Below are 72,089 nucleotides of genomic sequence, written 5' to 3'. Positions count from 1 at the left end.
ATTAGCAGTAGAAAGGCAATTAGAAATGGTACACTTGCAATTCTTAAAAGAAGCAAAACTTAAGAAATAGTAAGCACCTTAGAAATGCTTTTAAAAGTTCTAATCATCCATTAAGGGCAGGAATGTGGTTTTCACTGACATTCCAGACATAAACAACTATCCAATCTTTATTCCTCAGATATTGAATTATATCTCTACCAAAGCACTTTCCTATTAATTTGTAATTATTTGTTTAAATCTTGATTTTTCTAAGCTATATTATAGTTTCTTGGAATCCTTGCTCTGTCTAATGAATGTGGAGTAATTAGTAATAACTAGATCTGATAGCTTGGCTGGAAGCAGAGGGCATCTAGAGAGGAATTTGAGATAACAGGTGATGCTAGATTTTTAATCTATCTCTAAAATCACAGTATTTACAGGCAGTGGAATAGAGCAGAGTCAGAAAATAGGGAGCAGTTCTTTATGGCTAGAGTATGGGACGAGAAAGAACAGAGAAGGAAATATGTAAAGTTAAAGTATTCTAGGACCAGAACAGAATGAACTCTGTAAGAAGGACTGCTGGGACTTTATTGTTTAAAACGCAATAGAAAATTTACGGAAGCATTTTCAAGTATAGAAGTGAGATGATTTTATTCTGTTTAAAATGTTTCCATTCACTGTAGCACTATTAATTAAAAACTCAGAGACAGAAACTAGTGTTCAACCTAAAGACCTGAAAAGCAAAGTAGTTATTCGCTAGCTCTTACCTTGACCTCAGGCAAAAATGGTGATCCTGCCTCCAGGAATCTCAGAATGAGACTATGTCTGTTAACTGTCTACTCCTTTTTTTTCATATTCTTCTCTAGGGCTGGGTTAAAAGTGTATACCACTGGGATTAAAAGACTAAGTGGGAATATTATCGGGCAGTAGGAATAATCAGTGGGTTTAACAAAAGTAAGGTTATATGAAAAAGACTTATGGAAACCCAGCAAGCTCCTTTTAAAGTGCAACTTAGAAAAAAGAGTTAGTTTGAATATAATTACCATGCATGAGTGAAAAGTGTTACTTTCAGAGTTCACATGAATAAAAGTTACAGAAGGCATGTGATACCTCCATTCATCTTATTGATCAAGGAGATCCTAGAAGTCTCTGAGTAACACAGGTTATTTCCATTGCGCTTGGTTACTAACAATAACAACAAGGTAATATCCTATTGCTGAAATCAGCTTATACATTGAATGGAAGACATAAAGAAATCAATCTTAAACTGACCCTCAAAACTTCCACTGTGATGTCTAGCCTTTATAGTACCTAGAGCTGTTATGCAGGCTTTTGAGAGAGAAAAGACATCTCTCTTCTTACCCAGAGCTGAATGGTGAATGTTGAATGCTTTAGTACTAACTTGCCAGGCAAGACATGCCTATTGGTGCAATAAGTAATAAAACTATTGTGATATCGTGATTCATTGCTTTCTGACTGAATTTGAGGCATGTTACATAAGAGCATATTTCATGCTTGATATAACCCTGTCAAAAGCCTATAGCTGTGGAGGTCATAGACTTAGGAAAGAACCTTTTGGGTTTTTGTTTGTTTGTTTTGTTCTTTTTTTGTTAAATGTGTATGCTGTCAAATTGCCTTATGCCAATAGATCGTAGAAAGAGACGTTTCTTTCTGCAGTGGGAAGTAGCCAATTGAGAGGTACACAATAGTAAAAGTGCTGAGAACAATAAACTAAGTGATCAGCACTAAATTAGCTCACCAATATAGCAGCTATATGATGTATGATTTCCTTCTGTATATGTGTTGCTTTTATTGGTTAATGAGTAAAGCTGTTTGGCCTACAGAAGGGCAGAATAGAGTAAGGTGGGAATTTCAAGCAGATAAAGGAGAAAAGAAAACGGAGTCAGTGCGATGTCATGTAGCTGACAAAGGAGACAGTCCCCCAGGAACCTTACGAGCCTTGTGGTAAAACATAAAATAATAGGAATGGGTTAATTTAAGATGTAAGAGTTAGCTAGAAATATGCATAAGCTATTGGCCAAGCAGTGTTGCAATTAATACAGTTTCTATGTGTTTGTTTCAGGTCTGGGTGACCAAGAAATAAACAGGCAGCCTCTGCCTACAGCTATAGAATGGTATAAATGCTATCTTTGAACATGTCATACCTGTCGCACTCATGGACTCACAGCAGCTGTGGTTATCTGAACAAAGCCTGCAGATCATGGTAGCCAAAATCCTGGCATGATCCAAGATATCCTGGTAGATTATCTCCAGGACCCATCACTTAGTCAGAAGAATAATTACTGTGGAGGAAAAAGCATTGCTTTTTGATGATGTAGCCATTACAGTTTTTTCTTGCTCTACTAGATGACCCAACACCCCTGCAAATGTGGGCAGCACTAACTGAACATCAGTAATCTTACTACATGGGAGGTGGATGCAGAAAGATCACAATTTCAAAGACAATCTGTACTGCAGAGTAAGGCGCCATATCAATAAATAGACATAAACAAAAAAATAAATAGAATGAATAATAATCTAAGAAATATTACATATGACTCTGGGACTTATTTTATGTATAAAACTTAAGTCTCTCAGAATGTCATCTTATTTATAGTTTTCTGCTACAGGAAGAACTGAACAATTTGTGTGCCTTTCTAGTGGTCCAGAGGTGTATCGATTTCTTCATACAAGCTGAAGCTTCTGAAAAGACCTAGAAGTCAACAGTTTTCTCTGCAAGGTTGTGATGTTTCAAAGAATTGGAAGAAACTATCCATGTCATGGTTGAATTCCAGACTGTATAGACAGCATTGATTAGTACTGATTAGTAGTACACAATATTGGCTCCCTGTCAGACCCATTAATTTTGCCCATGTTTCTAAATTATTAAGATGCAAAAATGAATCCTGATCTATGAATAATACTAAACTTTAGATTTTACTCTGTTTTGTCATAAAATGAAACCTGATAAAGAAATCTTAGTGTGAGATTTGGATAAACTATAAAAGAATGCTAGGTGGAAGCTCCTATTGTAGAATTTTCAAAGAGACTATGAGGCTGCCAACACCTTTATTTTAGTTCAATAAATCTGTAAAATAGTAAGTTTGCATTTTCATGCTACTGGTAATCTGTCTTAACATTAATTAGAAACTAAAACACCAACCTATATTATATATATATATATGTGTGTATATATATACACACACACACACACCCACACACACACACACATATATATATATATATATATATATATATATTACAGTGAAGATTCTGCTAGTTATCTGTAAAGCAGGGATATCTTAAAGGTTAGATGAATATGTTCAGTGTTAAGCCACCACTGATGCATGCCATTGCAAACTTTCAGAGTTCAACTGAGGCCAGAATATAGCATATAGTCTACAACATGCCCAGACTCCAAGAAGATAATTTGATTCTTCAATCAGCTTTACATTTCCCGCATACCTTTGGTTTCATGAAGGCAAGAGGATGTTTTGAAGATTTTAAAGCTAAGACATTTTTGGTGGGAGTGATTCTCAGCTAGCCTATGATAAACTGAGAAGAGAGTTTTCTATGCTCCACAGGAGCAGTATAATAAGACAGGTTCAATGACCAGAAAGTCATGCATTTCTGTGGCACCCATGGGAATGGTTCAGCTAAACTCTGCACATTTCTACACCAGTGACAGATAAAAGATGTTTGGAATCATAGAAAAAATAAAGCTTTACTTGGAATAATATTAAAGAAAAAAGTCAATATAGAAAATGTACCTAAAAAGAAATTATACCAATGAATTGAAACAAACCAAAGCAGGATTTAACAAGCCAATTTAAGATCTACTAAACATTCATTTATACCCTTATGGGATTTGGGGGCTTTAATCATGAAAATATTCCTAAACTTTATTGGATATGAAATTTCCAAAATAATTAGGCTTACATTGACATAAATCTTTTTTTGGTAGATATTTCTATGACCTAAAAAAATTACTTATCTGGGAAAAAAAACAACTTAGTCTGAAGAGGATTGGAAAGAGGAGTCCATGGCTCAATGCACTAAACCTTTCCAGAGAGATGGGACCTGAGCCTTACTTTCTGACTATGCGAGCTGAGCATGTGGCAGAATGACATGCTTAATTTCCACAGGGAAAGCAAAAACTGACTTTTCCTTTTTTTTCAGTTGTAGGTGAGAATCATACAACAGCACGTCTAGTAGTGCCTCATGATGTCATAAAACGAGTTCAGTTTTTGAGCAGGAAATTTATTTTTTGTTGATATCAACAATTTATTTATTTATTTTAGATGTTTCTAGTCTAAGTCATTTTTTCCTTTTTTATTACTTAAAAAATACCAATCCAAATTCCCACTTCCTCTCCTCCTCCCAGTCCCCTCCCTCTTCCTCCACAGACCCTCCCTCACCCCTCCAACCCTAAGGGAGTCCCATGCATCTAGCCCCATGGAAAGTCCAAGGCCCTCCCTTCTACATCTAGGTTGAGCAAGGTTTACATCCAAAGAGAATAGGATTCCCTGAAGCCGGTATATGCAAGTAGAGACACATCCCAGTGTCGCTATCGGTGGCCCCTCAGTCTGCCCCAGCTGTCAACCCCCTTCAGGGGGGCTTGGTTATTCCCATGCCCATTCGCTCCCAGTCCAGTTGGAGTTGGTGAGCTCCCATTACCTCAAGCAAACTGTCTCAGTGGATGACCCCCTCATGGTCTTGAATTCCTTGTTGAGCAGGAAATTTAAACAGAGCATGACACCCATACTAGGACATCTGGGACCTTAACAGAGCACAAAGTTGTTGGTATTTTTAGGTCAGTTATCCACTCCCATATCTAGGGCTGTCTCACTTGAGCAACACCGCTGACTTCAGCGTCCATATGTAAGAGAATTGAAACATACCTGAGACAAAAGTTTAAGTGATAGCAACTGTAGTGTTATCTAGAAAGACTTCACTGTCATGAGAAAGAGGAAAGAGAATAGAGTCAAGCATTTTGGTATTTGTTGCACTAAATGATCTTAAAGTTGAATGTGAAGTGATCTAACCCCTGAAAACATGGTTGCTAAATCACCAGTGTTATGACCACATGAGAGGCCCATAGAATTCTAAACCCCAGAGGTTTCCTCAGAGCTTTTGAATCCACATATTAACAAGATACTTAGATAATTTTCATGTGCATTAAAGCTGGAGCTGTAAATGTTTATTTTTCTGGTATAGACAGGTAAACTGAGAATCAGAAAAGGATCTCATAATTATACAAGGGTATCCTTTTAAACCCAGCAACAAAACTTTCATGACATCTAGATTGGCAATGTTCTTTTTTATTACTCTTGTTTTTCTCTATATTTTTCTTTCATATGACATAACTATTATTATTCTAAGACATATTGACACAGATTACCATAGTAAGTGAAAAATTTTGTAACAGTACATTTCCTAATAATTCAGCAATTTATCACCATTCACCTGTGCACTGTGTATAAGCATCTGTCTCCTTATGAGAACCAGCTTCATTTTGTGTATCATTCTGCCAATTCTAAGCCATGCTACTTTCATAAATCACTTATCCTCTCTATTTCAAGCCTTCTTAACCTATGGGTCTAAGAAAATTCCACACACCTGAGGTAAGGAGTCTGCAATAATAGATGCTTAACAATCAGTGAAGTGTTTATACTGAAGTGAACAAACTTGCTCTCATGATTAATGCAAGAGAAGTAGGCTTCCCAGTGACATACAGACAAGAGCATATCCTGGGAAAGCAATCCTCCTTAATGCTACTCAAGGTTAAGAATATTGTCCTTACCTTTATAATCTCTAACTTTGTTCTGGATTAAGGAGGTCAGCACATTAGTACTTGAACCATAGTTTTCTTAATCCTCACAGTGTGAGCCTTGATATAAACAAAGCAAGAGGAGATTTATTTGGAGATCAGATCTACTTCCCAGGTACCCAAATCTTTCCTTAACTACAAAGACTAATATCCACCCAATTTTTCTTAAAGGGAATTGTAACAAAACAAAAATCAGAGCTATGAAGACACAAAACATCTTTAAACACTAGAATCTTAGAATAACAAACAAAAGAAGGCCTTTTAAGAATCATGTTTCTGTCAGGGTCCAACCCCAACATAAATTATCTCTCTGGGCCAGCGTGGAGGAACGGGAATAATTGAGACACAGTTTACACAGCAATATTGGAAGGGAGTCTCAGGGTTCATTCCAATCCTGAAGATCACCCATGTTTATTCTCAAAACAGCTTTTATAACCAAAGGTAAATTGAGGGGAAAGTTCATTAGCATTCTGTTTCCCCAGTAGCAGAACTAAAAGCCATGTCTGCAGCTATAGCTACTCTGTCACTAGCTTGGATTAACACCTCATTCCAGGTGATCTCCATAATTACAAAGAAGGGAGAAGAACAACATTAGCATATCTTGACCCAGGTGACAGTCTGCCTATAAGTGCTAGGTGACTACCTCGGGTTCGAACTGTGGCTTGAGAGCCTGGCTGCCATACAATGTACAAATATGTGGCCTGTATAGTATTGCTCCAAAATTGTTATTTTGAAAATGAGGAAACAGAAACCAAGAAAATTAATGTAGACTAGAAAAGATCACAAATATAAGTGGCAGGGGAAGATAATAGTAAAAGTATCAATACATAATTGCAATACATGTAGCAAATCGGTAGAGCATTAAACTATTACTCTCAAGGTTGCAAATTCATGTCCCACACTGGGTGCCAGATATAGCATGAATAATAAAACCCAGAGACAGATATTGGGGTTCAAGCTGAAAGATCAGAAAAACAAAGCAGCCAACCACAAGAGAGCTCTTACATATATGAAATCTTCAGACTGAAAGAGAGCAAGTTTCTGTCTCAAACACATTTAGTTTGTTCTTGTTCACTAAATACCTTATAAATAACTTCACAATTTTTGAGGCATATGTTATCATTTTTCCCAGTTTGTAGATAAAGAATTTAACAGAGAGAGATGAAATAATTAACTTAAGGCAGCACTGCTAGGAAATGTCATGGTTAGTACTGAAATACATGCCCGACAACCTAAAGTTTACGATCTTTGCTTCAGACTCCCAATCCTTGTCTACAAACTTTGCTAGAGACTCATGTTGTAGAAAGATAGAAATTAGAGTTAGTGAAGGCTTTTTCCACAAAACTTCACTAATTAGTCTTTTATTTTCATTTATCTGCAATTTTTAGCTGCTGAGTTTTCTGAAAACTGAATGCATCTTCTAAGACCCAAGTGTAGAAAATTGTTTCTTAGTTGCTTGCGGTAATACTTGGTGAAGTCTAATAGTGATCGGTTACTAACATAGTGCTTGAATTACAAGTATTCATCCCTGGTGTATGGCCCTTTAACATCCACAGGAGCCATTAGTCACTTCTGCCTGAGGGCTTGTCTGCACCTGCATGACCCTAGAATCTGCTAGCCCCTCTTCCTCCCTTTTTCCTTGCCATATAATACCCCAGCTCAGCCTGTTTGGAGGATGGGATGGGGTGGTGAGCACAATTGGGCAGGAGTTCCTTTGTTTCAATTGCTTGCCTGCAGCAAGGTAAGCCTTTTGCCTGCAAGGTCCCTGGCCACCTACGGGCTCTCTGATCCTGTACCAGAAGATCTATCAGAGGGGTGAGCAAGTTCCTGACCCACGGCTGCAGCCCCAGAGATGGAACACAGACATTCCTCAACTCCCTATACTTCCTGGTCTTCCTGCAGGTGCTACTCTCCCCGGCTACTGCCTCCCTCTTCCTATCCCATCTCAGCTTGCACCCAGGAAACCTCTCCCTTCTTCCTCCCTTCTTTGGGGCCCTAAGATCACCCAGCTCAGCCCTTTTGGGCACTGGGACTGGGTTGTAAGCACAGTCGGGCGGAGGTTTCTTTGTTTCAATAGCATGCCTTCAGCAAAGTAGGCCTTTTGTCTGCGAGGTCCCTGGCCAGCAAAGGGAACTGATCCTGTACCAGAAGATCCATTAGGGAGCATCGGGAGGAAAAGATGGACAGGTGCCAATGCAAGAATCCATCCAACAATCTGAAAAACAACATGAAAACACTGGAACCCAGCGAACTTACAACAGGAGGACTGGAACACCCTAATCAAGAAGAAGTAGAAAAAAAAAAAAAACTGACTTTAGGAAAGTGATAGAGTCCCTTAAACAGGAGGTGAAAAATTCCCTTAAAGAAATGGATGAAGAGAATAACAAAAAGTTTGAAGAAATGAGTAAATTTGTAAATGATATACTAGGAAACCAAGGGAAAACAATCAAACAGATAATGGAAATAATTCAAGACTTGAAAACTGAAATGGAAGCAATGAAGAAAACACAAACCGAGGGCTGGCTGGATACGGAAAATCTAGGTAAATGAACAGAGACTACAGAAAAAAAGCATATCCAACAGAATTCAAGAGATAGAAGAAAGAATCTCAGATTCTGCAGACACCATAGAGAAAATAAACGCACTGATCAAAGAAAACAGCAAATCCAACAACTTCTCATTACAAAACATTCAGAAAATCTGGGACACAATAAAAAGACCAAACCTAAGAATAATAGGGGTAGATGAAGGAGAAGAATTACAGCTCAAAGGCCCAGAAAATATATTCAATAAAATTATAGAAAAAAACTTTCCGAACCTAAAGAAAGATATTCCTATGAAGGGTCAAGAAGCATACAGAACACCGAATAGACTGGAAAAAAAAAAAAAAACAACCCCTCGCCATATAATAATCAAAACACAAAACATACAGAATAAAGAAAGAATATTAAGAGCTGCAAAGGAAAAAGGTCAAGTAACTTATAAAGGTAAACCTATCAGACTTACACCTGACTTCTCTATGGAAACCATGAAAGCCAGAAGGTCCTGGATAGATGTACTGAAGAAACTAAGAGACCATGGATGCAAGCCCAGACAACTATACCCAGCCAAGCTTTCATTCATTATCAATGGAGAAAACAAAATATTCCAGGATAAAAACAAATTTAAAAAATATGTAGCCACAAATCCAGCCTTAAAGAAAGTAAGAGAAGGAAAATCAGAAACCAAGGAGTCCAACAATGCCCACAATAACTCAAACATCTAGTGACCCTTCACCAGCACATCTCAAAGAACGGAAACACACAAACTCTACTACCAAAGAAAAATAATAACCAGAGTTAACAACCACTGGTCATTAATATGACTTAATATCAATGGAATCAAATCACCTATAAAAAGGCACAGGCTAAGAGATGGGATACAAAAACAGGATAAAACATTCTTCTGTTTACAAGAAACACACCTCAACCACAAAGACACATATCTACTCAGAGTAAAGGGTTGGGAAAAGGTTTTTCAAGCAAATGGACCTAAGAAACAAGTGGGTATGGCCATACTAATTTCTAATAAAGTTGACTTCAAACTAAAATCAATCAGAAGAGATGGAGAGAGATATTTTATACCCATAACAGGAACAATTCATCGGGATGAAGTCTCAATCCTGAATATCTATGCCCCTAATATAAAGCACTCACTTATGTAAAAGAAACATTACTAGAACTCAAGGCAACCATCAAACCACACACACTAATAGTAGGAGACTTCAACATTCCTCTCTCACCAATGGACAGGTCAATCAGACAGAAACTTAACAGAGAAATATGAGAATTAATGGAGGTAATAAATCAAATTGACTTAACAGACATCTATAGAACATTCCACCCAAATAGAAAAGAATATACCTTCTTCTCTGCAGCTCATGGAACCTTCTCAAAAATTGACCACATACTCGGTAACAAAGCAAACTTCCACAGATACAAAAAAAATATTAGTAACCACCTGTGTCTTATCAGATCACCATGGAATAAATTTAGAATTTAACAATAATTCTACCCCCAGAAAGCCTACAAACTGTTGGAAGCTGAACAGTCAACTAATGAACCACCCTGGGTCAAGGAAGAAATAAAGAAAGAAATTAAAGTCTTCCTTGAATTTAATGAAAATAAACACACAACATACCCAAACCTATGGGACACTATGAAAGCAGTGCTAAGAGGAGAGTTCATAGCTCTAAGTGCCCACATTAAGAAAACAGAGAAAGATCACATTAGAGACTTAACAGCACAGCTTAAAGTTCTAGAAAAAAAGAAGCAGACTCACCTAGGAGTAGTAGAAGACTGGAAATAATCAAACTGAGGGCAGAAATCAACAAAATAGAAACACAGAAAACAATCCAAAAATCAATGAAACAAAAATCTGGTTCTTTGAGAAAGTCAACAAGATTGACAAACCTTTATCCAAACTAATCAAAAGGCAAAGAGAGAACATGCAAATTAACAAGGTCAGAAATGAAAAGGGGGACATAGCAATAGACACTGAGGAAATCCAGAGAATCATTACGTCTTACTACAAAATATTATATGCCACAAAGTTGGAAAATGTAAAAGAAATGGACTTGTGTTTAGATAAGTACAATTTACCTACATTAAATCAAGATGAGGTGAACAGTTTAAATGGATCTATAAGTTGTGAGGAAATAGAAGCTGTCATAAAAAAACCTCCCAACCAAAAAAAGCCCAGGACCTGATGGTTTCAATGCAGAATTTTATCAGAACTTCCAAGAAGAGCTGATACCTATTCTCCTTAATGTGTTTCACAAAATAAAAACAAAGGAGTCATTGTCAAACTCTTTTTACGAATCTACATTCAGCCTGATTCCAAAAGCACACAAAGACCCAACCAAGAAAGAGAATTACAGACCAATCTCACTCATGAACATCGATGCAAAAATTCTCAATAAAATTCTGGCAAACAGAATCCAAGAACATATTGAAAAAAATTATCCACTATGATCAAGTAAGCTTAATCCCAGAGATGCAAGACTGGTTCAACATATGAAAATCTATCAATGTAATCCATCATATAAATAAACTGAAAGAAAAAAAAAACATATGATCATTTCATTAGATGCAGAAAAAGCTTTTGACAAAATTCAGCACCCCTTCATGGGAAAGGTTTTGGAGAGGTTATGGATACAAGGATCATACCTAAATATAGTAAAAGCAATATATTGCAAGCGAACAGCTAATATCAACTTAAATGGAGAGAAACTCAAAGCCATTTCACTAACTAAATTCAGGAACAAGACAAGGCTGTCCACTCTCTCCATATCTCTTCAACATAGTTCTTGAAGTTCTAGCAATAGCAATAAGACAACATCAGGAGATCCAGTGCTGTGGAGTTCCATCTGGACTGGAATCTCTGATCTGGTGCAGTGGAGTTCCATCTGGACGGCTGAGTGTGTGCGACCCTGGGGCCACCTGCCCTGGAAGAGAGCACAGCCCCTCTCCCCCAGCTCCTGGTTCAGGGGTGTTTGGGGTACTCACGTCCCTGCCTCTCCCAAGCCTTCCCTAGTGTATTCAAGTGTCCTGCTCCTGTACTAAGGCCATCCACCCAAAGGGGTGAGAGGCTGCTCTCCAGGCAGGTCTGAGGATTCCTACAAGAGAGTGTGGGTTCCTTCAGAATGTGCTGCAAGGTTCACGGTGTGATACTCCATCCCGCCCTGCACCCACCTTGGCCCTTTTGTCCCTGTGGCATTCCTGGGCTACCAAGAATCCCTGGAGTTCCATCTGGATGGCCTTCCCTAGTGTACTCAAGTGTCCTGCTCCTGTACTAAGGACATCCACCCAAAGGGGTGAGAGGCTGCCCTCCAGGCAGGTCTGAGGATTCTGGCAAGGGAGTGTGGGCTCCTTCATATTGTGCTGCAAGGAATAGCTGCTGGTCTGGCACTGAGGAGATCCAACCAGATTTACTCACAGCAAAGATTGGTGTAAGACACCAAGTCCCTCCTGGCTCCATTTGAAGAAAGAGATGGGCAGGTGCCAATGCAAGAACTCCTCCAACAACATGAAAGGTAACATGACATCACCAGAATCCAGACATCCCAAAAAACAAGAATTGAACACCCTACTTCAGAAGAAATAGAAGAAATCGACCTTAAACAGTACTTTATGAAAATAATAGAGGACCTAAAACAGGAGGTAAAAAAAACTGCCATAAAGAAATGGAGATGACAAACAAAAAGGTAGAGGAAATAAATAAATCTCTCAAAGATCCCCAAGAAAAACAAGAAAAAGCAATCAAACAGGTAAGGGAAACAGTACAAGACCTGAAAAATGAAATGGAGGTAATGAAGAAAACACAATCTGAGGGAAGACTGGAAATGGAAATTCTGAGTAAACTAACAGAAACTACAGAGACAAGTATTTCCAACTGAATACAAGAGATAGAAGAAAGAATCATGGACTCTGAAGATACTATAGAGGAAATAAACTCACAGATTAAAGAACAAAATGAATCCAACACATTCTTAACACAAAACATCCAGGAAATCTGGGACACCATGAAAAGACCAAACCTAAGAATAATTGGAGTAGAATAAGAAGCATTACTACTCAAAGGCCCAGAAAACATATTCAACAAAATTATAGAAGAAAATTTCTCCAACCTAAAAAAGGATATTCCTATGAAGGTACAAGAATACCAAACAGACTGGATCAAAAGAAAGCATCCCCGCGCCATATAATAATCAAAACACAAAACATACAGAATAAAGAACAGATAATAAGAGCTGCAAAAGAAAAAGGTCAAGTAACATATAAAGGGAAACCTATCAGAATTACACCTGACTTCTTACTGGAAACCATGAAAGCCAGAAGGTCTTGGATAGATGTGCTACAGACACTAAGGGAACATGGATGCAATCCCAGACTACTATACCCAGCAAAGCTTGCATTCACCATCGATGGAGAAAACAAGATATTCCAGAACAAAAACAGATTTAAACAATACGTAGCCACAAATCCAGCATTGCAGAAAGTAATAGAAGGAAAATAAAATACCAAGGAGTCCAACAATGCCCACAATAACTCAGACATCTAGCGACCCTTCACCAGCACAAAAAGAAGAAGGGAAACACAAAAACTCTACTACAAAAAAAAATGTCTGGAGTTAACAACCACTGGTCATTAATATCATTTAATATCAATGGACTCAACTCACCTATAAAAAGGCACAGGCTAAGAGATTGGATATGCAAACAGGATACAACATTCAGCTGTTTACAAGAAACACACCTCAACCACAAAACCAAACACCTACTCAGAGTAAAGGGTTGGGAAAAGGTTTTTTTTTTTTTTTTTTTGGTTTTTCGAGACAGGGTTTCTCTGCAGCTTTTTTAGAGCCTGTCCTGGAACTAGCTCTTGTAGACCAGGCTGGCCTCGAACTCACAGAGATCCGCCTGCCTCTGCCTCCCGAGTGCTGGGATTAAAGGCGTGCGCCACCACCGCCCGGCTGGGAAAAGGTTTTTTAAGCAAATGGACCTAAGAAACAAGCAGGTATATCCATACTAATTTCTAACAAAGCTGACTTCAAACTAAAATAAATCAGAAGAGATGGAAAGGGATATTTTATACTCATAAGAAGAAAAATACATCAGAATGAAGTCTCAATCCTGAATATCTATGTCCCTAATATAAAAGCACCCACTTATGTAAAAGAAACATTACTAGAACTCAAGGCAGCCATCAAACCACACACACATTAAAAGTAGGAAACTTCAACACTCCTCTCTCACCAATGGACAGGTCAATCAGACAGAAACCTAATAGGGAATTAAAAAACTTACTGGAGGTAATGAACCAAATGGACTTAACAGATATCTATAGAACATTCCACCCAAATAGGAAAGAATATACCTTCTTCTCTGCTGCTCATGGAACCTTTTCAAAAATTGACCACATACTCGGTAACAAAGCAAACTTCCACTGTTACAAAAAAAAAATATTAGTAACCACCTGTGTCTTATCAGATCACCATGGAATAAATTTAGAATTTAACAATAATTCTACCCCCAGAAAGCCTACAAACTGTTGGAAGCTGAACAGTCAACTAATGAACCACCCCTGGGTCAAGGAAGAAATAAAGAAAGAAATTAAAGTCTTCCTTGAATTTAATGAAAATAAACACACATCATACCCAAACCTATGGGACACTATGAAAGCAGTGCTAAGAGGAGAGTTCATAGCTCTAAGTGCCCACATTAAGAAAACAGAGAAAGATCACATTAGAGACTTAAAGCACAGCTTAAAGTTCTAGAAAAAAAGAAGCAGACTCACCTAGGAGTAGTAGAAGACTGGAAATAATCAAACTGAGGGCAGAAATCAACAAAATAGAAACACAGAAAACAATCCAAAGAATTAATGAAACAAAAAGCTGGTTCTTTGAGAAAATCAACAAGATTGACAAACCCCTAGTAAAACTAATCAAACGGCAGAGAGAGAACAAGCAAATTAATAAGATCAGAAATGAAAAGAGGGACATAACCACAGACAGAGGAAAATCAGAGAATCATTAGATCTTACTACAAAAGCCTGTATACCACAAAATTGGAAAACATAAAAGTAATGGACATTTTTTAAGATAAGTATCATATACCAAAGTTAAACCAGGACCAGGTGAACAATCTAAATAGTCCTGTTAGTCGGGAAGAATTAGAAACTGTTATCAAAAATCCCCTACCAAAAAGAACCCAAGACCAGATGGTTTCAATGCAGAGTTCTACCAGAACTTCCAAGAAGACCTAATACCTATACTCCTTAAGGTATTTTATAATATAGAAACAGAACAGTCATTGCCAAATTCCTTTTATGAAGCTACAATTACCCTGATACCTAACCCACACAAAGACTCAACCAAGAAAGAGAATTACAGTCCAATCTCACTCATAAACATTGACAAAAAAATTCTCAATAAAACACTGGCAAACCGAATCCAAGAACACATTAGAAAAATTATCCACTATGATCAAGTAGGCTTCATCCCAGAGATGCAGGGCTGGTTCAACATACTAAAATCTATCAATGTAGTCCATCATATAAATAAACTGAAGGAAAAAAACCATATGATCATCTCATTAGATGCGGAAATAGCATTTGACAAAATTCAACACCCCTTTATGATAAAGGTCTTGGAGAGATTAGGGATACAAGGGTCATTCCTAAATATAATAAAGGCTATTTACAGCAAGCCAACAGCTAACATCAAATTAAACTGAGAGAAACTCAAGGCCATCCCTCTAAATTCAAGAACACGATAAGGCCGTCCACTCCCTCCTTATCTCTTCAATATAGTGCTTGAAGTTTTAGCAATAGCAATAAGACAACATAAGGGGATCAAGGGGATTCAAATTGGAAAGGAAGAAGTTAAACTTTCATTATTTGCAGATGATATAATAGTGTACATAAGCAACACAAAAACTCCACCAAAGAACTCCTACAGCTGATAAACTCCTTTAGTGACGTGGTAGCATACAAGATCAACTCCAAAAAATCAGTTGCCCTCTTATACATAATGGATAATGAAGCAGAGATGGAAATCAGAGAAGTATCACCTTTCAAGATAGCCACAAACAGCATAAAATATCTTGGGGTAACTCTAACCAAGGAAGTGAAAGACCTATTTGACAAGAACTTTAAGTCATTAAAGAAAGAAATTGTAGAGGATACCAGAAAATGGAAGGATCTCCCTTGCTCTTGGATTGGGAGGATCAACATAGTAAAAATGGCAATTCTACAAAAGGCAATCTATAGGTTGAATGCAATCCCCATCAAAATCCCATCAAAATTCTTCACAGATCTTGAGAGGACAATAATCATCTTTATATGGAAAAACAAGAAACCCAGGATAGCCAAAATAATCTTATACAATAAAAGAACTTCTGGAGGCATTACCATCCCTGACTTCAAACTCTATTACAGAACTACAGTACTGAAAACAGCTTGGTATTGTCATAAAAACAGGGATGTCGACCAATGGAATCCAATTGAAGACATGGACCTTAACCCACAAACCTATGAACACCTGATTTTTGATAAAGGAGCCAAAAGTACACAATGGAAGAAAGAGGGCATCTTCAACAAAAGGTGCTGGCATAACTGGATGTCAACCTGTAGAAGAATGAAAGTAGATCCATATCTATCACCATGCACAAAACTCAAGTCCAAATGGATTAAAGACCTCAATATTAATCGGAACACACTGAGCCTGATAGAGGAGAAAGTGGGAAGTATTCTACAACATATGGGCACAGGAGACCATTTCCTATGTATAACCCCAGTAGCACAGACATTAAGGGCAACATTGAATAAATGGAACCCCCTGAAGCTGAGCAGCTTCCGTAAAGCAAAGAACACTGTCCCTAAGACAAAAGGCAGCATACTGACTGGGAAAAGATCTTCACCAACCCCGCAACAGACAAAGGTCTGATCTCCAAAATATATAAAGATCTCAAGAGACTAGACTTTAAAATGCTAATTAACGCAATTAAAAAATGGGGCACTGAACTGAACAGAGAATTCTCAACAGAAGAAGTTCGAATGCCTAAAAGACACTTAAGGGCATGCTCAACCTCCTTAGCAATCAGGGAAATGCAAGTCAAAACAACATTGAAATACCATCTTACACCTGTCAGATTGGCTAAAATCAAAAACTCCAATGATAGCCTTTGCTAGAGAGGTTGTGGAGTAAGGGGTACACTCATCCATTGCTGGTGGGAATGCAAACATGTGGAACCGCTTTGGAAAGCAGTGTGGCGTTTTCTCAGGAAATTTGTGATCAACCTACCCCAGGACCCAGCAATCCCACTTTTGGGAATATACCCAAGAGATGCCCAATCATACTACAAAAGCATTTGTTCTACTATGTTCATAGCAGCATTATTTGTAATAGCTAGAACCTGGAAACAACCTAGATGCCCTTCAGTGGAAGAATGGATGAGGAAACTGGAATATATACATATTAGAATACTACTCAGTGTTAAAAAAACAATGGCATCTTGAATTTTGCATGCAAATGGATGGAAATAGAAAACACTATTCTGAGTGATGTTACCCAGACCCAAAAATATGAATATGGTATGTACTCACTCATAATCGGTTTGTAGCCATAAATAAAGGATATCAAGCCTATAATTCATGATCCTTGAGACGATAATAATAATTTGAACCCAAAGAAAAACATATAGTTATCCTCCTGGATATTGGAAGTAGACAAGATGGCCAGGCAAAAATTGGGAACTTGGGGTTGGGATGGGATGTGGCCTATGAGAGATGGGGAGAGAAAGGCATGAAAGGGAGGATGGGGAGAGCTTGGGGAAATGCGATGCTTGGGATATAGGAAGGGTGGATATGGGAGCAGGGAAGCATATATCCTAATTAAGGGAGCCATCTTAGGGTTGTTAAGAGACTTGACTCTAGAGGGTTTCCCAGGTATCCAGGGAGATGCCCCCAGCTAGTTCCGTGGGCAGCTGAGGAGAGGGAGCCCGAAAAGGCCAGATCTTATAGCCATACTGATGAATATCTTGCATATTCCCATAGGACCTTCACCTGGCGATGGACAGAGATAGAGACAGAGCCCCACATTTGAGTACTGCACTGAGCTCCCAAGGTCCTGATGAGGAGCAGAAGGAGGGAGAACATGAGAAAGAAAGTCAGGACCGTGAGGGAAACTTCATCTGGCGATGGATGGAGATAGAGTCAGATCCACGCATTGGTGCACTGGACTGAGCTCCCAAGGCCCAAAGGAGGAGCAGAAGGCAGGAGAACATGAGCAAGGAAGTCTGGACTGCGAGGGGTGCTCCCATCCACTGAGATGGTGTGGCTGATCTAATCGGAGCTTACCAAGGCCAGCTGGACTGGGACTGAATAAGCAGGGGATAAAGCCAGATTCCCTGAACATGGCAGACAATGAGGGCTGCTGAGAAGCCAAGGACAATGACACTGGATTTGGATCCTACTATGCATACTGGCTTTGGGGGGTGGTAGCCTGTTTGGATGCTCACATTCCTGGACCTGGATGGAGGGTGGAGGAGTTTGGACTTCCCACAGGGCAGGTATCCATTACTGCTCTTTGGACAGGAGAGGGAGGAGGAGTGAAGGGGGGAGGGTGTAATTGGCAGGCGGGAAGGAGTCGGAAATTTTTAATAAAAAAGATAAAAAAATGAAAAAAAGACAACATCAAGAGATCAAGGGGATTCGATTCAGAAAGGAAGAAGTCAAACTTTCGTTATTTGCAGATGATATAATTGTGTACATTAGCGACCCCAAACCTCTACCAAAGAACTCTTATAGCTGATAAATACCTTCATTCAAGTGGTAGGCTATAAGATCAACTCAAAAAAAAAAAATCAGTAGCCCTCCTATACATAAAAAATTAGAGAAGCAGAGAGGGAATTCAGAGAAACTTCACCTCTTAAAATAGCCACAAATAGCATAAAGTATCTAACCACGGAAGTGAAAGATCAATTTGACAAGAACTTTAAGGCATTGAAGAAAATAATTGAAGAGGACATCAGAAAATAGAAAGACCTCCCATAGTCTTGGATGGATAGGATCAATATAGTAAAAATGGCAATTCTACCAAAGGCAATCTATAAGTTCAACGCAATCCCTGTTAAAATCCCAACACAGTTCTTCACAGACCTTGATAGAACAACAATCAACTTTATTTGAAAAAACAAAAAAACCTAGGATATCCAAAACATCCTTATAAAATAAAGGAACTTCTGGAGGCATTACCATCCCTGACTTCAAACTCTATTACACAGCTACAGTAATGAAAACAGCTTGGTACTGGCATAAAAACTGAGAAGTCGACCAATGGAATTGAATAGAAGACCCGGATATTAACCCACAAACCTATGAACACCTGATTTTTGATAAAGGAGATAAAAGTATACAATGGAAGAAAGAAAGCATCTTCAACAAATGGTGCCGGCATAACTGGTTGTCAACCTGTAGAAGAATGAAAATAGATCCATATCTATCACCATGCACAAAACTCAAGTCCAAATGGATTAAAGATCTCAATATCAATCTGAACACACTGAACCTGATAGAAGAAAAAGTGGGAAATAGTCTACAACATATGGGCACAGGAGACCACTTCCTACATATAACCCCTGTAGCACAGACAATAAGGGCTACATTGAATAAATGGGACTGAGAAGCTTCTGTAAAGCAAAAGACACTGTCATTAAGACAAAAAGACACCCTACTGACTGGGAAAAGATCTTCACCAACCCCGCAACAGACAAAGGTCCAATCTCCAAAATATATGAATAACTCAAGAAACTAGAATTTAAAATGCTAATTAATCCAATTAAAAATGGGGTCCTGAACTGAACAGAGAATTCTCAACTGAAGAAGTTCAAATGGCCAAAAGACACTTAAAGTCCTGCTCAACCTCCTTAGAGATCAGGGAAATGCAAATCAAAACAACTTTGAGATACCATTTTACACCTGTCAGAATGGCTAAAATCAAAAACACAAATGATAGCCTTTGCTGGAGAGGATGTGGAGTAAGGGGAACACTCATCCATTGCTGGTAGGAATGCAAACTTGTGCAACCATTTTGGAAATCAGTGTGGTGGTTTCTCAGAAAATTCGGGATCAACCTACCACAGGATCCAGCAATACCATTCCTGGGAATATACCCAAAAGATGCCCTATCATACTACAAAAGCATTTGTTCAACTATGTTCATAGCAGCATTATTTGTAAAACCTAGATCTTTAAAACAACCTACATGCCCCTCAATGGAAGAATGGATAAAGAAAGTGTGGAATATATACACATTAGAGTACTACTCAGCGGTAAAAAAAATGACATCGTGAATTTTGCATGCAAATTGATGGAAATAGAGAACACTATCTTGAGTGAGGTAACCCAGACCCAAAATGATGAATATGGTATGTACTAACTCATTAGTGGATTCTAGCCACGAATTAAAGATATTGAGCCTATAATTAATGATCCTAGAGAAGCTAAATAGGAAGGTGAACCCCCCTAAAAAATGTAGTTATCCTCCTGGATATTGGAAGTAGACAAGATTTCCAGGTAAAAATGGAGAGCTTGTGGGTGGCAGTGGGATGGCGGTAAGGGGAGATGGGGAGAGAGAAGTGAGAAGGGGTGGATGGGGAGAACTTGGGGGAATGGGACTATTGGGATAGAGGAGAAGTGGATATGGGATCAGGGAAGTATATATCTTAATTAAGGGAGCCATTTGAGGGTTGGTAAGAGACTGGACTGTAGAGTGGTTCCCAGGTGTCCAAAGAGATGTCCCCAGCTTGTTCCTTGAGCAGCTGAGGAGAGGGTGCCTTAACTGGCCCTATACTGTAGCCACTCTGATGAATATCGTGTATACCACCATAGAACCTTCATCTGGCGATGGATGGAGATAGAGACAGAGACCCACATTGGAGGACTGGACTGAGCTCCCAAGGTCCAAATGAGGAGCAGAAGGAGAGAGAACATGAACATGGAAGTCAGGGCCATGAGGGGTGTGCCCACCCACTGTGAAGGTGGGGTCGATATAATGGGAACTCACAAAGGCCAGCTGGACTGGGTCTGATGGAACATGTGATCAAACTGGACTCTCTGAACATGGCTTATATGGAGGGCTGACTGAGAAGCCAAGGACAATGGCACTGGGTTTTGATTCTACTCCATGTACTGGCTTTGTGGGAACCAATCTGTTTGGATGTTCACCTTCCTAGACCTGGATGGAGGAGAGAGGACCTTGGACTTCCCACAGGGCAGGGAATCCTGACTGCACTTAGGACTGGAGAGGGAGGGGAATGGGGGGTGGGGGGAGGGGGAGGGAAATGGGAGGAGGGGAGGAGGTGAAAATTTGTAATAATAATAATAATAATATAATAATAATAATAAATAAATAAAACAAGTATTCATCCCTAAGGCATGTAAGTGCCAAAAGTTCTGTATTTATGATAAGCTTATTTGAATATATTTCCCAGTTATAGTGCCCAGTGTACCACAAAAGAGCTACAAAATCACACTCTGCACCTTTCTTAGATAATGCAGAGAATCAATGTAAACCCTAGAATGGATGTCAAATGAATTGGCACTCTACAACCATGTGAACTCACGTAAATTCTTTTCTTTTCTTTTCTTTTTTTTTGGGGGGGGGCTCAATTGTTTGACCTTTTGAACTCTCTTGCCCAGTCCAGGGTTTACAACAAGCCTTTCATCTGGATCACAATCGATTCTGTCATAGCCTGTAACACCCTATGTTGTCAATGTTCATTAATTTTTACTCTCTATCTAACACTGTATTAATGTCCTCACCTCATAGACTATGTCATATTCATTTATGCACCCCTGGGATCTACCATGGTTCTCAGCATGTAACAGTACTAGACAAGGAGCCAAAATTTCCCTTATGCTTTCTAAAGTTTCATAAAATATTTTCCTCCAAATAAACAGAAGAGAAAAATTGACTTTTCCAGTAGCAGGGCCAAATGTGTTGTGATTATTTTTTTTCAATTCATTTTCTTTTTTATTTCTTTTTTATTACTTTATAAATAATACCAATCAAGTTTTCCACTTCCTCCCCTCCTCCCACTTCCCTCCCGTTCCCCTCCACACCCTTCCCCCACCCCCTCCAGTCCTACGTTTTAATTTTTAAAAAAAAATTTAATTGTTTTTATTTATTGAAAATTTTCACCTCCTCCCCTCCTCCCATTCCCTCCCTCTTCCCCCACTCCCCCTCCCTCTCCAGTCCTAAGAGAAGGCAGGATACCCTGTCCTGTGGGAAGTCCAAGGCCCTCCCCCCTCCATCCAGGCCTAGGAAGGTGTGCACCCAAACAAACTAGGATCCCAAAAAGCCAGTACATGCAGTAGAGACAAATCCCAGTTGAGAATTTTAAGGGCAAAGTGATCATAATGAAATTATGAGGATTCAGCTAGACTCTCGTGCACATTAAAATTAAATATTCTACATGTTCCTTTTCATTTAGTCAGCTACTTAGGCACACTGAAAATTATATTATTTTCTTTATCTCTGTGCTAAGGTACATGGAATTCAAAGATAAACAAGATAAGATTTGTACTTCTGATGGGTTCAGTCAGTAGGAGGCAGAATAATTCTGATATAAAAATAAACAATTATTATACACAGTTACTGCCCATTATGGAATGAGAACGGACTGTTCTGTGGTATGAGAGGTGGTGATTAGCCTCACCTTCATGGGTGGAGCTTCAAGGGGCAATCAAAAAAGAAGAAAGAAGAAACAGAACAAAGACTTAAAAGTAGAGATGAGAATTGAGAAATGTCCGCCATCAAATTCTTACGTGAAGGAAATAAATATCAATATTTCTTACAGAAAAGGCACTCATCATGGAAGAATGAGAAAACAGAGCATTCAGGTAATAAGAAACAACTTTGATATGATTAAAGAAACTCAAGAGGTTGGGGAAGGTAAGGTAGTCCACAGACAAAGGTTACTATCAAACCAAGCCTTCAATGTGTAAAAGAGTACAGAGATGAAGGAGATATGGGAAAATAAAACATAAAGGCAAGAGAGGCTAAATAAAGTCAGAAATTGTGGCAGAGAGTAGAGGAAAACGAACAGTTGCTTGTAAATTCTTGAAATGAAAATGTTAGAGCTTTCTGGAATATCTAGGGAATTAATATAGAACAAAAGTTGAGTTTCTCCTATAAACAAGCTAATACCAATTGAATTTCAGCCATAAACTAGCCACTCACTATACAGGGCAACTGAGTAGGTATTTTTATTGACCTAGAAATAAAACAGTACATTAAAAAGTTCAATGTACAGTGTATGTCCTATGCAGTAACTGACAAATTCCTAAGTCTTTTGTGCACATTTACTCAATCATGATTTTTTTTCTACTATAATACAAACCATATTCCTAGATGGGGTACATAGGAAAACTGTATATACTCTCTTGAAGTTAAGTGTTTTGGCTTTCTGTTGTTGAAAGAAAAATAACCATAGCTCAGTGGTTTTATTTCAGTTTATGTAAATTAAAAGCATGTTAGTACAATTTAGATAGATCAACTGCTTTTGGGTTCAATCAGTTTGCAATCAAGTTAGTCGCAATGGGTATAATCTCATTAGAAGTTCAACTTGGATAAGGTATGCTGTTGACAGAATTCTTTTTCCAAGATCAGTCCTAGAAGGAGTTTCTCTGACTTGGGGAAAGCTCAAGTACTTTTTTAAAGGGCTTTGTCTAAGTCTGATTAATTCCTAATGACCTGGATTACTCTTCCCTTTTATTAAGTCTAAACTAATTATCGGCCATAATTTTATTTATAAAAATCTCTTCATCCTGTCATAAACTACAAGTTAGATGTTAGTCACTGGTTCTGCCCACACTTCAGGGACATGATTATGTTGATATAAAAAGTGAAGAGAATATTATTGTTTATATTTGATAAGTTCTAAAGTAACCATATCATAGGTTTGAACAAGTCTAATCATATATAAAATGCATAAATATGTATTGATTCTACTCTCAAAATTATCTTGCTGAATTACTACTTATGCAAATACCCAAATCTCTAGACCTAATACTCTATTCTTTAGTTAATTATAAAGTAAGGGCAACCATTTATAGTTATCCAAACAGATCTACTTCAACCTCAATCACCTTTTCCATTATTACTTCATAACACTGCTGTTTCACAGGGCCAAGTTTCTTCTAAAATATTGAATAAACTTAGTTTTGTTGAAATTGAACAAACACATATTTACCTTAAAGGTCTCCATCCCTCTATTTTCAATTACATATTACTGATTCTACCTCTCTAACAATTACAAAAACACTATCAACAACAAAATTATATGGAAGTTATACTATGATCAAATGGACTGCAAATTTTTTGATGCTTGCAAAAGAGAGAAAAGAGACTTTAAAAATGTTGTTTCTTCCTCTTCCTCCTCCTCTTCTCCATTCTCCTCCATTTCTATAGCCTTTTCCTTTGATTTTTTATTTTGAGAAGAAAGCAAACTTGCCTTGTGCCTCTGAAGAAAACAGAGCAATAACTATTTTTTCTTTTTGCACATTCAAATTTTAGAAGGGGCCATGGGAAAGAAGAATATCTATCAGTGATTACTTACATTTTCTGAAAAATGTTTTTCAAGAATATATATGTTCATAGAGATTTAATCCTATTCCAGTCAGAATGTCTACGCTCCAGAAATCAAAGTAAAAACAAATACTGATGAGGATTTGAAGAAAGGAGAACCTTAATTGCTGTTGTTGAATTACAAACTAGTACAGCCATTATATAAATGGGGCATAAAAATACCCCAAATGATAATAAATCAACCATTTGACCTAGTTATACAGCTTCATGTTGTATGCCCTAAGGACTGTACATCTACTCCACAGATACATGTTCAACCATGTTCATTGTTGCTCCAGCCACAATAGCTAGGAAATGGAAACCTTTTAAATGTCTTTCAATTGATTAGTCGATAATAAAATGTGCTAAATATATACTATGGAATACTATTTAGCCATAAAGAATGAAGTCACAAAATTTGAAGCAGGTAAATGAGTAGAATGAGAAAATATTATGCAGACTTGAGATAATCCAGACCTAGAAAGACAACTGAAGCATGTTTTGTCTTATTTGTAGATCCTAGCTTCAAAACTTTAGATAAGTATATATAACCCAGAGTTACTATAGATACCATGAAATTTTAAAGCGCCCATAGCAAGGAAGTGGAAAAATAGGAGTTCTAGAAATGGAAGTAGAAGGACACAGATGCTTAAGAAGGTAGAAATGGGGAAAAATAGTGGGGGAAACAACAGGGAAGGGAAGAAGGAACACAACACTAAGGAAAAGATGTTCATCTAAAATAGAAAGTATACACTGTGCCTAAGATAGGTCCTAGCATATTCCAGACAACTAGCATGTTCTAAATACCGTATAAATATATTTGACTTTGTAAATGAAGCAGAGATGAAAGAAAAGTGTTCAGAACTCAAGTCATACAGAATTAAATTCCAGTTCTACCCTGGTCCTTATAAATTGGATGATATTGATAATTCTTGAACTAGAATATTACTTTTCATATTCATACTTCCTTTACAAGAAGTACGATAGAACATTTGTGAGTGTTAGCTATCAGATTAGACCTCTAAAGTGTATACATAGATTCCACAACCACAGCATTTTTGGCTATTGGGGCCTCAACAGATTGTTGTGAAAATGATTAAAAATACTACTTAAAAGGTTTTAAGGCAGAATATAGTGATATTCAGGAAATAATAGTTTTTGCTGTGTTTCCTTTTTATAACCTACTAATAATAATATCAGGCAGTTATTGTGACTTCCAATATATTTTATTTATTACATTTAGTGCAGGTACCATTATATTTTTGTGTCCTCTAAAAATATGGAGTTTCTCATTTTCTCTCTTTCCATATACCTTTTTAACATGAAACAGTAAATGGTGAATGGTTTGATGAGACACAAAATTATTAGTTTGCAAATTACATTCCCTAAAACTAAGTCTTCTGTATCATTTACCTCTTCCTTTTCTTGATCTTGATCTACACATGCACACACACACACACACAGAGGGAGAGTTTTATAATTCTTTTGACATGAATTTGAATGCTTCCTCTGCCACAGCTCCTCGTGTTACCCTTGATATTTTCATTAGTTCATTGAAAATTTTATATAATGTATTACATATACTCACCTTTCTCCTTCCAGATTTGCTCCTTCATTCATTATCACCCATTTTTGTCAGATTTCTTTATTTTTGTAATTGCTTTTGTTTTTAAACCCATCAAGTACAATTGCTACCCTCTTCTATGTGTGGCCTTCTAGTGGATTGTGGTCAACCTGTCAAGGACCACGGCCTTAAATAAAACTGATTTTCTCTCTCCCAAGATCAAATTGTCAGTAGCTCCTTCATGCACAACTCCTCCTTCCATGTTGTGATTTTGTCTAGCTGGAGCTTACATATGCCTTGTGCATGTTGTCTCAACTACTGTAAATTTACATGTGAAACTGTCCTACTGTGTCCAGAAAACAGTTCACTTTTAGTGATATAGATCTTTGGGCTCTTAGAATACCTCTATCCTCTCCTTCATAGTAATCTTTGAGCCTTGGAAGGAATAGAATTTGATATAGGCTTTCTATTTAGGCCTGAACATTCCAGTCTCTTGTTTTCTGTGACTTGACCAGTTGTAAGTCTCTGTATTAATAACCATTTACTGCAGAAGTGAACTTTCTGATGAGGTCTGAGAGGGGCACTACTCTGTGTAGAATAATAATTCTTTAGGAATCAGTTTAATACTCTATCCATTTAGCAGAATACTGGTAGGAGGCTTTCCCATGTGACAGATGAGCTATCTAGTTACACAGTTTTAGTCTTGATATCAGTTCTCTGACATTCATACAGATGTTGCACCAATGGGCATCTCTTGCCAAGTTGGCCATTCTTGCAGCTTGCAGGTTTCTCAATTGGCTAAGATTGATTTCCTCCTCAGGTAGCACCTTCCAGAAATATGAAAGTTAGTAGAAATGAAGTTTCTAGTTGGCTTCCAGCTAGATTTCTCTACGCTTTATCATTAATCTATGTGGTCTCTTCAATCATAGAGTCTATACCATGAAATACGGGCAATAACCAGGAGCAATGTCAGTAATTTACAATGTTTGGGAGTCTATGGGACCTCATTGGACAACAGTTCCAAAATAAGTAACTCATTCCTGGCACTGGATTTTTTGTTTGTTACCCTACGATGTCTAAAAGAATCATTGCCTTCTTGTTATAGAGTAATTCTATTTTAACTATATATGAAGCTTCAGTTGTGGTGGATTTCCATATGATTTAAAAAATAATTTTAGTGTTAATTTTGTCTCCCCATATTCTCTCCTCTTTGCTGATCTCTCACCTCCAATCCTATTTAAATCTTCCTGTTCCATTATTTCCCTTTACCATTTTATACTTTTTGAATCTTCAGATTTGTTTATTCTAGTTAGAATATCCATAGAGGCCAGAAAATTAGCAAATAGCTTATGTTTTGAATGCTTGTTCTTTAGATAGTGGTGGTGTTTGGAAAAACTATGGAACTTTTAGATGGTAGGGCTGTAGTCTGAGGTTTTTGTCCTGTTCGGTTCCCTCAATCGTTAAGTCCCAAAGAAATCACACAGAGGTCTACCTTGGTTATAAACTGATTGGCCTAGTAGCTCAGGCTTCTTATTAACTCTTTAAACTTATATTAGCCCATTATTCTTGTCTATGTTAGCCATGTGGCTGGGTACCTTATTCAGCGAGGCAGTTACATAGTGCTTCTTCTGTGGCTGGGTCATGGACTGCAGAGAGATGGGCCTCCTTCTCAGAATTCTCCTGTTCTCTTTGACCCACCTCTGTCTACTTCTTGTCTGGTTGTCCCACCTATACTTCCTGTCTGCCCACTGGCCAATCAGCGTTTATTTAAAATATAATTGACAGAATACAGATCATTGTCCCACACCAGTAGGGCCTGGCTGGCAGAAGTTGAAAACTAGGGGTAGGGCTTTGAAGGTTATAACCTAGCTCCCAGTTTTTACTGTTATTTTTTTCTTTCTGGTCACCATGTGAGCAGACACTGCCATTTTTTCCCACCTCAATGAATACTGCCATGCCTTTTCCATCAAGATGGACAGAAATTATCCAAAATCAAGAACAACTTATGTCTTTCTTTCATAAGTTGATTCTTTCATAGAAATACAAAAGGACTACATATAAATTACTAGTTCCTTCTAAATCAAACAGAAAATTAAAATTAAGCATAGGCACCTGGAACCTGCAAAATAGTGATGTCTCCCATGATGATGTACAGCTCCAAAGGAACATTATGACCCATTCTTTTTGTTAGCAATAAGATTAGGACAGAGTGTGAGGTAATTCTGGTGATGAGAAGTTTGCCATGGAATTTCCTATATAGGTTATTCTAACAACAAAATAAATACTAAGAAAAATGTTCTTCCTCTTTTGACTTTGCCTGAGTATAATGTCTACAAAGTGTCAGACAGCTTATAGCTATGAGAAGAATAAAACGAAGGAAAAACCACTGCACAACCAATGCCTAAATGAGAGATGGAATGGAATGTATCTGTCCCTACAAGGACACAGCTGAAACAAAAGATTATCAGGAGCCTTTTTGTACTTGAGATATCTTGTTTTGTGTGATAATTATTCTTACTGTTTAAGCCATTCTTTCTACAAAAGAAATATTGTTAGGAATGTGAATTCTTGAGCCCCACCCTTAACCACTGAATCTAAACCTCAAAGTGTTAGAGTGTAGTAGATTTCAGCAAAAGCTGTGGGAAATACTGATGTATGCTCAAATTTGAAAACCAGGTCAAGTTTTAGTAATTTTTATATCTAGTTATAGACAAGTATCGGATCTGATAGTAAAATCCTAATAAATTCTTCAAAACCAAAATTATTTATTTTACATTTACTTATTGATAGAACCCTTTGCCTAGGACTCAGATCACAATTCATGAGGTTTGTCCAGAGACAATCTGAATAATAGTCTATGAATGCTGCTCAGAATTCTTTTTCCTTCTCCTATTAGCTCATGATCACTCAATAACTTTGCTACATCACATTCTTGTTCCACCTCTTGCAATTTGCATTCTACCATCCCCACTTAGGTTTCTTGCCTTTAGAAGTAGCTTAGTCACTCTTGCACAGTAATTCATAGTGGTTCAGAACCCATCTGTGATACAGTCATTTAGGATATGGTTCATCATAAATGTCCCTTGGATTGTACTGCTATTAGGCAGGTGCTGGTAAAGAATAGCTCATCCTCTTTGGAATTTCTAGAAATAGAAGAGATAGAAAAGAACAACCAGGGTGCTAAAGGCACAGAACTTGAATTGTTTTCAGTCAGGTCTTAGAATAGCATAAAGCTGTGTTGGGATTTAGCCCAGTAGTGAATGCTTGCTAGGCCCCTTGTTTGGTCCTCTGGGTGGGGGTGGGGGACTTGAGTTTCTCTGTTTACACAATCAGTTCCTCAACTGGGAGATCCCTTTTGTCTTTACCTTTCCACTGCCCTTCTCTGGTCTCTGGAGTGGTCCTTTAGGATTGCCTTAGGAGCTCTGATCCCATGTTGTTTTTTCCAGGAGGCTGTCGGGGAAGGAAAGTGCCAGTCATATTTTCTTCCTGACCACACAGTGACTGGTGTCTGATTAGTCTTTTGTCTGATTAGTATTTTGTCTATTTTGAGCCAGAGTCTTGCTGTGTAGTGAGACAACTTCAAAGCTTTCAGTGCTGGAATCCCAGCTGTCTAACACAAGGCTATGATGTAACTTGGTTTGTTCTGTGTCAAAGATGGAGCAGCATAGATTTGAGACTGTTGGAAGATCCTCCTATTCGCTGGTGGGGGACCTGAAGAGGAATGTTTACTGTGGAAGTCATTTATTAGGGTTTTGTGAGAGAACCTGAAGTAAACCCGGGAAATAGCTAAACATCAGGCTTGGTGTAGCAGCCTTCAATCCCAGCACTAGGGAGGTAGAGGCAGGTGGATCTCTGTGAGTTCAAGCACAGTCGTATCTGTGTAGTGAGTTCCAGTACAGCCAGGGGTACATAGTGAGGCCCTGGGATGGGGGGGATGGGAGTGACATCTGTGACACCTCCATCTGTGAAAGCACTAGTCCTTTCTCCTATCAAGTGCAGATTGGCTGTGAGCTATGAAGGTTCTTGTGAACTTTGGAGAACTCTGAGGGTTTGCTTTCTTTTTTGAGGCAGGGTCTCACTGCTTATTCCTGACTGGCCTCAAAACATGGTCTTCTAGCTTCCTCAGATCCGGGGTCACGGGAATGAGCTGCCATATCAGGCTGGAACTCATTCATTGAAGATGATGATTAAAATGTGAAGCAAGCTTTCCCAAACAAGCATGGCCTCCATGATAGTTAAGGCTAGTTAATAGATAGAGGCTAGTTGTGCAGAGGGCTGGCTTCAAGAGTCTGTTTGCATTATTTTATGTTTAATCTCAAAAAACAAGCAAACAAAAAATGAAGCCAGGTGTCCTAATCCAGTTTTAGGCAAAATTTTGGTATTTAGTTCCTTTGAAGAGTTAAAAATAGCTGAGCTGTGGTTGCATACCTTTAATCCAGCCTGCTCTACAGAGTGAGTTCCAGTACAGCAAGAGCTACATAGAGAAACGTCTCTGCTTAAAGCTTGGTTTAAAAATGTTCAAGAATAGTTAATATTTACTGTGTATCTGCCACACTATTGGTTCATTTAATCATGAGGTGACACAGCGCTGAGGCCGACCACTGCAGTTCTTGAAATTGCATGTGTTCATATCGATACCTACCTCTACTGTCTCTTCCACTAAAACTGGCCACTCCTCTTACTGCCGTGCCTTCACTGGTTTCCCAGGGCAGCTCACTCCCTTGTGTTCCTCTTCAGCCTCATTTTTATCCCCTCTTACTCTTACCATTCTATTAATGGTAAATGACTCTTGAGTTAAGTGTGATTGCCTGTTTTAATTTTTTGCCTTTAAGGACTCCAAAGAGCTTTGCCTTCCAAGTCTTAAATATTTACTCTTATTATCTTAAATTATGTGTGCTTGTGAGTACCTGCACATATGTGCAGGTGCCTATGGAGGCCACAGGCATCAGATCCTTCAAAGGCAGCATGGCATGGCTGCTAGGATTGAACTCTGGTTCTCTGGAAGAACAGAATAAGCTCATAATCTCTGAACCGTCTCAATCCCCAACCTCCCACGTGCATGCATCTAGCACAGACCTTGATCCAGCAGTCTTCTTAGAACAGTTAAGTATCTATAGGCAAAGTGCATATCTAAATATGGTGCAGGGTGAGATTAGAAGTATATTTATTTTTAACCATCAGAATATCATTTAAAGGTTTATTTACATATTATTTCATTTATATGAATGCTTTGTCTACATGTCTACATGCTGGGAATTGAACTTCGAACCTTTAGAAGAGCAGCCAGTGTTCCTAACTGCTGAACCAGCTCTCCAGTCTGCAGCTACTATCATTTTATTTGAGACATAAGCTTTATTGTTAGCTCTGTACTGTATTGTATGTTCTGTTTTCTTTTCTTTGTTGGTTTCTTCAGACAGGGTTTCTCTGTCCTAGAACTTGCTCTGCAGATCCACCTGCCTCTGCCTCCCGAGTGTTGGGATTAGAGGTGACACCTTGACCAGTCTAAGTGTTTGTTCAGTTGCTGTCCTTCCCCTTTCCTCCTTTTAGATCTTAGGGGTGATATGCAGTGAATTTGGGTGACAGAAGACGGATCATTTTGAAAGTAACAACTCGATTCTTTCCCCATCTGTATTCTTCAGCATATTAAATCAGTTCTGATTTTTTAGGTGTCATCTTTATCAGAAAGTGAGGAGTCTCAGGACTCATCTAACAGCATAGGCTCCTCACAGAAAGCTCACAGGATCCTGGCCCAGCGACCATTTTACAGGTTGGTACTTCGTTTTCAAATGTGTTCTGATAGTTCTGTGAAAATCTAAAGAAGGCAAGCATGGTTAGGCAAGGTCACAGATCTTAAGAGAAGTAGGTTGGAGCCTGGCATGGCACACATGTTTAATCCCAGCACTCAGGAGGCAGAGGCAGGTGTATCTCTGTGAGTTTGAGGCCAGTCTGGTCTGTGAAACTAGTCCCAGGACACCTAGGACTGTTACACATAGAAATCCTGTTTGGGGGGAGGCGAGGGGGAGGTAGATTGGAAGCACATCAACCAGAAGAATTTAGATTTGAAAATAGTTTGCTGTTTTTGAGATGGGGTCTTTCTATGTAGATTAGGCTGTCCTTTAACTCATAGAGTGTTGCGGGAGCTCCTTCTGCTCCTTCAGCCAATAGCCGCTGAGATACCAGCCCATTGGGGCGTGGTCTCTCTTTTTAAAAATGCGGCCACTTCCCTCCGCTCTCTCTCTGGCTTCCGGCTCTGCTTCTGACGACTAGGCTCCCTTCCTGATTGCGCAGAGGGCTGTTGTCTGGGACGGTGATCTGTAAGTTTTTTCCCCTTTAAATAAATAACCATTCTATTAATCATAATTCCAAACTGGTGTGGGATTGTTTGTGATTTACACCATCATCTGGCGCCCAACGTTTGGTTTTAGGACTCCTCCTTTCCCCGCTCAGCTGCCTGCCGCCAGCCCGGCTTGGCGCGAGCCCTCCCTCCGTCAGCAGCAGCCTGTGCCTTGTGCGTGGAGACAGCGTTTAATGTAAATTACACACAGTGGCTTTTCTTGCTGAAATTCTTTATATTTTCTCTTTACATGCCTCAGATTGACTCCAAGTCCCCACGCACCCTATCGTTTGCCTCCCCAAGTGGATTTAAACTCCACAGGCCCGCACAGTCTCTGCCCGCCTGGCCTACTCTTTTCTGAGACGCTTTTAAATCTCCCTTGCAAGCGCAGCGCTTGGGTGGCGCAAACCAGTTTGCAGGCAGTTGCCAAAAAACTGCAACCCCTCAGGGCGACTCTGTCACGTGGAGGCCATACACAACTGCGGCTTCCAGGTTGCTCTTCTTTTCCCTTGGATTCTGGGTTTCTAGTTCTGTGTGTGGAATTGATTTAATTACATTTTCTTTGTTGAGCAACTCGCATTTCCCAGTTTTTAACAAATACTAAGGCGGACACTGAAACAGGACCCCATTTTAGTCAACTTTGCAGTGGTTCTAGTCGCGACTCTGCAACAGCACCACCGGCTGGATAATAGGTAATATGGCAGTTTTCGTTTCCAACGCAAATTTTACTGTTTTGTTTATTAATACATTGGACTATATCATGCAAGGTTTATGTGATTATGGGGATACCTTAATTTGCTTGTTACTAGGTTTCAGTTTTATTTTCCATATTCTATCATTAAGGAAGAATAAGGCACTCGTAAGAACGATACAATCTCTACGGACTAATAATGAACAACTAGTAGAAAGGATTAAAATTATTGAAAATCAGAGGTTATCTGAACAAGTGGATACTATGATAGACAAAATTGACTCCATATCCAAGGGTACTAGGAAGTTACCTGAAATGGTTCAGGCTGTTGAATTTGATGTTCAGACGTTATCACAAAGTTTTGATAAGGTAACAGACAGAATGTACCTCCAAGATGGGAATCTACATGATATACAAGAAAAGTTTAAAGAGGACATATTATCTTTGAAGGAAAAAATTAAAACTTTGGAAACACAAGTACAGAATAGAGACCAAAAATTTGATACCTTAGTGAAATCACTAGAAACACATACAGGTCAGGAGATTCAGGATTTAAGAGAGATGATGATAAAAAGATTTGAAAAGATTGAAGAACTTATTGGAGCTGGTGAACAGAGTAAGGAGGCACAAGGACAGGATACAATACCACCACCAGCTATTAGAACTGGCTTACCCAGGGTTTTAGCGACATACCCTGTAATTAATTCTGACAAAGCATCAACTTCCAAAGGCTCAAAGGGAGTCAAAGATGCTAGATGGAAGCCAATAGAACTGAATGATCTAAAAGAAATTAAGCAGGCTGTTGTTAATTATGGCTTGCACTCTGCATTTGTTAAGGAAATGATAAAGACTTGGGCCTCTAATGTCAGAGCTACCCCCCATGATTTCTCTCAGTTAGTGTCTGCAGTTTTAGATGATGGACCTTCCTTGATGTTTGGAATTTATTTCAGAGAAGAATCCAAACATATGGAACAGCAAGGAAGAGCAAAAGGTGTGGAGGTTTCCCAAGATCAAATTCTTGGTGTAGGAGCATATGCTGATCCACAGGTCCAAGCTCTTTACAACGAAGAAGTATTATGTCTATGTCACCAAGCAGCCTTAAATGCTTGGAATAGGATACAAGATCCAGCGAAAAGGGTCGAATCATATACAAGGATTAGGCAGGGACAGAGAGAACCCTTTATTGACTTTTTGCAAAGATTAATTAAGGCTCTGGACATAAGGGTAACAGACCCAGAAGCTAGACGAATACTTCTTGAATCTCTAGCTTTTGAAAATGCAAATGTAGATTGCAAAAAGATAATTGGGCCTTTAAAGTCTAGATCAGCACCTATGGATGAATGGATTCAGCATACAATGAATGTTGAGACATTTAGCTATAATGATGAATCTTGGGTAGGAGAAGCAATTTCCAAAGCAATGAGGAGACATCAAACTGCCAGGTGTTTTAATTGTGGTAAATTAGGGCATCTGCAAAGGGATTGCAGACAAAGAACTTCTAGGAATAATATCTCCTCTGGGAATGACAAAAATAGGAGACCTCGGCCTTCAGGTATATGTAGGAGATGTGGTAAAGGCCGACATTGGTCCAACGAATGCAGGTCAACAACAGACAGACAAGGAAACCCGATACCATCGGGAAACCCCTTGAGGGGCCTCTCGCAGGCCCCCAAGCCAACAGTGGCCCAGTCATTCCCAGTCACAGTGGAGAACGTGCCTCACCAAGAAAACTAAAAGCTCCAATTTCTGCTGTAAAAAGTAATACTGGTCTAAATGATGAATTACATGTGGAGGACGAGTCAAAAAATCCAGTAGGACAGAGTAAACGTATATTTTGGCAGACTTCTATTAATGATCAAAGACCAAAGCTAAGAGTCTGTATAAATGGCATTTTTATTGAAGGCTTATTAGACACAGGTGCGGATGTAAGTATCATTACTCCAGAATCTTGGCATCCGAATTGGCCTCTTCAAGAGGTAGATGTTCAGTTCCTGGGAATTGGAACCCTGTCTCGTGTAAAACAAAGCACAAGATGGGTCGAATGCATAGGGCCTGAAGGGCAAATAGGAAGACTAAGGCCATATATAGCCAATATTGCAATAAATTTATGGGGCCGTGACCTGCTACAACAATGGAATACCCAGATTAACATTCCTGCAGTCTCAGGTACTCATAACTCTGGGAAGGATGTAATAAAGTACCATGCACAAAGGTCACCAGCCATTCAGGCTGTACAAGAACAAAAAGCAACTAACAAACCTTTAGAGGTACCAACAGCCCTACCTTTAAAATGGCTAACTGAGAAGCCAATATGGGTTAAACAATGGCCTTTAGCTGAAGATAAATTACAGGCATTGGAACAGCTGGTACAAGAGCAACTAGATGCTCACCATATTGAGGAATCAACCAGCCCTTGGAATTCTCCTGTGTTTGTTGTAAAAAAGAAATCTGGTAAATGGAGAATGGTGACAGATCTAAGAGCTGTCAACAAGGTAATTCAACCTATGGGCCCACTACAATCTGGAATTCCTTTGCCTTCTCTATTACCAAAAGGATGGCCTCTTATAGTTATTGATTTGAAAGATTGTTTTTTCACTATACCTTTACAAGAAAAGGATAGAGAAAAATTTGCCTTCACAGTGCCTACTTATAATAATTCTCAGCCTACTAAGAGATATCAATGGACTGTCCTCCCACAGGGGATGCTCAATAGTCTCACATTGTGCCAATATTTTGTAAGTAAGCCATTGGAAATAATTCGTAAACAATTTCCCAAGTCAATAATTTATCATTATATGGATGACATTTTGTTATCTGATTCAAATAAAGATACTTTAGAAAGGATGTTTGAAGAAGTAAAGAAAGTCTTGCCTAAATGGGGATTACAAATTGCCCCTGAAAATAATTCAAAGAGGAAATTCTATTAATTACCTAGGTTACAGAATAGGGTTAGAGAAAATTAAAACGCAAAAGGCACAAATTAGGAGAGACAGGTTACAGACTCTTAATGACTTCCAAAGATTGTTAGGAGACATTTCCAGTCTACGACCAGCTGTTGGGATAACACCTGATCTAATAGTTCATTTAAACAAAACCTTAGATGGTGATAAAGATTTGAATAGTCCCAGAAAACTGACAGCTGAAGCAGAAAAGGAACTGACAATGATTGAGGAAAAATTACAGGAGGCACATGTGGATAGGGTGAACCCAAATCTTAGCTGCATCTTAGTCATATTGCCTTCCAGAATTTCTCCCACAGGGATTTTAATGCAGAGGGAAGATACTATTTTAGAGTGGATATTTATGCCTAATAAACCAAGTAAAAAATTAAAAACTTATGTGGAAAAAGTCTCTGAATTAATTATAAAAGGTATAAAAGGTAAGCTGAGACTTCGTCAACTAGCAGGTATAGACCCAGCAGAAATTATAGTGCCTTTTACTACTGAGGAAATAAAAAAGTTATGGGAAGACAATGAACCATGGCAAAGAGCTTGTGCTAATTTTTTGGGAGAAATTAACAGCAACTATCCCAAAAGTGATAGACTTAACCTCATAAAGAGAACTTCTTGGATTCTTCCTAGAATTGTATGTGATGCTCCAATAACTGGAGCCCGTACGTTTTATACTGATGCAAATAAATCAGGGAAAGCTGGTTACAAGTCAGATGAATTGAGTAAGGTGGAACAAAGCCCTTATAATTCTGTCCAAAAGGCAGAATTATATGCCATTCTTATGGTGCTAAGGGACTTTAAAGAAACTCTTAATATAGTTACAGATTCACAATATGCAGAAAGAGTTATCTTGCATATTGAAACTGCTGAATTTATTCCAGATGACACAGAGTTGACTTCATTGTTTATCTGGGTACAAGATATAATTAGGAATAGGCTTTGTCCAATGTACATAACACACATCCGGTCTCACACAGGTCTGCCTGGTCCTCTAGCACAAGGTAATGCAGAGATTGATCAATTATTGATTGGAAGTGTGTTGAAGGCCTCAAAATTTCATAAAAAGCATCATGTCAATAGTAAAGGCCTAAAGAAAGAATTTTCCATTGCATGGCAACAAGCTAAGGACATTATAAAGAGATGTCCTACTTGTTCTTTCTATAATCAAACACCGTTGCCTGCAGGGAGTAACCCAAAGGGTACTCAAAGGAATGAAATCTGGCAGATTGATGTGTTTCACTTTATGGAATTTGGTAAATTAAAATATGTACACCACATCATAGACACATATTCAGGTTTTCAATAGGCTACTGCCCTGAGCTCAGAAAAGGCCGATTCAGTAATCACACATTTATTAGAAGTTATGGCCATCATGGGTATACCTGCACAAATAAAGACAATGGTCCAGCATATGTATCTAAGAAAATGAAACGCTTTTTTGATTATTATAATATAAAACACATTACAGGTATACCAAATAATCCTACAGGTCAGGCAGTTATAGAAAGATCAAATCGTACTATAAAGGATATGCTGAACAAACACAAAGGGATGGAAAATACCCCCAGAAATAGATTGCATAATGCTTTATTAACCTTGAATTTTCTTAACGCTAATGAGAAAGGAACAACAGCGGCAGAAAGACATTGGATAATGGAAAAGTCTGCTGAACTAAATCAACCAATTTATTTCAAAGATGTGCTGACCTCTCAATGGAAGCCAGGAGATGTGCTACGTTGGGGAAGGGGTTTTGCTCTTGTTTCCACAGGAGAAGAAAAATTGTGGATACCATCAAAATTAATAAAGGTTCGATTTGAAGAGGAGAAGCCTCTTGGAAAGGTGAAATGACAGCTCATCCACAATGATGATATTCATACAGGTGGTAAGAAAAACATATAGAATGGGGGCAGGGTTCTGTTCTTATCGCCACAGGTAAACATTCATCTTTGAAAAATTCAAGGGACTCTGGATGTTTGAATTCTGACAGATGGGAAAATAACTGCCCAATGGGGATTATCAAGAAAACTGAATGGATTCTGTAAGTAGAATATACTAAATCATATTTCTAAATTTATAGAGCTGGTTTTGGAGTTGGACTCTGGCTCAGTCCCTCTCTAATTCCAAGCCTGTTGTTAAGAGAAAACCCAGAGTTTCTGGAGTTTCTGTCTCATGTCAAGAGCCATGATATGGGACAGAAAGAAATATGAGTTTAGAAAACATCTTTGCTTTTCTTCATACCTCTCATACTTTTCATTGAACATATCATGACTTTCGTTGAATATATGTATGTCTGTATATGTCTATATGATTAATGTTTGAGCTTTTCACAATGAACAATGAGTTTTTCCTGCAGTGACATTTGAAGTTTCCAGGAAGAAGATGGGGCCCCATAACAACAACTCCACCTGGTTGATATGACGTCATGATACTGATAGCGCTACTACAAGACTACAAGACCTGTTTTGGGTACCAGCTGCACAAGACAGTTCCAACTTGGTTATCTGAAATGGTGCACATCTTGTACAATATTCTGGCCAGACCTACACAAAATACTCAGAGACTATTTGCAATTTTAAAAGATATTGATCTTGGAATTTAACCATCATTTTACTTTCACAGGATCCCCCAGAAAGACGTCGCCCCCATGACAGCTGGAAGTAATTCTAGAGGACGACGTCCCCTCTCCCCGTAAAGTTTGTCCTTGGGTTTAGGGACATTATTTAAGGGTTGATTATAATTAGTATATGGTTGAGGGTTTGGGGGTTGGAGGAGGAATTTTATAAGCTCAGGGATCTTTTTGAAAAAAAAAAAGAGGGATAATTGGATGATGGGATAATAGATTTGTAATTGTGAGTTACTGTTTTTAGACAAATAATTTGGTATCAATTCTTGTATATTGATACAAAGTTAAATTATATTGACTATTGTATGCATGCATGTTTCTACCTCTGTTTAAAACATTTATGTATTGATATATATTGTATTGATATATATATATATATATTGTATGTATTTACCATATTGCATTGTATATTTGTACATTGTTTATATTTGGAGGTCATATTGTCCTCATTTATTGCACAGTTGTTTATTGTCTTAGTCTTTAAGTTAGATAGGTATTGAGAATTATATAGATCAGTAGTCATCTATGTTTGTCATTTATAATTAGACTAATCAGGTTCGTTAGATAGAGATCATACTCAGAATAGATAGATAATCTTCAACCTCTTCAAAGAGCTGTAGAAAATGGCCTTTAATTTAACTCAGAGTTCCATGGTAGACAAATAATTTGGTAGTGAGACACAATTGCTCCTGGCAACACCAATCTATTCCTGAGAGAATGTTGAGCACCAAAGACACTCCACGTGGAGCCTTTCTTCTTGGCAGAACTGGCCTTTGGGCAAAGAAATGCCCATACCTCAACCACTGACAAATACAGAGCATCCATAAATGGATAAAACAGGACTGTCATATCCTGCCAAGACAGGGTAAGATAGTTCTGAAAAGTTTCTTGCCTTTGAAAATGGTATGTCAGTTACGTTAGGCCTTAGCCAAAGTTGGTTGCTTCAACGCTGCAAACGTGACTTTGGGTGATTGTCCAGGTAGCTAGTTGTCTCTATGATTTGTTGCATGTTTTAGAAGTGGTTTGAATGCACTCCCTAATTACTCAGGTAACATTATTTTCCTTCTCAGATCTTCGATGGGGTTGAAGACTATATAAATGTAGTTACTTTCCTCTCATGACTTGGCCAAGTTATTTATTATACAAGACTTAAGCTAGTTGGAATAGGATATTTGTGCTTATTGTATATAATTTCATAGTAGGTTTAGAACTCTCTTACTTAAACAAAAGGGGGAGGTGTTGCGGGAGCTCCTTCTGCTCCTTCAGCCAATAGCCGCTGAGATACCAGCCCATTGGGGCATGGTCTCTCTTTTTAAAAATGCGGCCACTTCCCTCCGCTCTCTCTCTGGCTTCCGGCTCCGCTTCTGACGACTAGGCTCCCTTCCTGATTGCGCAGAGGGCTGTTGTCTGGGACGGTGATCTGTAAGTTTTTTCCCCTTTAAATAAATAACCATTCTATTAATCATAATTCCAAACTGGTGTGGGATTGTTTGTGATTTACACCATCAATAGAGATCCCCCCTCCAAGTGCTGGGATTAAAAGCATGTGTCACTGCCCTGCTTGTAACTTTTAACTCTAATAGTTATCTAAAAGCAGGACTGCCAAGTGCAGGATTGGACTGAATTCTATGCACTTTCTTCTATGTCTGCGTCTGAGCCTTTGTCCAGGCCCTGTGCAGCTTGTCTGAAATACTTGCATTCCACACAATTCCTGTATGCACTTACCAGAGCCTCTGCTTACATCTTCCTGCCTGCCCTGATTCAATAGGCTTTCTTCTCTAGTCCCATTTAGTGCTTGCTAGTGTATGTGTGTATGTGCTTTTAGATTCATTTATGTTCATGATGTTTGGCTGCCTGTGTCTGTGTGTGGCATATGTATTAAGGAGGGTAGAAGAGCCTCTCTGTAACCCCATAGACTTTCATCTGAAGGGGATGGCCATTTTTTTTTTCCATGATGCCAGTTTCTAGAAGAGTAACTACCCATCCCTTAGTAATTACTTGCACAGTGAATGGGATCTGTAAGTAGTACAGCCAGCTGACAGAAAGTCTTTGGAGTTAGATGTCTGTAGTTTTATATGGATAGGAGTAGGGATATATTTCGAGTAAGTGAAATTATTACAAGTTCATGGTCGAATTGACCAACAATAGGAGCTGTGTGGTAGGAGGACTCAGAGACAGTATGACAAAGTGTGTAAACAGTTTAGTAAGATTTTAGGCGGTGTGACAGAAGTAGGATAGGGTCTGTCTATAGAATGAATAGGCAAGAATTACTAGGTCTGAATCAAGGCAACACTAACTTGATCTTTATATGAGAATGGGGCAGGCCGAGTTTTGTAAGGCAGAAAAACCTAGCAGAAGGGCTCCTTCAGCTAAGGACAACATAATCCAGGATAAACCTGAGAGCAGGTCTGCCTGTTCTAGGGACTGGGAGGTGAAGGTATTGGAGGAAGTTTATCAAAAAAAAAGGGAGTGCAGGGGATGGGCGGGGATGAACAGGTAGTAGGCACTTGAAACTTTGGTCTCTTGAGGAATTTGGACTTCTCAATAATGTTAATGGACAGGCATGTTAACTTTGTTTACTTTTTTAAGAGATTTGCTTTAATTATGTGTGTGTGATAGGGTAGGTACATATGAATGCAATGCCAACAGAGGTCAGAGGAGGTGCTCAAATGCTCTGGAGCTGGAATTAGAGGTAGTTGTGAGTTGCCCAACATGGGTGATGGAAACAAAACTCAGTTCCTCTACAAAATGCTCTTAACCGTTGTGCTGTCTCTCCAGCTGCAATAATAAATTCCTTTTTGGTTAGTTTGTTTGTTTGAGATAGGGTTTCTCTGTAGCTTTGGAGCCTGTCCTGGAACTCACTCTGTAGACTAGGATGACTTCAAACTCACAGAGATCTACCTGCCTCTGCCTCTGTCTCCTTCGTGCTGAGATTAAAGGAAAGCATCACTACTACCCGGCTATAACTGGATTTTTATTTTTATTTTATTTTATCTATCTATCTATCTATCTATCTATCTATCTATCTATCTATCTACTTTTTTTACATTCTTAACAGTTTTCCCTACTACCCAACATGTCACTTTGTTTTGGGGAAGTGTCCTCTGAAGTATCATGTGTTAAAAGTTTGATGGTGAATTTGTGCTTTGCTGAGACAGTGGGCCAAGTGACAGGGAATGTGTCCTCGAATAGGGTGCTGGGACCCATCCACCTTTGCTGCCTATGCACTCTCAAGTTTTTATCTATTAAGTGCTTCTAACCGTGACAGGCTCCAAAACAATGGAACCAATCATGAGTCAAAACCAGAAAAACTGAGCCAAATCAATCTTTTCTATTTAAGGAAATTAAGTTTAAAGAAATTAATTTAAGGAATTAATAAAGCTGGTTATCTCAGTTAGGCATTGCGCTTCAGATATACAGTTTTAGGGACAGGGAAAGCAGAGCAACTGTCATGAGCTTAAGTCTATCCTGGGCTATAGATCCTGTCTCAAAAAAACAAAACTAACACTAAAGTTTAAAAAGCCAGTTATAGCTGGGCAGTGGTGGCACACACCTTTAAGCCCAGCACTCGGGAGGCAGAGGCAGGCAGATCTCTGTGAGTTTGAGGCCAGCCTGATCTACAAGAGCTAGTTACAGGTCAGGCTCCAAAGCTACAGAGAAACACCTTTAATCCCAGCACTAGGAAGACAGAAGCAGACAGATCTCTGTGAGTCTGAGGCCAGCCTGGTCTCCAGAGCGAGTTCCAGGACAGCCAGGACGGTCAAACAGAGAAACCCTTTCTTGAAAAAAAAGAGAGGGAGGGTGAAACCAGATGGAGGATAGATGCAAGCATGAAGAGCAAGTCCAGAGTACTTGACTGTCTTATGTGTAGTAGGAAGGGACTCGACTGGGTTTTGATCACTAAACTGAGCCCTGAAGGAGGCTAGAATCTGAGAAGCTTCCCAAGGTAAAACTTCTGGGTGTCCGTAGATTACTCAAAGATGAATACAACTGAGAATTCTAAAATATACATGGAGGTGAACTACCTGAAAAATCAGAAACGGAACTTGTGACAGTTATCACCCAACCTTGCACACACACACACACACACACACACACACACACACACACACACACCAATAAATGACAAAGAATCCACAGAAAAAAATACTTGGCAGAAAAACTCTTGATGACATTCAACACCTACTTGTACCATTTTAGCAAATAAAGGCTAGAAATGGCTTCATAAGCACATGTGGACTTTTGAGAACTGAAGAATGTACAGGAGAAGCTGTGGTTCAGATCCTAGCTGCTGTCCTTGGAACAGATCCAATCAGTACTGCAGAAGCTCTGAGAATTAAATTGATACTGGAACCACAGTAGACAGATGGCTGATCAGAACTTGTGGCTTAGACATAACTATATTGATAATATCCTAAAACAGTAAGAAATTCTCTTTAACGATTTAAACAAGACTCAGAAGTTGATAAAAGAATACCAAAAATGTCGAACTCACTTAGCATATAACCAGAAAAAGTCCCTCCTTGGGTTTGTGGGGCAGGGCTGTCAGCAGATTCTAATACCTAGATAGAGGTGATGGAATTATGTGGTAGAAACTTAGAAGGACTGTTAACAAAAATGTTCTAGCAAGTAAAGAGTTAGTCCTCCAGAAATAAATGGAGATAGAAACTCTGGGCAGACTTCAAGAGAAATGTAACAAATGTAGAATTCATCTGTTCAATAGGAGAATGGGGTGAAAAAAAATCCATCAATTTTGGAGAATAGTGAAAAGAGACAGGAAGGTTCTCTGGCACCCGTGAGATAAGGCTACTTAGCACTAGGGACAGAAGAAGAAGGGTGTGTGACATTAAGAAGGCAACATACACTCTAACGCTGAAGTGTAGTGAGGGCTGCACACCCCTGAGGATAGACTAAAAGCTGAAGACATGCTGCAAATGAACTAACAACATGGTGGTTGAATTGTTTTCAAATCTTTTATTTTAAAATGCAAAGATGATTAGAATGGATTAATAAGAGACTCACTTCATATATAATGCTGTAACTGGGCTAAAGTAAGGATAGCTGAAGACAAAAACAAACTTTTTTTGAGACAAGGTTTCTCTGTAGCTTTGGAGCCAGTCCTGGAAACTAGCTCTTGTAGACCAGGCTGGCCTTGAACTCACAGAGATCTGCCTGCCTCTGCCTCCCAAGTGCTGGGATTAAAGGCATGTGCCACCATTGCCTGCCAAATATAATATTCTTAATTCTAACATGTAGATGCTGGGAATAGAATCTGGGTTTTCTGGAAGAGCAGTCAGTGCTCTTAATCACAGAACCATCTGTCCTGTCACTAAACAATGCTATTTCAAAGTAATACTGAACTCTGGGTGATAGGCTGTTTAATACATAAACTTACAAATGAGCTCACTGATCCACTGGGAATGAACTAGATATAACACACCATATGGTAAAAATACAGCTGAGCCAGCCAGGCGGCAGCATGCATGTACACTCAGGAACATGCATGGAAATGTCATAAAACAGCAAACTTTTATAAAACATCCAGGACAAATAACTTAGTTGTCTTGAGATCTGAAGGGAGAATGTACACAGAGGAGCCTCCCACAATTCCTGTCCACTCCTGATTTCCCTACAGGGAGGCAGCTGCTTGAGTTCAGTGTACAGTCACTACATGTATCCATAGGTAAGGTAGTAATCCCAGTATTCAGGCTGAGACATGAGTTCCATGGATTCAGTAATAGCAAGGTCCTGTCTGGAAAACACACAAGAGGTTGAGAATGAAGCCAGATGGTGGTGACTCATACCTTTAATCCCAACCTGGTCTACAAAGCAAGTTCCAGGACAGCCAGGGCTGTTAGAAAACCCAGTCTTGGGGGGGAAAGGCTGAAAATGAAGCTCAGCTAAGCTTGCCTAGTAGGTACAGTGCTCAGCAATTTAGCCCCAAAGAAAGTCACACAGAGATCTCTATAAGTTATAAAGCTGATTGGCCCATTAGGTTAGGCTACTTCTTAGCTCTTGTAGCTTATATTAACCCATTATTTTGATCTATGTTAGCCATGTGGCTCAGTACCTTTTTCAGTGGGGCAGATCACATCCTGCTGCTTCCATGGTCTGGGCAGGAGTGGGAGTGTGGCGGCCGCACTTACATTTCGCCATTACAAGATGGCGCCGAGGGCTAAAGTAAACAAGTATGTGGCGCGAACTTTTCGCGCCACATCTGCCTAGCAACAGGTTTCCACCAATCCTTTTCTGCCACGTCACCTAATCAGTAGACACGCCCCGTCCTCCTCTATATAAGCCGCCACCCAGCCCGGCTCGGAGCCCCCTGCTTCCAGCTCTCCCTCAACCAAGCAGCGCTTCAATAAAGTGTGATCAGAGAAGAATCCTGTGTTGGTGGTGATCTTTCCCCGCTGGTCGGGGCTCGCTCGCTGCATGGGAGGAATCAACTTCCTCCTTCCCAGAATTCTCCTGTTCTCATTGCATCATTTCTAATTCCTGTCTGGTTTTCCTGGCTGTACTTCCTGCCTGGCCAATCAGCGTTTATTTAAAACATGATTGACAGATGACAGACAGTTCTGTATCATTGTTGGTTTTTGTTTTCTTTGCTTTATTATTATTATTATTAAAAATTTCCACCTCCTGCCCTCCTCCCATTTCCCTCCCCCTCCCTGCACTCCCCCTCTCTCTCCAGTACAATGAGCAGTCAGGATTCCCTGCCCTGTGGGAAGTCCAAGGTCCTCCCTGCTCCATCCAGGTCTAGGAAGGTGAGCATCCAAACAGACTAGGCTCCCACAAAGCCAGTACATACAGTAGGATCAAAACCCAGTGCCAATGTCCTTGGCTTCTCAGTGAGCTCTCATTGTCCACCATGTTCAGAGAGTCCAGTTTGATCACATGCTCCCTCAGTCACAGTTCAGCTGGCCTTAGTGAGCTCCCATTAGATCAGCCCCACTGTCTCAGTGGGTGGGTGCACCCCTAATCATCCTGACTTCCTTGCTCATGTTCTCCCTCCTTCTGCTCCTTATTTGGACCTTGGGAGTTCAGTCCAGTGTTCCAATGTGGATCTCTGTCTCCATCTCCATCCATCACCAGATGAAAGGTCTATGGTGATATGCAAGATATTCATCAGTATGGCTATAGAATAAGGCCATTTCTGGATCCCTCTCCTCAGCTGCCCAAGGAACAAGCTGGGGACATCTCCTTTAATCATTCTGACAGGTGTAAGATGGTATCTCAAAGTTGTTTTGATTTGTATTTCCCTGATCACTAAGGAAGTTGAACACGACCTTAAGTATCTTTTGGTCATTTGATCTTCTGTTAAGAATTAACTGTTCAGTTCAGTACCCCTTTTTTAATTGGGTTATTTAGAAGTTTAGTGTCTAGTTTCTTGAGTTCTTTATATATTTTGGAGATCAGTCCTTTGTCTGATTCAGGGTTGGTGAAGATCTTCTCTCATTCAGTAGGTTGCCTTTTTGTCTTAGTGACAGTGTACTTTGCTTTACAGAAGCTTCTCATTTTCAGGAGGTCCCATTTATTCATTGCTGCTCTTATTGTCTGTGCTACTGGGGTTATACGTAGGAAGTGGTCTCCTGCGCCCATGTGTTGCAGTCTACTTCCCACTTTCTATTTTATCAGGTTCAGGGTGGTCAGATTTATATTGAGGTCTTTAATCCATTTAAACTTGAGTTTTATGCATGGTGATAGATATGGATCTATTTTCATTCTTCTACAGGTTGACATCCAGTTATGCCAGCACCATTTGTTGAAGATACTATCTTTCTTCCATTGTATAATTTTAGCTCCTTAGTCAAAAATCAGGTGTTCATAGGTTTGTGGGTTAATATCTGGGTCCTCAATTCAATTCCATTGGTCAACGTCTCTGTTTTTATGCCAATACCAAGTTGTTTTCATTACTGTAGCTCTGTAATAGAATGTGAAGTCAGGGATGGTAATGCCTCCAGAAGTGCCTTTATTGTATAGGATTGTTTTGACTATCCTGAGTTTTTTGTTTTTCCATATAAAGTTGATTATTGTTCTTTCAAGGTCTGTGAAGAATTTTGTTGGGATTTTGATGGGTATTGCATTGAATTTATAGATTGCCTTTGGTAGAATTGCCATTTTTACTATGACGATCTGATCTATCCAAGAGCATGGGAGAGCCTTCCATTTTCAGGTATCCTCTTCAATTTCTTTCTTCAAAGCCTTAAAGTTCTTGTCAAATAGATCTTTCACTTTCTTGGTTAGTGTTTCCCCAAGATACTTTATGCTATTTTTGGTTATCATGAAAGGTGAAGTTTCTCAGATTTCCCTCTCCACTACTTTATCCTTTTTATATAGGAGGGCTACTGATTTTGAGTTGATCTTGTATCCTGCCAAATCACTGAAGGTATATATCAGATGTAGGAGTTCTTTGGTAGAGTTTTTGTGTTCACCTATGTACACTATCCTATCATCTGCAAATAACTAAATTTTGACTTCTTCCTTTCTAATTTGAATCCCCTTGATCTCCTTATTGCTACTGCTAGAACTTCAAGCACTATGTTGAAAAGATATAGAGAGAGTGGACATCCTTGTCTTGTTCCTGATTTTAGTGGAATGGCTTTGAGTTTCTCTCCATTTAATTTGATGTTATCTGCTGGCTTGCTGTATATTGTTTTTATTATATTTAGGTATGATCCTTGTATCCTTAATCTCTCCAAGACCTTTATCATAAAGAGGTGTTGAATTTTGTCAAATTCTTTTTAAGCATTTAATGAAATGATCATATGGTTTTTTCTTTCAGTTTATTTATATGATGGATTACATTGATAGATTTTCATATGTTGAACCAGCCCTGTATTTCTGGGATGAAGCCTACTTGATCATAATGATAGAATCCAGCATTAAAACCATCAGGTCCTGGACTTTTTTTGGTTGGGAGGATTTTTATGACAGCTTCTATTTCCTTGTGACTTATAGGTATATTTAAATTGTTAACCTGGTCTTGATTTATTTTGGTATATGGTACTTATCTAAAAAAAATGTCCATTTCTTTTACATTTTCCAATTTTGTGGCATACAGGCTTTTGTAGTAAGACCTAATGATTCTCTGAATTTCCTCAGTGTCTATTGTTATGTCCCCCTTTTCATTTCTGATCTTATTAATTTGCATGTTCTCTCTCTCTGCCTTTTGATTATTTTGGCTAGGGGTTTGTCAATCTTGTTAATTTTCTCAAAGAACCAGCTTTTTGTTTCATTAATTCTTTGGATTGTTTTCTGTGTTTTTATTTTGTTGATTTCAGCCCTCAGTTTGATTATTTTCAGTCCTTTTTGATTATTTCTACTCCTACTGGGTGAGTCTGCTTATTATTTTTTTTAGAGCTTCCAGCTGTGCTGTTAAGTCTCTAATGTGAGTTTTCTCTTTTTTTTTAATGTGGGCACTTAGTGAAATGAACTTTCTTTTTGGCGCTGCTTTCATAGTGTCCCATAGGTTTGGTATATTGTATCTTTATTTTCGTTGAATTCAAGGAAGACTTTAATTTCTTTCTTTATTTCTTCCTTGACCCAGGGGTGGTTCAGTAGTTGATTGTTCAGTTTCCATGAGTATGTAGGCTTTCTGAGGGTAGAATTGTTGTTAAATTCTAACTTTAATTCCATGGTGATCCGATAAGACACAGGTGGTTACTAATTTTTTTGTATCTGTGGATTTTGCTTTGTTACTGAGTATGTAATCAATTTTCAAGAAGATTCCATGAGATGGTGAGAAGAAGGTATATTCTTTCCTATTTGGGTGGAATGTTCTATAGATATCTGTTAAGCCCATTTGATTTATTACCTCTCTTAGTTCTCTTATTTCTCTATTAAGTTTCTGTCTGATCTGTCTACTGGTGAGAGAGGGATGTTGAAGTCTCCTACTATTAGTTTGTGTGTGGTTGGATGACTGCCTTGAGTTCTAGTAATGTTTCTTTTACATATGTGGCTGCTTTTATATTAGGGGCATAGCTATTCAAGATTGAGTCTTCATCCTGAAGAATTATTCCTGTTATAAGTATAAAGTGTCCTTCTCCATCTCTTCTGATTTATTTTAGTTTGAATACAATTTTGTTAGATATTAGTATAGCCACACCCACTTGTTTCTTAGGTCTGTTTTCCCAACCCTTTACTCTGAGTATATGTCTGTCTTTGTGTTTGAGGTGTGTTTCTTGTAAACAGCAGAATGTTGGATCCTGTTTTCATATCCAGTCTCTTAACCTGTGCCGTTTTATAGGTGATTTGAGTCCATTGATATTAAGTGATATTAATGACCAGTGGTTATTAACTCTGGTTATTTTTTGGTGGTAATGTTTGTGTGTTTCCCTTCTTTCAATTGTGCTGGTGCAGGGTTGTCAGATGTCTGTGTTCTTGTGGGTGTTGTTGGCTTCCTTGGGTTGTGGTTTTCCTTGTATTACTTTTTGTAATGCTGGTTTTGTGGCTATGTATTGTTTAAATTTGTTTTTGTCCTGGAATATCTTGTTTTCTCCATCAATGGTGAAAGAAAGCTTTGCTGGGTATAGTACTCTGGGCTCCCATCCATGGTCTCTTAGTGTCTACAGCACATCTATCTAAGACCTTCTGGCTTGCATGGTTTCCATAGAGAAGTCAAGTATAATTCTGATAGGTTTACCTTTATATGTTACTTGACCTTTTTCCTTTGCAGCTCTTAATATTCTTTCTTTATTCTGTATGTTTTGTGTTTTGATTATATTATAGGGTGAGGGGACGATTGTTCTTTTGATCCAGTCTATTCGGTGTTCTGTATGCTTCTTTAACCTTCATAGGAATATCCTTCTCTAGGTTGGGAAAGTTTTCTTCTATAATTTTGTTGAATGTATTTTCTGAGCCTTTGAGCTGTAATTCTTCTTCTTCTAACTTTGTTATTCTTTTTTTGAATTTTTTTCTCATTTTTTATTAAAGATTTCCATCTCCTCCCCTCCTCCTCCCCTTTCCCTCCCTTCCCTTCCACCCATACCCCCACTCCGCCCCTCTCCAAGACAAAGAGCCATCAGGGTTCCCTTCACTATGTTAAGTCCAAGGTCCTCCCAGCTCCCCCTAAGTCCAGGAAGGTGAGCAACCAAACTGACAAGGCTCACAGTGAGCCCGTCCATGCTGTAGAGTTCATGTTCATTGCCGTTGTCCTTGGTTTCTTAGTCTTCCTCCACTGTCAGCCACATTCAGAGAGTCCGGTTTGGTCCCCTGTTCCATCAGTCCCATTCCAACTGGACTTGGTGGTCTCCAATACCTTTGTTATTCTTAGGTTTGGTTTTTTCATGGTGTCCCAGTTTTCATGGATGTTTTGTGTTAAGAATTTGTTGGATTTGCTGCATTCTTTGACAATGAGTTTATTTCCTCTATAATATCTTCAGCATCTGAGATTCTTTCTTCTATCTCTTGTATTCTATTGGTTATACTTGTCTCTGTAGTTCCTGTTTGTTTACCCAGATTTTTCATATTCAGCCATCCCTCGGTTTGTGTATTCTTCATTACTTCCATTTCAGTTTTCAAGTCTTGAACTGTTTGCATTACCTGTTTGATTGCTTTTTTGGTTTCCTTGGGTATCCTTGAGGGATTTATTCATTTCTTCTAATTTTTTGTTATTCTTCTCTTCCATATCTTTAAGGGAATTTTTCACATCTCTATCACTTTCATAACATTACATTTAACATTGATTTATTTTACTTCTTCTGGATTAGGGTGTTCAAGTCTTCCTGTTGCATGTTCACTTGATCCTGGTGTTATCATGTTGCTTTTCAGGTTGTTGGAGGGATTCTGGCATTGGCACCTGCCCAGCTCTTCCTTCAAATGTGGTCAGGTGAGTCTTGGTGTCTTGGTCCAATCTTTGCTGTGGCTAACTGTGTACTTGGGACTTTTTTCTTGGTCTGCCCTCTCTTAGGTCCCCTCTGCACTGGAGTTGGCTCTCAGATCCTTTCCACCCAGAAGCAGGCTGTGGTGGTGGATCTAAGGACCCTGCCAATGAACAGGAGTGCTTGGTGGCATGATGGGGTGGGGGTAAATAGAGAAAGCCAATTGCTAAAGAGACACCCTGTTAATGGCCAGAAATGTTTACAGAATTGGAGGGTGCCTGTACTCTGTTTTTGGGATACCCAGCCGGCCAGGCAGGCATACACTTACCCCTCCAGATGGATCTCAGTACAGGAGCAAGGCCTCTTGCTGGCCAAGGACCTTGTAGACAAAAGGGCGGGCTTGGCAGGTGCAGTGTCGTGTGGAACAAATAAACCCCTGCAGCAGGAGCATTCACCACTGGGTCCCCAGACCCTCAGCCTTGAGGCAGACTGATTTGGGGGATCCTAGGACCCCGCAGATGGAAAGGGATGGTTGGGGGCAAGCTGGGATGGGATAAATAGAGAAAGCCAGTAGCCAGGGAGAAGCCCTGCTGAATGGCCAGAAAGTTTAGAAAATTGGAGGGTGCCTGTACTCCATTCCGGAGCGTCCGGGGCACACACTTACCCCTCCAGATTGATATCCTCAGTACAGGAACAGGTCCTCTTGCTGGCCAAAAACCTCACAGATCTACTTCCTTCCCTTTATTCTCTTCCCTGTTCCCTCCTGAAGTGTCATCTTCCTTCATCCCCAGCCTTCCCTTGTGCATCCTCTTTACTCATGCTCCCTATTAACCCCATCCATCTGCTACTCTTGTTTCTCCTCCTCATCTCTGGTCCATATGCTTTCCTCCTTCCTATTTGCTTAGCTTCCCCCTTTCTATTCCTTCTTTTCCTTCCTATCTCTTTCCCCTTTTTCCTTCCTTTTCCCTCATCTTCTCTCTTTGATTCTCTTCCCTCATCTCTATTTCCACCAATCTCTTCTGTCCTCTTCAACTATCCTACATCCCTTCTCTTTCCTTCTCCAACCTCTTATCCTCACTTCCCTCCTACTTACATTTTTCTCTCTTTTCTTTCCCTCTATGCTCTTTACCCACCTACCCTCACTTATTCTGCTCCCTCCTATTCCATCTTTCTTCATCTTCCCTTTTTGTTCTTCTCTTCTTTTCCTGTCTTTCTTCCTCTCTTCTCCCCCTTTCTTTCCCACCTGGATCATTCCTTCTCTCCCTCTTCTGCATGCCTCTTCTCTCTTCTTCCTCCCTCCTCTCACCTCTTCCTTCTCATTTTGTTCCTCTCCCCATTTCCTTGCACTCCTAGCCCCTTCCCCATCCTCATCCCTCCTCTGTCTTCCTTCATCCCCCTTCCATCATTTCTATCCTTTCTTTTCTTCCCTCATATTCCCTTCTCCTTTACCCCTCCTTACTTCTTTTCCCTCACTTCTATATCCCCCATGACTCTCCTTTGTCTTCTTCCCTCCTTCCTTCTTCTTCTTTAATATTGGTGTACCCTCCTCTTCTACCATCCTCCCTTCTCATCTTTGCTACACCTCTTTTGCCTTTCTCTGTCCTAATTCTTCCTTCCACCCTTCTCACACCTATTTTATCTTCTTTCTTCTTTTCTGTTATTTCCTCCCATATCTCCTTTATCTTCCCTCCTCCCTACACTTTTCTCCTCCCTAGTCCCTCATCTTCCCACTTCATTATTTTCTACTTTTCCACCACATCTCCTACCATTTCTCAAATTCCCTTTTTCCTAGTCTTCTCTTCCCTCCCCTTTCTTCCCCTCTCCTCTTTCTTCTTGCATCCTTCCACTTCTCCCCCTCCCTATATTTCCTTCCTCCCTCTACTTCTCTCTTCCCTCCTATTCCTTCTTTTACCCTCCAATCTTTTCTACATCCCTCTTCAGATCTCCTCCTTCCTCTTCACTCATCCTTTCTAGTTCTCCTCCCTCCTCTTTCCTCCTTCCTCTTCCCTTCTCTTTCCTCCTTCCTCTTCCCTCCTTCTTCCTCTTCCCTCTTCTCTCATCCCTCCTGTTCCCTCTTCTCTCCTGTTATTTCAATTTTTGCTTCCAACTTAGCTACCCTGACAGCAGGACAGTTTTAGGGTGGAACAAACAGAGGCTTATGTTGACTGCTAACTCAAAGCAGTTCTGTTTGTGCTCATCATGACTGAAATTAATTAACCAAGCTTGACTACTTCCTATATTAGAGAAGCTGATGGTAGTGGTGAACATGTGTGGTGGTTCATGCCTGTAATACTAGCAACTACATAGAGGCAGACTGGTCTTTCTGAGTTTGAGGCCATCTTGATAAACCTAGAGAGTTCCAGACCAGCCAGGGCTGTAGAGTGAGACAAAAATAAAACAACAACGTTTGATGAGTAATACATGGCTGATTATTTTTCTGGTTTGTTGCTTGCCCATTGCTAGGGATCAATACCACCATGTTCACTTTTTTATGTTCAGTTATAAACTGATTTCTACTTACAGGCCTGACTGAACATTAAATGGCATCTAGTCTATGAATAGATTTTTCAGGTTATCCCAAGGCTTGCAAGAGAAATTCTAAGCCAGGAGGAAGTTTGGGTGGGCAGTGTTAAGGAATGACCCACTCCCAGAAGACGGGAGCAAGTAGAGGAGATTCTTAGTTGAGCAGGTGAACAGCAGTGTATAGAATGTGGTTTTAAGAACAGAACTGTTCTTTGATCTGTATCAGCAGTTACAGTGACACAAATACCAGCAAGACCTTTTGTAGATTTGTTTCCTCAGAACACTGTGGTCTCTACATATCTGCATTGTACATTTTTTTATTATAAATTTCCAACTCCTCCCTGCCTCCCATTTACCTTCCCCTTCCCCTTCCACCAACCCCATCTCCTGCCCAAAGAGCAGTAAAGGTTCCCTGCCCTGTGGGAAGTCCAAGATCCTCCCCCCTCCCTCCAGGTCTAGGAAGGTGAGCATCCAAACAGGCTAGGCCACCCCAAAGCCAGTATGTGTAGTAGGATCTAAATCCAGTGCCATTGTCCTTGGCTTATCAGCAGCCCTCATTGACCAGCATGTCCAGGGAGTTCGGTTTTATCCTGTGCTTTTTCAGTCCCAGTCCAGCCGGCCTTGGTAAGCTCCAAGAAGATGAGCTCCACCATCATGGTTGGTGGGTGTACCCCTCACAGTCCTGACTTCCTTGCCCATATTCTCCCTCCTTCTGCTATTTATTTGGACCTGGGGAGCTCAGTCTGGTTCTCAAATGTGTGGCTCTGTCTCTATTTCACTCCATCGCCAGATGAAGGTTCTATGATGATATGCAAGATATTCATCAGTATGGCTATAGGACAAGGCCAGTTCAGGCACCCTCTCCTCTGCTGCCCAAGGAACTATCTGGGGGAATCTCCCTGGATACCTGGGAAACCCTCTAGAGTCAAGTCTCTTGTCAACCCTAAAATGGCTCCCTTAATTAAGATATATGCTTCCCTGCTCACATATCCACCCTTCCTATATCCCAACCATCTCATTCCCCCAAGGTCTACCCATTCTCCCCATCTTCCCTTACCCCCATCCCACCCTGCCCCCAAGTTCCCAATTTTTGCCCGGCCATCTTGACTACTTCCAATATCCAGGAGGATAACTATCTGTTTTTTTTTTGGGGGGGGGTCACCTTCTTATTTAGCTTCTCTAGGATCACAAATTATAGGCTTGATGTCCTTTATTTATGGCTAGAAACCAATTATGAGTAAGTACATCCCATGTTCATCTTTTTTGGGTCTGAATTACCTCACTCAGAATAGTATTTTCTATTTCCATGCATTTGCATGCAAAATTCAAGATGTCATTTTTTTTTATCACTGAGTAGTACTCTAATATGTATATATTCCACACTTTCTTCATCCATTCTTCCACTGAAGGGCATCTAGGTTGTTTGGAGGTTCTGGCTATTACAAACAATGTTGCTATGAACATAGTTGAACAAATGCTTTTGTAATATGATAGGGCATCTCTTGGGTATATTCCCAAGAGTGGGATTGCTGGGTCCTGGGGTAGGTTGATCCCGAATTTTCTGAGAAACCACCACACTGCTTTACAAAGTGCTTGCAGAGTTTGCATTCCCACCAGCAATGGATGAGTGTACCTCTTACTCCACAGCCTCTCCAGCAAAGGCTATCATTGGTGATTTTTATTTAAGCCAACCTGACAGGTGTAAGATGGTATATCAAGGTAGTTTTGATTTGCATTTCCCTGATCACTAAGGAGGTTGAGCATGACCTTAAGTGTCTTTTGGCCATTTGAACTTCTTCTGTTGAGAATTCTCTGTTCAGTTCAGAGCCCCATTTTTTAATTGGGTTCATTAGCATTTTAAAGTCTAGTTTCTTGAGTTCCTTATATATTTTGGAGATCAGACCTTTGTCTGTTGTGGGGTTGGTGAAGATATTTTCCCAGTCACTAGGGTGTCTTTTTGTCTTAGTGACATTGTCCTTTGCTTTACAGAAGCTGCTCAGCTTTAGGAGGTCCCATTTATTCAATGTTGCCCTTAATGTCTGTGTTGCTGGGGTTATACGTAGGAAGCAGTCTCCTGTGCCCATATGTTGTAGACTATTTCCCACTTTCTCCTCTATCAGATTCACTGTGTTCAGATTCATATTGAGGTCTTCAATCCATTTGGACTTGAGTTTTGTGCATGGTGATAGATATGGATCTATTTTCATTCTTCTACAGGTTGACATCCAGTTATGCCAGCACCATTTGTTGAAGATGCCCTCTTTCTTCCATTGTGTACTTTTGGCTCCTTTATTAAAACTCAGGTGTTTATAGGTTTGTGGGTTAAAAGTAGGGTCTTCTATTCCATTCCATTGGTCGACTTCTCTGTTTTTATGCCAATACCAAGGTGTTTTCAATATTGTAGCACTGTAATAGAGTTTGAAGTCAGGGATGGTAATGCCTCCAGAAGTTCCTTTATTGTATAAGATTGTTTTGGTTATCTTGGGTTTCTTGATTTTTCCATATAAAGTTGATAATTGTCCTCTCAAGATCTGTGAAGAATTTTGATGTGACCTTCATGGGGATTTGCATTGAATCTATGAATTGCCTTTGGTGGAATTGCCATTTTTACTATGTTGATTCTCCCAATCCTAGAGCAAGAGAGATCCTTCCATTTTCTGGTATCCTCTTCAATTTCTTTCTTTAAAGACTTAAAGTTCTTGTCAAATAAATCCTTCACTTCCTTGGTTAGAGTTATACCAAGATATTTTATGCTATTTGTGGCTATCATGAAAGATGACACTTCTCTGATTTCCCTCTCTGCTTCCTTATCCTTTGTGTATAGGAGGGCAACTGATTGTTTGGAGTTGATCTTGTATCCTGCCACGTTACTAAAGGAGTTTATCAGCTATAGGAGTTCTTTGGTGGAGATTTTGGGGTCGCTTATGTATACTACCATATCATCTGCAAATAACTAAAGTTTATCTTATTCTTTTCCAATTCGAATTCCCTTGATCCTCTTATGTTGTCTTATTGCTAATGCTAGAACTTCAAGCACTATATTGAAGAGATAAGGAGGGAGTGGACAGCCTTGTTGTGTTCCTGAATTTAGTGGGATGGCCTTGAGTTTCTTTCCATTTAATTTGATGTTAGCTGTTGGCTTGCTGTAAATAGCCTTTATTATATTTAGGAATGACCCTTGTATCCCTAATCTCTCCAAGACCTTTATCATAAAGGGGTGCTGAATTTTGTCAAATGCTTTTTCAGCATCTAATGAGATGATCATATGTTTTTTCTTTGAGTTTATTTATATGATGGATTACATTGATAGATTTTCATATGTTGAACCATCCCTGCATCTCTGGGATGAAGCCTACTTGATCGTAGTGGATAATTTTTCTAATGTGTTCTTGGATTCTGTTTGCCAGTATTTTACTGAGAATTTTTGTGTCGATGTTCATGAGTGAGATTAGCCTTTAATTCTCTTTCTTGGTTGAATCTTTGTGTGGTTTAGGTATCAGGGTAATTGTAGCTTCATAAAAGGAATTTGGCAATGACTCTTCTGTTTCTATATTATGATATACCTTAAGGAGTATAGGAATTAGGTCTTCTTGGAAGTTCTTGTAGAATTCTGCATTGAAACCATCAGGTCCTGGGCTTTTCTTGGTAGGGAAGTTTCTGATAACAGTTTTTATTTCTTCATGACTAACAGGACTATGTAGATTGTTCACCTGGTCCTGGTTTAACTTTGGTATATGGTACTTATCTAAAAGAAATGTCCATTTCTTTTACATTTTCCAATTTTGTGGCATACAGGCTTTTGTAGTAAGATCTAATGATTCTCTAAATTTCCTCTGTGTCTGTGGTTATGTCCCCCTTTTCATTTCTGATCTTATTAATTTGCATGTTCTCTGTCCTCGGTTTGATTAGTTTGGCTAGGGGTTTGTCAATCTTGTTGATTTTCTCCAAGAACCAGCTTTTTGTTTCATTGATTCTTTGGATAGTTTTCTGTGTTTCTATTTTGTTGATTTCTGCCCTCAGTTTGATTATTTCCAGTCTTCTACTACTCCTAGGTGAGTCTGCTTCTTTTTTTCTAGAGCTTTCAGTTGTGCTGTTAAGTCCCAATGTGTGCTTTTTCCGTTTACTTTAAGTGGGAACTTAGTGCTATGAACATTCCTCTTAGCACTGCTTTCATAGTGTCCCATAGGTTTGAGTATGATATGCCTTTATTTTCATTAAATTCAAGGAAGACTTTAATTTCTTTCTTTATTTCTTCCTTGACCCAGGTGTGGTCAGTAGTTGACTGTTCAGTTTCCATGAGTTTGTAGGCTTTCTGGGGGTAGCATTGTTGTTGAATTCTAATTTTAATCCATGGTGATCCAATAAGACACAGGTGGTTACTAATATTTTTTGTAACTGTGGAAGTTTGCTTTGTTACCGAGTATGTGGTCAATTTTTGAAAAGGTTCCATGAGCAGCAGAGCAGAAGGTATATTCTTTCCTATTTTGGTGGAATGTTCTATAGATGTCTCTTAAGTCCATTTGGTTCATTACCTCCAGTAAGTCTTTTAATTCTCTGTTAGGTTTCTGTCTGATTGACCTGTCCATTGGTGAGAGAGGAGTGTTGAAGTCTCCTACTATTAGTGCGTGTGGTTGAATGGCTGCCTTGAGTTCTAGTAATGTTTCTTTTACCTAAGTGGGCGCTTTTTTATTAGGGGCATAGATATTCAGGATTGAGACTTCATTCTGATGGATTTTTCCTCTTTTGAGTATAAAATGTCCCTTTCCATCTCTTCTGATTGATTTTAGTTTGAAGTCAGCTTTGTTAGAAATTAGTATGGACATACCCGCTTGTTTCTTAGGTCCATTTGCTTGAAAAACCTTTTCCCAACCCTTTACTCTGAGTAGATGTCTGTCTTTGTGTTTGAGGTGTGTTTCTTGTAAACAGCAGAATGTTGGATCCTGTTTTCCTATCCAATCTCTTAGCCTGGGCCTTTTTATAGGTGATTTGAGTCCATTAATATTAAGTCATATTAATGACCGGTGGTTGTTAACTCTGGTCTTTTTTATTTATTTTTTTGGTAGTAAAGATTGTGTGTTTCCCTTCTTGGAGATGTGCTGGTAAAGGGTTGCTAGATGTCTGAGTTATTGTGGGCATTGTTTGACTCCTTGGTTTTTGATTTTCCTTCTATTACTTTCTGTAAGGCTGGATTTGTGGCTACATATTGTTTACATTTGTTTTTATCCTGGAATATTTTGTTTTCAGCATTTGTAGTGAATGAAAGCTTGGCTGGGTATAGTCATCTGGGCTTGCATCCTTGGTCTCTTAGTGCCTGCAGTACATCTATCCAGGACCTTCTGGCTTTCATGGTTTCCATAGAGAAGTCAGGTGTAAGTCTGATAAGTTTACCTTTATAAGTTACTTGACCTTTTCCTTTGCAGCTCTTAATATTCTTTCTTTATTCTGTATGTTTTGTGTTTTGATTATTATATGGCGAGGGGGTGGTTTTTTTTTTTTTTTTTGATCCAGTCTATTCGGTGTTCTGTATGCTTCTTGAACCTTCATAGGAATATCTTTCTTTCGATTGGGAAAGTTTTCTTCTATAATTTTATTAAATATATTTTCTGGACCATTAAGCTGTATTTCTTTTCCTTCTTCTACCCCTATTTTTCTTAGATTTGGTCTTTTTATTGTGTCCCAGATTTACTGAATGTTTTGTGATGAGAATTTGTTTGATTTGCTGTTTCCTTTGATCAGTGCATTTATTTTCTCTATGGTATCTTCAGAATCTGAGATTCTTTATTCTATCTCTTGTATTCTGTTGTTTATGCTTGTTACTGTAGTTTCTATTCATTTACCTAGATTTTCCGTATCCAGCTAGCCCTCGGTTTATGTTTTCTTCCTTTCCTCCATTTCAGTTTTCAAGTCTTGAACTGTTTCCATTATCTGTTTGATTGTTTTTCCTTGGTTTCTTAGGATATCATTTACGGATTTACTCAATTCTTCAAACTTTTTGTTTTTCATCTCAAGCATTTCTCATTTCTTTAAGGGAGTTTTTACCTCCTGTTTAAGGGCCTGTATCCCTTTCAAAAAGTCTATTTTTTCTACTTCTTCTTGATTGAGGTGTTCAATTCCTCCTGTTGTAAGATTGCTGGGTTCTGGTGATTTCATGTTGTTTTTCAGATTGTTAGAGGAATTCTTGCATTGGCACCTGCCCATCTCTTCTTCTGAATGCTCCTCTATGGATTTTCTTTTACAGGATCAGGTGTCCTTGCTTGCCAAGGAGCTCACAGACAAAGGGCCTACCATGCTGCAGGTAGGCTATTGAAACAAAGAAACTCCTTCCGCCACTGCACTCCCTTTCTGGTCCCAGCGCCCGATCAGGCTGAGCTGGAGATGTTATGAACCCGAAGAGGGGAGGAAGAAGTGTATTGTACATTTTAACTGTAATGTAAGATATTCAGAATATATAGTCTTGAGTCCTCTGGCCCCTAGCAGCAAGCCCCGGTATTAGTTATCTTTGGTAGCTGTAACCAAAATACTTGATGAAAGTAACAGCAGCCAAAGGGTCTACTTAACTGGGGTTTCAGAAGGCTCAGACTGCCTGCAATTTCTTGGGCAGAATACTCTGGTGGCAGGAGATGTGCTATCTCATGGAAGACAGAAGCATTGAGGTTCAGGACATGGCTAGGTCCAGGAGGATTGCCCCCATTCATGTATTTTTTTTTTTCGAGACAGGGTTTCTCTGTAGCTTTGGAGCCTGTCCTGGAACTAGCTCTTGTAGACCAGGCTGGTCTCAAACTCACAGAGATCCGCCTGCCTCTGCCTCCCGAGTGCTGGGATTAAAGGCCTGCGCCACCGCCGCCCGGCTCATGTATTTCTTCCAGGGAGGTTCCACCTGCCAAAGTTTCTACCACATCCCCAAACTGTACAAGCACAATGGGGCTTGAGTCAGTCATGAGCCTCTGGCAGTTTCCATTCTGACCACAGCAGCCCTTTGTCGCCATTCTTTGATGATGCTGTGCTTATACTCAAGCCCTTATGCATACTAAGTGTGTTTGTGTTCATGATTCCATATTCCTATTCCAGGAAGTTATTATAGAGGATAAAGGAGTGAAGGATGCCAGTGTCCCTAGTGCTGTCCTTCCGGTTCTATGTTGCAGTAAAGGCTAATAGGTGTTGTGTTGCTTTGTAGTATATTACAGTGAAGCCCAGCCAGAGCCAAGTGCTCAGGGCATGTTCGTGCCATTGTATTCAGGCTGTAGCACTCCACAGAAAGAACAGGCTGTGGACATCGTGGGAGCTGTCATCATGCTACACAACATGTACCTGCATTCCGCCTTAGTCAAGGTGAGCAATGCCCTTTCGTATCCTTTAAGTACAAAGGATGCAAGCTTAGTTTCTGACTGCTAGAGCTCTGTAGGAGCTGTGCTCTGCAGGAGGGCAGTATTTCTAAGGCTGGCAGGTCTTTGTTTATCACCGAATTGATGAGGAAAGTGATCCTCAAATTCGGGGCTAGTGTTCTTCATAAAAGGTCTGGAAGTCTTGAGGTCCAGAGGTGAGGAGGGCTTTTCCAGTAAGTCAGTCATTGCTTGACTGAGATAGATCAGACACTTGACAACTAGTCCACCACACTTAGAACTGAGATAGTCTCTGGGAGCTCAGCCTGGGTGCTGGCTGCCCCATTTGGGGGTTGTGCAATGTTGTCAAAGGCTGTGGAGTTCTTTGTAGCTTAGTGAGCTAAGATCTGTTTCACCTAGCCAGCTGTTTGCTCTTTTAATCTTTCAGCTAACTCCAAAGTTCTGAGTTGTTACAGGGAAACTTTCTATTTCTGCAACTAATAGAAAAATGACTGCTGTCTTTATCTCTCTAGTCTAGACAGATAAACTGGGCCAATAAGTGGGAAGTCTGGGAAGCCAATAAGTACTTTTTTCATTGAGTCCTGCATCATCAATGTCTTTGTTGTCTCAGTCTTTGCTGAACCATTTTTTTTGGAAAACCAACAAGCAGGTGGTGAGTAAGCCAGGGTTGTGGGTGGTGAACACCAGGTGAACTGCATGCCTGAATGGGGACAGAAAAGAGCTATGACTTGGAACCCAAGGAAACTTATCTGAGGTCTAGGTGCCCCTCCTATTCCTCTAGTCTATACACCAGTCACTCTATGGTGTGGGGCTAGGAAGCCTGTTCCCATCCATTCCAGGAGTGAGCTGGAAGAGCTGGCCTTGGACTCAGAGTTGCCTCCTGATATCATAGAGGTGTAGCGTCTTAGCTGTTTGGCCATTGTTATTTCTGTTTCCTTTTTATTAACTGCTGCCTATGTGTCTGCTATTCTTGATGGTTGTGCTGAAGAAAGGTCAGGAGGAGTCAGCAGAAAGGAAGTATGCTCTGATAGGGCGGGCCTTGGATGACATGAAGGAGCTTAGCTCATTTTTAATTTTCTCCCATCCATTTTGTTTGTTTGGTTTTTTTTCATTGAGGTTTTTTGTTTATTGTGGAGTGTTTTAAGATGCCAGGGTTGAACTCAAGACCTTGTATATGATGCTAAGCAAGTGTTCCATCACACAGCTGCTCGCCCGCATTGCATTTTGGTCATCTTTTATGTCTACAGGTCCTCTTGGTGCTGATGTCCTCTCTCATTTGAAGTCTTCTGATTTGTTTTCCTTTTTTTTTTGCTTTGGTTTGTGTTAAGTTGGGAGCACAGCCTACAGCCCCTGGCTTGGGAGTTGTTTGCTCTGGACTCCAAATCCCAGCATGCGAGGTCCTGACCACTCGCACAGGGTATTTAAATGAGCTCCCAGAGGAGAAACATGTGATCTTACGTGGTCTTTGGGTCTGCATGGGCTCCCTGCTGTCCTGTCTCCCCTGTATGCACTTGGCCACTGGAGAGCATCATTCTTAATAAAACACGGGCATATTGATTTCGTTTGACTTGACCTAAATAGATTTCTTACACTAGTGGAGCTGCCCTTATTTGTATTAATTTTTACTTATCAGTTTGGGTTTTGGCTTTTGAAAAAGGGGCTTCATTGTGTAGTCTTGGAGGGAGGCATGAAACTCACTCTGTAGACCAGGCACCTACCTGTCTCCGCCTCCCAAGTACTGGGATTAAAAGCTTGCATCACCATACTCTTCATTTAATCATTTAATCTAGTTTGTTTTTTTTTGTTTTTTTTTTTTTTTTTTTATAAGTTCTACTTGTGCAGCCCGGTCTGGCCTCAAGTTTGGGATTCTTCTAGCTCAGCTCCCTGAAGGCTGCCCTCTAAGAAGGAAGCTCTCTTAAAGGTTTTTCTTTTCTTACTTGAATTTATAGTGCTCCAGCATTTGCACATTGCTCTGCAAACTCTGTCTCAGTAAATACTTTGGTGCTGGAGGAAATAAAAGGCCTGGGGGAGTGCATTAAGGAGCAGGCTTTGGGAAGTACAGGGTTCTGTCTCTTTAGTATTTAAGGTTAGAGATGAAGGAGCATGTGGAGGAGGGATGAAGGGATGCCCAGCAGTCAGGTGAAGCCTCTGGATTACACCAGCACCGAGTCTCACTGCCTAGCAGTGCCCAGTGCAGCACTTGGTGTGCTGGTCTTTCACGAGGAGAAGGAGGTGCTGCAGAGGGCTGTTGTTCCAGGTGTCATCTAAGCACTCACACACTCCTATCTCTCTCCCTGTTCCAGGGTTCTGTGCTTGGATGCTATTTTGGGCCTGCAGCACTCTACATCTGGGCAGTGGGGATCCTGGCTGCAGGACAGAGCTCCACCATGACAGGAACCTATTCCAGCCAATTTGTTATGGAGGTGTGTGCTAGGTTTGAATTCAGGGGGTTGACATAGCACTTGAGTGTCTAACTCCATGGTTTACAGGTTTCCCTGACTTCCCCAAGCATTTCTCTCTCCTGTCACATGTAGTCACCAGCCCCCATGCTTTCTTCCAGGGATTCCTGAACCTAAGATGGTCACATTTTGCCCAAGTGATTCTGACACGCTCTATTGTCATCATCCCCACTCTCCTTGTTGCTGTATTCTAAGATGTAGAGCATCTAACAGGGATGAATGACTTCCTGAATATTCTGTAGAGCTTACAGGTAAGCAGGCAGCTGGGGAAGCTCATGTTGGAGGCTGGGTACTAGGGCTGAGTGAGAGGAAGGAAAAGGCATGGAAGTTCTTCATTAAATAGAAATAATGAGCTCTACTTAATATATAAAACACAAATTTGAGGCCAACAAGATGGATCAGTGGATAAAGTGCTAGCTCTGCAGTTGTAAAGTCTTAAATTTGATCCCATGAAGACACAGTAAAAGGAAAGAACTGTCTCCAAAAGTTGTCCTCTGATCTCCATATTCACCCACAACATGGGCATGTCTGTCAGTCCTTCTATTCTCTCTCTCCCCACGCAGTCTCTGTCTTTCTCACACACAGATAAATAAATAACTTAATAATACATAAAAATCCACAGCACTGTAGCTCGTTAATACAACAAGGGTAAATCATTAAATGATTTCTAAGGGCACTACTACGTCCCCTGGAGGTTACAAGACAAGCCACATCCAATATGTTATTTATTTATTTAAGATTATGTATTTTTATTTACATGTATCAGTGTTTTATCTTTGTGTGTATATGAGCACTGTGTGTGTGCCTCGAACCTGCAGAGTTTGGAAGAGGGCATCAGATCCCCTAACATTGGAGTTGCAGACAGTTGTGAGCTGCCATGTGGCTGCTGGGAATTGAACCGAGGTCCTCTGCAAGAGCAGCAAACAAAGTGTTCTTAACCATGGAGCCATCTCTCCAGCCCCCAATGCATTGTCTTTTGTGTTTAAACAAAGGCACTTAGGATCATGATTAGTGCTGGGTTAAAAATAATGTTTGGGAAAGGCAAGGTGATAAGAACAGCTATTATCATGGCACAGATGAGATAGGGTTTATGACTCCTGTCTGCGAGCAGTGCTGGTGTCTCTGTGGTGCAGTAACCACTTTTACTCTGGAACCTGAAGAATAGCTTCCATGATTGATGTGGAGGGAGAGAGCACACCAGAGCCAGGCCAGTGCCAATAAGCAGCGTTCCTCTGAAGTGTCTGCTCAGGTCCTGCCCTGACTCTCTTGGTGATAGACTGTGACCGGGAAGAATAAACCAGATAACCCCCAAACACCCCTCCAAGTTGCTTCTCATCAATGTTTAATTACAGCGTCAGAGATAAAACTAATACACCCCCGTAATTCCATCTGGTTTTTTCAGCTTTCCTTCGCTCTCATACCCATTTTCACCTTTACCAGCCTGCAGCCAGTGATGAATGAGTTCTCCAATGGAATGTGAGTATACTTGTCACCCTCCCCAGGAGAGTATACAAGAGGTGACTTTTTACCCAGCATGCCAGTCAGAAATTTCTTCTCTAGGAGAGTTGTGTGTTTCCAGAGCAGTTTCTAGCTGCTTCTTCTTGGGTCATGAAGACGCTGGCAAGGGTGAGCTACAGTAAGGAGGAGAGCTGTTTCACACTTTCCTGTTCTAGCTCTTCACCCTCTGCTGCTGAGGTTTGAATTCTGTACACTCCGGTAATAAGTTCTGTGCACACCTTGAAGAAAAATATGGGGTGTATTCTAGTTTTATTTCTGCTGCTTTGACAGATACCATGCCAACAAGCAGCACGGGGGGGGGGGCATTTATTTGGCTTACAATTCCAAATTACTGTCTATCATTCTGGAAGAAGTCAAGGCAGAACTCAGATAGTCCTATCACATGTACTGTCAGGAACAAGGGATAAACACATCCTTGCCTGCATGTTTTCCCTAAGCTTGCTTCTTTCTTGTATTATGGAGGATGCACTGGCTGGGTAATGGTGCCATCCTGAGTGGACTGGTTGTTCTGCATCATCCCTACAATGCACCCAGAAGCAAGCCTGGTACAGATAATTTCCCTTTGAGACTACCTTCCCATGAGTTTCTTGGCTGTGTCTTGTTGGCAGTTAAAACCAATCAGTGCAGGTGCTCATGTGACCTGTTAGGGTCCCAGGGTCTCTAATTGTCACCACTCTAGAGACCGTGGGACCTGGGAGAATGGAGCTGATAAATGAGGCGGACTGAAGTCCATGCAATAGTCAACTTTATTTAGAGCCTCAGGCAGTTCATACTCTGAAGACTAAGATAGTCATGCGTGTGAAGTTCTCTGAGTTCAAGCTGGGTACACTGGACTGGCAGCATGCGGCAAGAACTTGTTTTCCTACAGAGGCCTGTACAGGAGAGCTTAAACATTTAATTGAATGACAACAGCAAGCAATAATGAGTAACCTGAAGGCAACTCACTCCTGTACACTGCACCTGGGTGGCAAGTAGGACGACACAGAACACATTCCAAGAACAGTGCCATGGTTTTGGAGAAATTGAGGCCACAAGACTCTAGTCTTGACTCCATTCCTGGACCATGTTCTGATATCTAATGAAATGGCTCTGCGTTTCCAGGACCAGCTGATTTCTTTTTCCTTTTTTTTTTTTTCCTTGAGTGTGCTTTTTTCGAAATAGGATTTCTCTGTAGCTTTAGAGCCTGTCCTGGAACTTGTTCAGTATACCAGGCTGGCCTTGAACTCACAGAGATCCGCCTGCCTCTGCCTCCCAAGTGCTGGGATTAAAGGCATGCACCACCACTGCCTGGCAGGACCTGCTGATTTCTGGGGTCATAAATGCTAGATTTCTGTGCCAAAGAGATGATAGGTCAGTGGGTAAATATGCTTGCCCCACAAGCCTGACAACCTGAGTCCGATCCCTGGGGCTCATATAAAGGATGAAGGAGAAAAATAAATAACTCTACAGATGTGGTCTTCTGACATTCACATGCATGTTATAGCATGTGTGCCCACACATGTACTCATCATTCATATGCATATGTTAATAATAGATAGTTAAATGCTAGGTTCAATTTACTCCAGCCCTTCTGCTCTATCACTAATTTTGACACGCTTACATTTTTTCAACCTGTCCCATTTACCACATGAGACACAGGTTTCTTTTCTGTCTGTGGTTTGGTTGGACTATTGTACACTTATGTGCCCCTTGTTTCACAGAGGCTGGAGGATCGCTGGTGGAATTTTGATCCTTATAGTCTACTCCATCAACATCTACATTGTAGTGATTTGTGTTCAGGAACTAGAGCACATGGCACTGTATGTGGTGGCTGTGGTGATCAGCGTGGCTTATCTGAGCTTTGTGTCCTACCTGGTGAGTCCATTGTGAAGGGAGCAGAGGTATTGGTGTCTGAGTGTATAGGTGGGGCTAACTGCCTTTTAGAAATGAATAATCTCCAATAAAGTTTACTGAGGCAGTTCACATGGCATTGTTAAATCAGCTGTTTCTGAAATTCTATTTCTTTTCTATTGTTTTTGGTATTGGAGATTAAACACAAGGTAGTGTCATGACAAGCAGGCATCCGAATGTCGCACTCTGTTCTCAACAAGATGTTTATATTTTGAATCATTAATTTATTTTAAGTTGTTTTTTTTGGAGGAGGGTGTTTTTCTTGAGACAGGGCTTCTCTGTGTAAGAGCCCTGGCTCCCCTGGACCTCACTTTGTAGACCAGCCTGACCTCAAACTAATAATAATTTTCAATTATTTCATCCCATATAAAATTTAAATTACAGAGATCTGCCTACCTATGCCTCCCAAGTGCTGGGATTAAGGTGTGTGCCACCATGCCTGGCTTATTTTAGTCTTTAATACCTAGAATTTTTCTGTTTCCGTTGATTTTATAAAGATCCAATATTTAATTCATAAAAAAGAATGTATGTATGGTATGTTTGTGAAAGAAAATGTCTCAGTGGTTGCACAGCAAGCATAAGAACCTGAGTTCAAATCCTCAGGACCCATGTAAAAAAGATGGGCATGGGGTCGTGTGAGCATGTAACCCCAGCACTGGAGGAAGGGAGGCAGCAATAGGAGAGTCATCAAGGCCTGCCAACCTAGCTACAGATTCAGCAAGAGACCTTGTCACAAAGGAATAAGTGACAGAACAGGAAACAGAACAGGTGACTTCCAATGGCCTCTGCAAGCGCGTGACTTGTGCATACATACAGAGGGCAAATATAAATGTATTCTCTATTCCCCAATCTTTCTCACTGCTTTTTTTTTGTTTGATTGTTTCTTTTGTTTTTTTGAGACAGGATTTCTCTGTAGCTTTGGAGCCTGTCCTGGAACTAGCTCTTGTAGACCAGGCTGGCCTCGAACTCACAGAGATCTGCCTGCTTCTGCCTCCTGAGTGCTGGGATTAAAGGTTTGTGCCACCACTGCCTGGCTTCTCACTCCTTTTACTAGTGAAAAATCCATAGCAATAAGAACAGATTGGATTATCTGTTTAACACAGAGTTCATACTGAGGTTGGGGATAAGAAGCAGCAGTGTTAAAGATGGAGGCTAGAGCCCTGCTGTTCTCTCTCATGCATTTCACTCCATGCATGCCTTGTCTTCCACAGGTTAGATCTTTTAGAGAAAAACTTCGGTGCATAGTTTAATATGTGCTCTGGATCAGTGAATCTTTTCCCTTAACAATAAACCTTGGGCATCCAAGATTATACACCATAGGACTCTGGAAACCAGATAACTGCATGTGTCTTTGGCAGGAATTGTTTTGAAGTCCTATAAAGAAGGTCAACTAGAGGTACCTTCGTGCAAATTGAGTATGTTGACTCAGTACCCTAAGACTAGTAAGCTTATCTGAGACCCAAATTAGGAGGTATGGCAGATTTTACATCTTGATTACTGCTGCTTCGCTAAAAACCAGGAGCTTCACAGAGGAGATGTATCCCTACTAGTGTATAGACTCTTCATGTCTCTGTCACAGAAGGGCAGGTCTTACTGCTAGTCTGTAGATAGTCTCCATGTCCCTGTCACAGAGTTGCTGTCTCACTGCTATTCTACAGCTGGTCTTCATGTCCCATTCACAGAGGAGCAGTCTCACTGCCAGGAAGGAACCAGTATCCCTGTCCGTTTCACAGACATTGAGGTGTCACTGCTAGTCTGTAGCCTCTCCGCATCCTTGTCACTTAGGAGCAGGTCTTACTCCTAGTCTGTAGCCTGTCTCATGTCCCTGTCACAGAGGAGCAGGTCTTACTGCTAGTTTGTAGCAGGTCTCCCTGTCCCTGTTACAGAGGAGTGTCTCACTGCAAGTCTGTAACTGGTCTGTGTGTCCCTGTCACAGAGGACCAGGTCTCAATGCTAGTCTGTAGCCTGTCTCTGTGTCCCTGTCATAGAGCTGCTGTCTCACTGCTAGTCTGTGTCCAGTCTCTGTGTCCCTGTCACAAAAGCTCAGGTCTCACTGCTAGTCTGGAGCCTATTTGTGTCACTGTCCCAGAGGAACAGGCTTCATTGCTAGTCTGTAGCCGATCTCCATGTCCCTGTCACTGAGGAGAAGGTCAAACTGCTAGTCTGGAGCCTGTCTCAGTGTGCCTGTCACAGAGAGGCAGGTCTCACTGCTGGTCTGTAGCAGCTCTCCATGTCCCTGTTGCAGAAGAGATGTCTCACTGCTAGTCTGAGGCCAGTCTTTGTGTCCCCGTCACAGAATAGAAGGTCTCACTGCTAATCTGCTGTTGGTCTCCATGTTCATTTCACAAATGAACAAGTCTCACTGCTAGTCTGTAGCCTATCTCATGTCCCTGTCACAGAGGAGCGGTCTTACTGCTAGTTTGTAGCCTCTGCATGTCCCTGTCACTGAGGAGCAGATCTTACTAATAATCTGTGTCCGGTCTCTGTGTCCCTGTCACAGAGGCTCAGGTCTCACTAATAGTCTGTAGCCTCTCTGTATCACTGTCACTGAGGAGCAGGTTTTACTGCTTATTTGTAGCCTGTCTCCCAGTCCCTGTGGCAGAGGAGCTGTCTCACTGCGAGTCTGTAGCTGGTCTCCGTGTCTCTTTCACAGAGGAGCAGGTCTCACTTCTAGTAAGTAGCCCGTATCTGTGTCCCTCTCACAGAGGAGAAGGTCACACTGCTAGTCTGTAGCCAGTATCGGTGTCCCTGTCACAGAGGAACAGCTCTCACTACTGGTCTGTAGCAGGTCTCCATCTACCTGTCACAGAGGAATGTCTCACTGCTAGTTTGTAACTGGTCTATGTGTCCCTATCACAGAAGAGCAGGTCTCACTCCTGTTGTGCAGCTGGTCTCCATGTCCTTGTGACAGAGACGCAGACCTCACTGCTAGTCCATAGCCTATTTGTGTCCCTGTCACAGAATAGCATTTCTCACTGCGAGTCTGCAGTCGGTCTCTGTGTCCCTTGAACAAATGAGCAAGTCTCACTGCTAGCCTATAGCCAGTCTCTGTGTCCCTGTCACAGAAACTCAGGTGTCACTGCTAGTCTATAGCCTCTCCGTGTTCCTGTCACTGAGGAGCAGGTCTTACAGCTAGCCTATAGCCTGTCTCTGAGTCCCTGTCACAGAGGAGCAGGACAAACTGCCACTCTGTAGCCAGTTTCAGTATCCCTATCACAGAGGAGCACCTCTAACTGCTGGACTGTAGCTGGTCTCCGTGTCCCAGTGACAGAGGCACAGATCTCACGGCTAGTCTGTAGCCTATTTTTGTCCCTGTCACAGAATAGCAGTTCTCACTGCGAGTCTGCAGTTGGTCTCTGTGTCTCTTTCACAGATGAGCAATTCTCACCGCTAGTCTGTAGCCTGTCTCTGTGTCCCTGTCACAGAGCTGCTGTCTCACTGTTAGTCTGTAGCCTGTATCCGTGTCCCTGTCAGAGGCTCAGGTGTTACTGCTAGTCTGTAGCCTATTTGTGCCCTTCTCACAGAGGAACAGGTTTCACTGCTGGTCTGTGGCCGGTCTTTCTTTCCCTGTCACAGAATAGCAGGTCTCACTGCTGGTCTGTGGTCTGTCTCCCTGTACCTTTAACAGATGAGCAAGTCTCACTGCTAGCCTGTAGCCAGTCTATGTGTCCCTGTCACAGAGCAGCTGTCTCACTGCTAGTCTGTAGCCAGTCTCTGTGTCCCTGTCACAGAATAACAGGTCTTACTGCTAGTCTGCAGTCAGTCTCAGTGTCCCTTTCACAGATGTGCAAGTCTCATTGCTAGTCTGTAGCCTGTCTCTGTGTCCCTGTCATAGAGGTGCTGTCTCACTACTAGTCTGTGTCTGGTCTCCTGTCCCTGTCTCAGAGGCTTACGAATCACTGCTAGTCTGTAGCCTATTTGTTTCCCTGTCACAGAGGAGCAGATCTCACTGGTGGACTACAGCTGGTCTCTGTCCCTGTCACTGAAACAGGTCTCACTGCTAGTCTGTGGCTGGTCCCCGTTTTTCTGTAACAGAGGAGCTATTTCACTGCTAGTCTGTAGCTGGTCTCCGTGTCCCTTTCGCAGAGGAGAAGGTCACACTGCTAGTCTGTAGCTTCTCTGCATCCCTGTCACAGAGGAGCAGGTCTTTTTGCTAGTTTTTAGTTGGTCTTCTTGTCTCTGTCACATAGGAGCAGGTCTCTCTGCTAGACTGTAGCTGGTTTCCGTGTCCCTGTCATAGAGGGTCAGGTCTCACTGCACTGTTGCCTCTCTCAGATTCCCTGTCACAGATCTGTCTCACTGCTAGTCTATAGCCGGTCTTTGTGTGCCTGTCAGAAGAATTGTCTCACTGCTGGTCTGTAGCAGGTTTCCGTGTCCCTGTCCCAGAAAAGATGTCTCACTGCTAGTCTGTAGCCAGTCTCCATGTCCCTGTCACAGAAGTGCAGGTCTCATTGCTAGTCTGTGTTATGTCTTTGTGTCCTTTTCACACTTGAGCTGTCTCACTGCTAGTATGTAGCCCATCTCCGTGTCCCTGTCACAGAGGAGCAAGTCTAACTGCTAGTCTGTAGTGTGTCTTTGTGTCCCTGTCACAAAGGTGCTGTCTCACTGCTAATCTGTATCCAGTCTCTGTGTCCCTATCACAGAAGAGCTGTCTGTCTCACTACTAGTCTGTAGCTGTCTCTGTGACCTTGTCCCAGAGAAGATGTCTCACTGCTAGTCTGTAGGAGGTCTCCATGTCCCTGTCACAGAAGTGCAGGTCTCACTGCTAGTCTGTATCAGGTCTCTGTGTTCCTGTAACAGAAGAGCTGGCCTCTCTGCTAGTCTGTATACAGTCTCCGTGTCCCTGCCACATAGGTGCTGGGCTCACTGCTAGTATGTAGCCTCTCTCCAAATCCCTGTCACAGAGAAGCTGTCTCACTGCTAATCTGTAGCCGGTCTTTGTGTCCCTGTCACAGTGGAGCAGGTCCTACTTCTAGTCTGTAGCTGGTCTCTGTGTCCATGTCACTGAGGAGGAATTCTCACTGCTAGTCTGTAGCACGTCTCCTTGTCCCTGTCATAGAGGATCAGATCTCACTCCTAGTCTGTAGCTGGTCTTTGTTTCCTGTCACCAAGGAAGAGGTCTCATTGCTATTCTTTAAGAAAGGTAGGAAAAGGAAAACACTGCTAAAAGAAGGAAAGCAAGTGTCAGGTCAGCTTTGGTCTGCAGGCTACACTTTGCTTAAGATTAGCAGTATGGTTTGAGAAACATCCAAGTAATACAGAAAATCCTTTGACTGTTAAGCAAATGAAATGAATTTCAAATTCTATCTTTGTTCCATATTAGTGAAAGGAATGGAGTTTTAAGGGAAAAGCCCAGAAACAGGAATTGAAACCCATGATTTAATCAAACTTTTTGTTAAATAACACTTGAATTCACATCATTTTGAACAGAAAAGTATATACACCATTTTATATATACAGCACAGACACTTCAAGATAACAAGCCTATTCCAAAGTAATCTTTTGATGCCCAAAGGGACTTAATTTAAAATGATACCTGACAAGGGTTTGGATGCAGCTTAAAGGTATATGGTTTTTCTAGCATATACAAAGCCCTTTTTCTGTTTAAACAATAAAGAAAGGCTTTAACTTTAACATAGTAAAATTTCATATAACAAAACAGTTATCAAGCAAGAATTATAGTTACAATATTTATATCTATTTTATCTTTTATCATATCTAAGGAAAACCATAACTATCTATCTATTCTTCAACTCCATCAAAGACTCCAGAAGGATAATATTACCTAAGTAAACAAGAAATAAGCAACTTCCAAACTCTAGAAATGACAGAGACATCTTGCTGTCTGGACAGTTACCCAAAGTTCCTTTGTACTGTTGGGGCATCCGTCTTCAGTCTTCAGGCCCACAGTATCCAGCAGACTTTTCCATGAAGCAGGAAATTTCAAAGACATTTCAGTCACTTTCTGCTGTGTCCTGCAGAATGTCTCGCAGACTCTTTTATAAATCAGGAACCCCAAAAGACCATCTCACCTTTAGGCAAGTTCAGCAGTCCTATTTTTGAGGGTTCTCTGTGTCCAGTTTATGCAACAGTCCAGGCAAGAGCAGTTTCTTGCCCAAATGGCTATCAAACTCTATAAGGAGCCTCTTTTATGCCCATCTTCTTCTTGAAGTAGATTGCTGCTGCCAGGAGCAGACGTGTCTCATTGCCATGAAAAGCCCTAAATTATTGAAACATTAAATGCCATATTCTGTAGTCTTTGAAAGATATGAAGAATGTCTATCTAACTGAAATATATCTCTATATATCCAGAAAATCTACCTAACATGACTACAAGCTTGATTATTATCAATGATTATCCATTAACAACCTATATTTCCTAATTATACATTTTATTTTT

The 72,089-nt window shown here is 40.3% G+C and overlaps 1 pseudogene; it reads left to right on the top strand.

Annotated features, from left to right (window-relative positions):
- The first annotated feature begins 40,454 nt into the window (after window positions 1-40,454).
- Window positions 40,455-65,668, top strand: LOC119804494 (annotated as a pseudogene).
- Window positions 65,669-72,089: the final 6,421 nt, after the last annotated feature.

The sequence above is a fragment of the Arvicola amphibius genome, chromosome X (genome assembly GCF_903992535.2).
Source record: "Arvicola amphibius chromosome X, mArvAmp1.2, whole genome shotgun sequence".
NCBI lineage: Eukaryota > Metazoa > Chordata > Mammalia > Rodentia > Cricetidae > Arvicola > Arvicola amphibius.
The sequence above is the reverse complement of the archived record's forward strand: the minus strand, read 5'-3'. Positions and strand labels throughout refer to the sequence as shown.